The sequence below is a fragment of the Daucus carota genome, chromosome 9, assembly GCF_001625215.2.
Source record: "Daucus carota subsp. sativus chromosome 9, DH1 v3.0, whole genome shotgun sequence".
In the NCBI taxonomy this organism is placed as follows: Eukaryota; Viridiplantae; Streptophyta; class Magnoliopsida; order Apiales; family Apiaceae; genus Daucus; species Daucus carota.
The window spans coordinates 38,535,481-38,588,939 of NC_030389.2; the positions used below are offsets into that span (position 1 = coordinate 38,535,481).

General features: G+C 33.3%; 6 protein-coding genes across 7 annotated transcripts; 2 read left to right on the plus strand and 4 right to left on the minus strand.

Moving 5' to 3' along the window:
* Positions 1 to 4,084: 4,084 nt before the first annotated feature.
* LOC108203030 (chaperone protein dnaJ 49) lies at positions 4,085 to 7,550 on the minus strand. Of its 2 annotated transcripts, XR_010287688.1 has the most exons (3): positions 6,172 to 7,532; positions 4,543 to 4,618; positions 4,085 to 4,455 (listed from the first exon to the last, which is right to left on the minus strand). XR_010287688.1 is itself a non-coding variant. In XM_017371718.2 (2 exons), the coding sequence occupies exon 1, from the start codon at positions 7,200 to 7,202 to the stop codon at positions 6,174 to 6,176; it is 1,029 nt and encodes a 342-aa protein (XP_017227207.1). In that variant the 5' UTR covers positions 7,203 to 7,550; the 3' UTR covers positions 4,085 to 4,455; positions 6,172 to 6,173. The 2 variants fall into 2 exon arrangements, 1 of the variants encoding a protein (XP_017227207.1); XM_017371718.2 differs by lacking the exon at positions 4,543 to 4,618 and having other exon boundaries at positions 6,172 to 7,550.
* A 5,698-nt stretch (positions 7,551 to 13,248) lies between these two features.
* LOC108200862 (translationally-controlled tumor protein homolog) lies at positions 13,249 to 16,067 on the plus strand. Its single transcript, XM_017369126.2, has 5 exons — positions 13,249 to 13,372; positions 15,017 to 15,090; positions 15,217 to 15,345; positions 15,431 to 15,588; positions 15,724 to 16,067. Exons 1-5 carry the CDS (start codon positions 13,345 to 13,347, stop codon positions 15,839 to 15,841), a joined length of 507 nt encoding a protein of 168 aa, XP_017224615.2. The 5' UTR covers positions 13,249 to 13,344; the 3' UTR covers positions 15,842 to 16,067.
* A 2,125-nt stretch (positions 16,068 to 18,192) lies between these two features.
* Positions 18,193 to 29,386, plus strand: LOC108202893 (kinesin-like protein KIN-13A). The gene is made up of 13 exons (XM_017371496.2): positions 18,193 to 18,403; positions 18,804 to 19,099; positions 19,483 to 19,704; positions 19,816 to 20,007; positions 22,354 to 22,455; positions 22,601 to 22,678; positions 22,937 to 23,018; positions 25,263 to 25,425; positions 26,364 to 26,693; positions 27,265 to 27,483; positions 27,591 to 28,194; positions 28,289 to 28,354; positions 29,069 to 29,386. The coding sequence occupies exons 2-13, from the start codon at positions 18,890 to 18,892 to the stop codon at positions 29,249 to 29,251; spliced, it is 2,451 nt and encodes an 816-aa protein (XP_017226985.1). The 5' UTR covers positions 18,193 to 18,403; positions 18,804 to 18,889; the 3' UTR covers positions 29,252 to 29,386.
* Positions 29,387 to 29,790: 404 nt separating this feature from the next.
* On the minus strand, positions 29,791 to 37,533 carry LOC108203034 (ubiquitin-like-specific protease ESD4). Its single transcript, XM_017371723.2, has 10 exons — positions 37,267 to 37,533; positions 36,268 to 37,117; positions 36,107 to 36,186; positions 35,934 to 36,027; positions 35,732 to 35,830; positions 33,815 to 33,907; positions 33,599 to 33,718; positions 31,454 to 31,557; positions 31,062 to 31,134; positions 29,791 to 30,165 (listed from the first exon to the last, which is right to left on the minus strand). The coding sequence occupies exons 2-10, from the start codon at positions 37,081 to 37,083 to the stop codon at positions 30,103 to 30,105; spliced, it is 1,542 nt and encodes a 513-aa protein (XP_017227212.1). The 5' UTR covers positions 37,084 to 37,117; positions 37,267 to 37,533; the 3' UTR covers positions 29,791 to 30,102.
* A 1,280-nt stretch (positions 37,534 to 38,813) lies between these two features.
* Positions 38,814 to 41,645, minus strand: LOC135149664 (uncharacterized). The gene has a single exon (XM_064085444.1). The coding sequence runs from the start codon at positions 41,643 to 41,645 to the stop codon at positions 38,814 to 38,816; it is 2,832 nt and encodes a 943-aa protein (XP_063941514.1).
* A 74-nt stretch (positions 41,646 to 41,719) lies between these two features.
* LOC135149665 (uncharacterized) lies at positions 41,720 to 42,961 on the minus strand. Its single transcript, XM_064085445.1, has one exon. It carries the CDS (start codon positions 42,959 to 42,961, stop codon positions 41,720 to 41,722), a length of 1,242 nt encoding a protein of 413 aa, XP_063941515.1.
* Positions 42,962 to 53,459: the final 10,498 nt, after the last annotated feature.

The window sequence follows — 53,459 nt, forward strand, 5'->3', positions numbered from 1 at the left end:
GCTCTAATGTTATGTGCATGTGGCCTCCACTCTCCACTTGTAAAAGCGAAATAATTAGAGCAAAGCCAAGAATGAGTGCCACATTGTCAACAGCAACTCTGTGACATGGACCACACAACAACGTATTCGTCACATGCTGCTGGGGACTATATTATTGGCTTTACTCTCTGCGCATGAATTTTCATCTCTAAATAGTATAAATAGATATTTACGACCTCGAATATATGAATGTTATTATCATATATTTAGCTTGAAAAAGTGCCTGGATAAAAAATTTAGAATGATACGATTAGCACCTTCCATGTATATATATCAAGAACTAGATTAAATTATTTTGCGCCTTCTATATATCCTTATCATATCGTGCTTATTAGATACCAGTACAATTTAGTTGCTGAGTATTTCCAACCATACTAAATTCTTAGTTAAAAAATAAGTTGATATTCTAAATATAAAAAATTTAACCAATCTCTTGAAAAAATCACACTACTATATTTGTCGAACCGCTTTGTAAAAAATCTGTAAGATGATTGCACATCATTTATTAATTATCATATTGAACTGATATATTCTATTTTAAAAAACTAAAATATTAATAACATTCTATTTTTAAATTATAACCAACCAATATAACCAATACTACAATGTCTTACGGTTCAGCAAATTTTACATAATCTCTTGCAGTTCCAATTTAACCAACGATGCCGTTGGACCAGATGTAACAAATCATTCCGCAACTATATATAGTGGTCCTTGCAGCCAGCAGCCAGCAGCCAGATTACAAAGATTACCTCGCCATTCTAACTGACAACAAAACTCACTGCATACATACATGGTAATGAATTCGATTGATGTTAACGTTAATGTATTCAAATATTTTTTTCTTATTTATATATTTTTTTTTAAGTACGAGTCCACAATCTGAAGCTGCAACTACTTACAAAATGGGGTCAAATAATTGATATGGTGCATAAGTTTTAAGGATGTAACTCAGCTGCTCAAGTCTGAAGCTACATATAAGTAGAATGTAATAATGTCTGGGATCGATCCCCACCCAATACTTAATTATTGTTCTCTGTATATACTTGAGAGTTTGCTTCAGATTCAAGCTTCATAATCACACCTAACTCTATTTTGTCCACCAACTTGGTGCTAATCAACTGATCATTGTATATACATGAATTATGAATACCTTCATTATTTCTTATCATTTCCGTATGGTGCTTGCACAAAAATCTAAATTAGAAAGACCCTTATTATTATCATTATCTAAAAATTCAATATATATACTAATCGACTTTCGAACTTAAAATACTTTATGACTGAATGTAAGCTTGATTATGAATTTACTAGACAAACTCGAACTCACATTTGAGTCTTAGACACTATTTGACGCGACTCTCCTTGCTGTACATGTCGACTTAACAAGAACCCCAGTCTGAATACCTTAGTTACATTTATTTCACAAAATTTTGACACTGATAGCTTAGTACCATCTTCTTTAACTCTTCACCTACTTAGTAATTTCACAATTCAACTCCAATCAATAAACAAAACCAAAAGCGCGTCTCCAAAAACCAGAAACCCTACTAGGGCCACACACACCATCTCTTCTCATTCACTCAATACCCATCTCACCTTACACTACCAAAACAACTTATTTCATATTACACCAAACCAAAAAACCTCAACACTCCCCTTCACCGCAACAAACAAACAGACCATTTACGACGGATAACTTACGACGGGTCACAGACACTCTTGAGCCAAAAATGTACCCTAGACAACCAAACCACATGGGCGTGGAGGACCGCCGCGCCTCCGCCCCCTACGGCATCCTCTTCGTCATCGTAGTCGCTTTACTCGTCATTATTCCCTCCATACTTGGCGAGCAAGGCGAGGCCCTAGCTGAGATTCTCCCCGAGCTCTTGAGCCCACTAGGGCTTCTTCTGCTGCCTATCATTCTACTACTTACTATACAGTTTCTCTCGTCCGGGAGTGGTGCGTGTGTCTCGAGTATTCCGGGAGGACCGGAGTCGATACACCGGGCTAGCGGATCGCCGGTGGGAGTTGCTTGCTTTCTGGTGCTTGTTCTTTTGTTGCTCTACAGCAGGATTTCTATTTTTGGTGGTGGTGGTGATGATTCTGATGAATGATCACGAGCCTGTTATACTATACTATTCGTGCATCACGGATATTTTTTCTTATTAACGTTTTTATTAAGAGAATCTGCAAGTGTAAATTAGTTTATATATAGTTTAGTAGATTTGTTATGGTATAGAGGTAGCGTTTGAACAACTACAAGTAAATCAAGAGAATAAATTAAGTTGATACGAGTATTGTGGGTATATTTAGTGGGGCCATTTGGGCAAGGTTAAAAGAAGTGAAATTTTACTTAAATTAGAGAAGTGTAGTAGAAGTGAGAAGTAAATAAGTGAATAAAGTGTTTGGAAAAGAAGTAAAAGCTGTGACGGAGAAGTTAGGATTCTCAGCTTGTTAAAAATGCTTCTTTACACAAACGGATCAAGAAAAGTAGAAGCAGAAGCTGCTTCTGCTGAACAAACAGGCTAGTGACTCTTCTAATACTTGGGCACAAATTATAAATTCATAGCCACCATACTATATTATATCCGTCTGTCTCTTTTTAGTTGTCACATTTGATTTTGTGCCCATCAAAATGATCAAAGTTTGATTGAAATTTATTAAAATTTTATGTATTGAAAAAATTAAAAAAACATGTCATCGGAAAAAATCTTTAATCTACTTTAAGATGTAATTTTCAGTATTTTAAAATAATGAAAGAGCGATTTATAATTTCTGATCAAAATTTAGTCAATTTGACCAACAAAAATAAAAATGTGACAACTAAAAAGGGACGGAGGGGGTATAATGTAGCACGAAGTTGATGATTTGAACATTTAAAAAAATTACAAAAATAACGTCTAACGGTGATAAGCCGCGAAATTATCAGACCGGTCAAACCGCCGAGTTGTAAAATTTAGTAAAAATGTTAATTTAAATTTTTCATCGCTTTTTATGGCAGTGCATATAATTGATATATTTATAACTACTATGTTCTAAAATCAGTAATTAATCACGATTAATACCGATTAATTCATGTTTTATAATTGGTCGAATGATTAAATATTTAATTATTTCATTAAGCATCCGATTAATTCTCGATCAGTCCAATTAATTTTTGATTATTTTTTTTTCTTAACTTTTCTGATAAGTCCGATTCCTTTTTTTTACCGTAACTAATGCTAAATTGTAGAAAGTTATTAAACTTGTGAAACACCAATACCAGAGAAATGAGGTGCAGGTGTCGGTGTGATATTTGACAGGATTTGGAGTTATATGTGAGTGTGGTAACTGCTTCAACTGTGTCTACTGTCTAGTGCTCTTCATGTGGGTGGAAAATTAAGTTTATGTCCATTAATTTTATCTTATTTTTTCTGAAAAAGACATCTGATTTAACCAATGTAAAGCCTGTACGAACCAAGTTGTTATCTTTTTGTATTTTTTCTCATTTTCCCGAAAATACATATACCCGGACCTGCAGGTTTGTGAGTAAACCAGACACCATGCATTTAAATGTTGAAAAATAGAGCCTAACTATGTTTATAATAATAATGTGAGAAATTTATGATTTGAATTCTTTATTTGTTTAATTTTATATTAAGATGATTTAGGAGTTATTAGAAATATAATAATAAAAAAAAACTGACAAGCAATTCACTCAAATGGTGAATTTGACTTTTATCGAAAAATTATAGAAAGAAAATGCATTTTTTAGAAAATGCATTCTACTAAACTATTTTAAATCAATTACTTATTTTTAGTTTTAATTTATTGCATTTTCGAAAATGGTGATTAGTTGGAATCATCACCGTTTACATATTAAAATTTTGAGGATTTAGTTATTTGATTTTGTACTTCTATCAACCCAAACAAACAAATAATGAATCGAGTTCTGTGGCAGATATATGTTTGACGCCAATTAGAAAATTTAATCGAACACTTGATCAGGATCATTGGACATATATATTTTATAGGTTGCATCATATATGAAATTTGGACTTCATAAGATTCAAATAATTACCATTACCAACAAAAACCTGAAAGTGACATGTAGCCATTTGATGGGAAGAGCCATCAATCATAGTAAAGTATATGATGATAGGGTAATAGGATCTCTATCTTGAATGCATGAATATTTCAGAGTTTTAATCACTCAAGCAGCTTGCAAAAGTAGCAATGTACTGCCTCAGAGCTGCAAAGATATACTGCATGAGGAACGACTACAAAAACGCTATCTGGGACGGTTTCAAAAGTTGTACAATGTTCTTACTACCTGTTCTTGATTTAACAATGCATGGAGCTTAAAGTACTCTGAGGCAAAGAGTTGGATAGGGGCATAACTCCAACAGAAAGTACGGTGATTGTAGCTGCAACCTGTGAGATATCAGAAATGGAAAAATATGTGTAAGTGACCAATAGCCAATTCAAGAAAACGGAAAGGTAGATATTGATAATCTCTACATTATACAGGCCAACAAACATGCATATCATGCTCTTAGTTAATCAACATTGATATCCAGCTTAGAAAGGAGACATTCTGCAAAACAGATGAGTATTTTAGTGCTAAATGCTAGGATAAAACATTTGGAGGATTTGAGGGTAACTTTAACCTTTATATTTTGGGGTGAGAGGTCATACTGTTTCCCCTCATACTTTTTACTACAGAGTTTTGAACAATTAAGTTCTGCTTATTCAGGTAAAAGTGAGTAATTCGAGAGCAACAATCAGAGTTGCAAGCTAAAATTTGGTATACAACCTTGTCTTTTTATTTATTTAAACCAATATTGGATAATCAGCCCACTATATGAAATGACAGGTACCTGTAGAATGATGGTAATATCATTGTTCCACAAACTGTTTTCTAGTAACAAAGAGTCCTTGCTACAAGTGACCTCAGTCAATTACCCATCGCACAGAGGTGATTATTTTGTTGTTTCAAGGGAAACAAAGAGGCTCATACGCGCTGAAGAATTACTTTCGACTTGCTTACATGTAAAGCGTCCAACATGCTTGTTTCCCGGTCTCGCAGTAGGAGGATGACTGGGTACCCTACACTAAGACGGGAACCAGTTGTGGAATCTAATGAAACGAATATGTCAACACATTACGAGTCTATTTGAATCAAAATATGGCAGAGACCTAATAGTGTATTTTATTCTTAGCCAATTCTAATAAATCGACTAAAGGTCTCATATGTTATCTGATAACAGATTATACCACACGATTAGGATATGGATTGTATCACATTTTTTTAAACGTTCAGCAATTAAGTTGTAAATGGTGCCACGACCCGGTGCATATGCTATATTATTTTAATATGTATTGGAGTTCAAAATCGAAGTGGTTATTGAAGCCAATTCGGGCTCTCAAAACTTTCAGCAGCTACATCAGGATCTCACTCACTTTATTGACCAATCATGCCGTCAACTCCAAATATTTCATTAACCGACAATGTACTTAGGTTCTGTAGCTTTGACAGACAAATTGTCATTATCGAGCCATGTCTCGCTACGTCAGAAGTACTTAACATGAAATATTGAAGATTGAACGGCGTGATATTCTGTCACTCGAGTGAGAACTCTGATATAACCAATATAGATTTTAATATTTAAATTTCTCTTTAATGACCAATCTGATACTTAACCCTTCTTAACTACGGTATGTCCCATTTGGGATGTGTAAAAAGATGGATTTACGATATCACAAACACACCCACAATAATATATCTATATGTGAAAATAGGCATTTTATCCATGTATGACTCTGTCTTATCAAAACCATGACTGGCTTGAGAACTACCCCATTCCTTTGTGTTCAAATCAGGATAGCAAATATATCAGTAATAGAGTAACTCTATTGACAGGGGAGTAATGACATCTTACAAGTACAAAGTAATTATCATGCTATTTACCATACAAGTCGCAAGAGAAATGTACCACTCAATCCAAACAACATTCTGAAGGGACCTTACAAAAATTAAAGCTGCAAGCATTATTATTAAATATGAGTTTCATTAATCAAGCAACTGGTATTGCATATGTTGATGACCTTCTGTTGCATAATATATAAACGGAGAAGATGTGAACTAACCTTTAAGCTGCAAAAGTTTGTAGCTTGTCACAGTGAGGAGTTGGCAGATTTCGGCTCCATTGTCTTCGCTGGAGTTCTATATGACAGTAACGCCCAAGCATATTTTTGTAGTCCTTGATAACATTGCTCTCTATGTTGGTACGCTCAAGACTTCCTACTGGAAATTTGTCATCAAACTCAGCTGAATTAACAAAGTATTCGACTCCATACCTTTCAGTCGACTTCTGAAACTGATAAGAATAGTTTCTCTGCAAAGAATAATTAGGCTCGGAAAATGGAAGATAAGCAAGTACAATAATTAGCAGGAATGGCAATAGCTGCAGAAGAATCATCAGACTCGGTCCAGTTTCACCCTGATCTTGTCTAGGCTGTGGGGTTGTTCGCCTAGTTCTGTAAACATTAGAGGTGTGAAACGCATCATGCTGACCAAAAAAGGACCTGAAAATATCATCAGGATCAAAACGTTCTTCAAACATATCACTTCTTCTCCTTCTTCGCCTGGCATTATAATGAAGATTCGACTCAAATCCCTCAACCAACCCAACTTGATCATACTGTCTCCTCGACTCATCATTGCTCAAACACTGAAACGCCTTGCAAACTATCTTAAAAGCCTCCTCTGAATCTGGCGCCTTATTCTTATCCGGATGAACTTTTAAAGACAACTTCCTATATGCCTTCCTAATCTCATCCACAGAACAACTCTTCTCTACACCAAGAATCGAATAATAGTCCTTACTCCTCTTAATCTGCCTAATCAGCTGCACATTCTCTTGCGTGTAATTACACTCCTCAACCTTCGCCCTCACCTCCTCAACCTTCGCCTTCCCTACATGATTCTCCCCATTCGTTGACCCAGGCACTGACGAATCAAGATTCTCACACGCAGACAAAAGATCATCCACAGACAAATTCTGATTCAACCTTCTAGCAATCCCAATAAACTTAAGAGCCCGGTTCTTATTCCCGGAAGCAATGGCCTCCTTAGCAATGCCAATACATCTAAAAGCCTCATCTTTATTACTATCCATCACAATTAAACAAACCCCACTTCAATTTCAAGTGGGTTTTCTCAGCACAGCCCCTAAAATCTTAAAGTTTCAATCTTTAACCAAAATATGAAAAACCCACATCAATCAAGATTCAAGAACCGGCCTAATAGTACTGAACAACAATACATACAGATACACACCAAAAACATAATAAAATTACTAACCAATCAGGATTAGATAAAGAGATAAGCTGTGGCCACTTGATCTCACAGAATTACGTAAAAGAATCTGAAGATCCGTAATCCGACAACTTTGTGTTTGGGTCAAGTACTTATAAGGTCCACTCTTGTGGAGTACATGGTTTGATGAATGAGTAGGTGAGTTGGGTTTTCTAAAACTTCTACCGAAAAGTCTCACTTCTCAAATCTGCAATTGCAAAATTTTTTTTTTTTTTTTTTTTTTTGCTAAATACTGCAATTGCAAAATTTACCTACTTGCTATTGGAACTTTTTACAAGTATTTACATGTACACGAAGCTACATAGGGGCCATGGCCCCCCAGGGTTTCAATAATATTATAATTTATGTTATATAATTTCGAAAAAAATTGTATTTTATCTGTATATTTATATAAATATAAAAGTTTGGCCCCCCTAAAAAAAATTTGTTCGCTCTTAAGAGATAATTAACATTGTAAGATGAAGTGTTAATTTTTAGATTTTGCTAATTTATGTATTAGACCAAATTTATAAATAAAAATAAACAAAAATATGGATATATATACAATTATATTATTTAAGAAAAAGATCGTGAAATGTGATATGTGATAAAGGTAAACCGTCAATATAATTCTTTTACAAAAATAAGAAATTTTTGGTGGGGATCTTTCTTATCCAAGAAACTTATACCTCACTTCTTCATTTTCGTAGAATAGAGTTAGTTCTCGATATCAGTTTTTTTATTAATATTAATATTTGTCCACTCATTGTCAATTCAAATTTCATCATCCAGGTGATATTTTTATAACTTGTTTAAAATATAGTTTGTCATCTTCTAAATAAGTATAATATTTTTTTTTGTAAGGTTAATATGCATAATATTTAGTTTTTGAGATATTGTAAAAAATTTACTTACTCTTTTTTAAAATACAATATCATTTTTTTGAAGCACAATTTCATTTAATGTGTGTTACTTGCTAATTAAAGATTATCGTATAATTTAGAGTTATTATGATGAGTTTCCTGATATTTTATACACTTATATATCTAAAGAGAAATAGCTAAATATTTTAATTGACACAACTATATATTTGATTTCCTGGTTTAAAAGAGCGCAAGGTTCTATTATAATTTTTTTAATAGTATTTTTGTATTTATTTTATATTGAATATTTTACTGTGTCGACGAAAAATTTCACTGTGTCGAAGAAATTTTTTTGGCCCCCCTTATAGATGTTTGCTGGCTTCGTCCCTGCATGTACACAATTGTACAGCCCACTTTTACAACCAACAAATCGTGATCGTTGGTCGGGTGAGATCTACGGTGCAGGTTGCGTATATCAGTGACTTAAAGTCACTGATCAGTGACTTTATATCACTGATGTCCCCTCCATAATTCCTTTTTCCTATCATACCCTTACCGCATTAATAATAACAGTGAGTTCAAGTCCCTGATGGTGTATACATTAATAACAACAGTGAGTTCAAGTCCCTGATGTGTACAATGTTATTTATATTTTTACTAAATGATCCATACTTACTGATGTTCTAGTGTTTTATCATGTATTACTATTTACATTTTTTTAAAAATATTTCTGGATGATCCAACCGTACGGATGTGGAGATTTATATATTTTGATGATATTAAAAATGTTTCATAAAAAAATAATTTTATTTGGTTGGAGAGATTAGCAGTCAACTATTGGTTTGACTTGTACTAGCATTTAGTGTTTTATCATGTATTACTACTTACATTTTTTAAAAAATATTTCTAGATGATCCAACCGTACGGATGTGAAGATTTATATATTTTGATGATATAAAAAAGTTCATAAAAAATAATTTAATTTGGATGGAGAATTTAGCAGTCAACTAGTGGTTTGACTTGTACTAGGATGTAGTGTTTTATCATGTATAATTGCTTACATTTTTTAAAAAATATTTCTGGATAATCCAACCGTACGGATGTGAAGATTTATATATTTTGATGATACTAAAAAAGTTTCAGAAAAAAATAATTTTATTTGGATGGAGAGATTTGTCTCAACTAGTGGTCTGACTGGGAGTAGCATCTAGTGTTTTATCATGTATTACTGCTTACATTTTTTAAAAAATATTTCTGGATGATCCAACCGTACAGATGAGAAGATTTATATATTTTGATAATATTATAAAAGTTTCAGAAAAAAATAATTATATTTGGATGGAGAGTTTAGCAGTCAACTAGTGGTTTGACTTGTACTAGCATCTAGTGTTTTATCATGTATTACTGCTTACATTTTTTTAAAAATATTTTTGGATGATCCAACCGTACGGATGTAAAGATTTATATATTTTGATGATATTAAAAAAGTTTTAGAAAAAAATAATTTTATTTGGATAGAAAGTTTAGCAGTAAACTAGTAGTTTGACTTGTACTTGCATCTAGTGTTTTATCATGTATTACAACTTACATTTTTTAAAAAATATTTCTGGATGATCCAACCGTACGGATGTGAAGATTTATATATTTTGATGATATTAAAAAAGTTTCAAAAAATAATAATTTTATTTGAATGAATAGTTTAGTAGTCAACTAATGGTGTGACTTGTACTAGCATCGAGTGTTTTATCATGTACTAGCCTTTAACCCGTGCGAAGCACGGGCGGATATAAAAGTCGTAATTTATTAATTATAATTTAAATTTTAACATCATTTTAATAGTATTTTAGAATTGATGAATTAGATTTTAACCCGATTATATTTACCAACTGATTATATTTTTTGGATGACTACAAATTATACCAATGTCGGTTTATTATAATATAGTATATAAATTATATTTAAAAGAATAATAGTGGTGTTTTTATCCTCTACTACATCTCAAGTGTTTGTAATTTAAATGGTATAAAATTCTTTAATGTTGTCACAGCAAGAGAAGTTTACATGTGATAGACTTGTAGTTACAACGGAGATGACCAAACCAAAATTTTGTACGACTACGAATTAAACCTATGTTGGCTTATTATAGTATAGTATAGATTACAGCTTACATTTTTTAAAAAAAAAATTTGGATGATCCAACCGTACGGATGTGAAGATTTATATATTTTGATGATATTATAAAAGTTTCAGAAAAAAATAATTATATTTGGATGAAGAGTTTAGCAGTCAACTATGGTTTGACTTGTACTATCATCTAGTGTTTTATCATGTATTACTACTTACATTTTTTTAAAAATATTTTTGGATGACCCAACCGTACGGATGTAAAAATTTATATATTTTGATGATATTAAAAAAGTTTCGGAAAAAAATAATTTTATTTGGATGAAGAGTTTAGCAATCAACTAGTGGTTTGACTTGTACTTGCATCTAGTGTTTTATCATGTATTACGGCTTACATTTTTTAAAAAATATTTCTGGATGATCTAACCCTACGGATGTGAAGATTTATATATTTTGATGATATTAAAAAAGTTTCAGAAAAAAATAATTTTATTTGGATGGAGAGTTTAGCAGTCAACTAGTAGTTTGACTTGTAGAAGCATCTAGTGTTTTATCATGTATTACTGCTTACATTTTTTAAAAAATATTTTTGGATGATCTAGCCGTACGGATGTCAATATTTATATATTTTGATGATATTAAAAAAAATTCAGAAAATAATAATTTTATTTGAATGGAGAGTTTAACAGTCAACTAGTGGTTTGACTTGTACTAGCATCTAGTGTTTTATCATGTATTACAGGTTATATTTTTTGAAAAATATTTCTGGATGATCCAACCGTACGGATGTGAAGATTTATATATTTTGATGATATTAAAAAAGTTTCAAAAAAATAATAATTTTATTTGAATGAAGAGTTTAGCAGTCAACTAGTGGTTTGACTTGTACTAGTAACTTGACATTTATCATGTATTTGTGTTTCTATTTTTTTGAAAATATTTCTCGACGATCCAACCGTACGGATGTCAAAGTCTATATATTTTGATGATATTAAAAAAGTTTCAGAAAAAAAATAACTATTTTCCGTTTGAAATCTTAACAGTCAACTAGTGGTTTGACTTGTATATGTAAAGAGTATTTTATCATGTATTGTCGTTTCAATTTTTTTTGAAAATATATCTCGATGATCAAACCGTACGGATGTCAAAGTTTATATATTTTGATGGTATTAAAAAAGTTTTAAAAAAAAATAATTTTTTTTCGTTTGATATTTTAACAGTCAACTAGTGGTTTGACTTGTATTTTGGTTATTTGTAAGTAAAATTATTTTTCAAAAATATGTCTGCATGATAATAAAAAAATATAAATTATATTATTAGTTATAAGTGATGAGTTTTTTATGTCAAGCAAAATAATCATCTAAATTGAAAAGATAATATGTGTTGTGTTTTTTTTAATAACATAATATGTGTTGTGTTGAACTTGTGCAAAATTCCATCCCTTTCATTTTATTATTGTTCTTTAAAAATCACGGACTTAGTTTTTTTCGTTAATTATAGATATAACGAAGCTCCTATACTTTATGTTAATAAAATGCTAAACAAAAATCAACATTTTTTTGAGGTTTACTTAAAATCATGTCAGTGACTTGAAGTCACTAGTATTTACTTGGAATTTTTTTCCCCGTGTCGCTTATTTGTTACTTGAGATTCTTTCCAAACCTCTAAATCAATCTCCAAAATTACAACAGTGACTTGAAGTTACTAATTTTCTTTACTTAGAATTTTTTCCAAGATTACGTATTAGTGACTTCAGCTCACTAATGTTCTTTACTTAAATTTTCCAGCCCTCTAGTTTTAGGGAGCTACTTTAATAATTTCATCAGTGATTTAAGGTTACGAATATTTCCAGAATTACATTAGTGACTTCAAGTCACTGATGTTTTTGACTTAGAATTTTTTCCAGCCCTCTAGTTTTGGGGAGCTACTGTAACGTTTTCATCAGTGACTTACGGTCACGGATATCCCCAGAACTATAATAGTGACTTGAAATCACTGATGTTCTTTACTTAAAAAAATTTCCACCGCTCTAGTCCTGGGAGCTAATATAACGATTTCATTTCACCAGTTACCTTATTTATGATTTTTTTTACTAGATAGTTGGGGTGTTGGTACATTATTGGTTGATGTAAATTAAATGCAACATCAGTGATCACATGTCACTGAAAGTGAGAGGGATAATACCGACATTTTAGGTTTTTCACTTAACATCAGTGACTTCCAGTCACTGATTAGTGACTTGAAGTCACTAACGTAGCTATTTAATAATTTTTTCATGCGTCCGGAAGATCATATCACTGATGTGCTTCATTTAATGCACACCATTAGTAACTTCAAGTCACTGATGATGTACACCTACCTTTCCTGTACAATTGTGTACATGTAACCGGCCCCTAATTTTAAACTTATCACATATTTTCACGATTGGAATGATATAAATTATAATTATATTTGAACTTTGAAGAAACATCCACCTATTTTGAAGATGGTTATGGTTATATGATATGTTATGTGATATTTTGGGGTTTATAATTCGGGATATTCATAATATTGTGACATTTTTTTATATAAATATTTTTACTTTTTGAGCATTAATAAATTTTTAATTATAATATTGCAAACAATAATTTTTCATGAGATATAAAAATGTGTGTTTATATATATATTTTTTTCAATTATTTAAATTAATTTTAAACTTATGTTTGTGATTAAAATTTGTGTGACTTTATTTACGAGAAAAAAACGACTTTTTTTAAACCTTATCACTAGAAAATAAAAATAGATGTCTAATATTGGGCTTGATCCAAAACACAATCCACAATCCTAAACGGGCCATGACTCGGAAATCCTTAAACCCTCAAACCCACACGCGCATACACTATATACACCATCCATACCCATTCTTTCGTCTAGATCTCCGCGCATACAATCTCTCTGAACCCATTATAGTATTATTCTCTCTGCACACCAGTAAATATGTTGGTTTATCAAGATTTACTTACCGGTATGTATATCTATCTTACTGTTCCATGTACTAATATTTGTAGAGTTATTCGGATTCGATTTATTATCCTAGTGCTTGTCTGCTTGTTTATGTACTTGTTAATCTTGATTGAAGTTAAGATAATTGGTTAAAATTTACTTGGATTTATGCTTAATTGTAGTTAAGATAATTGGTTAAAATTTACTTGGATTTATGCTTAATTGTGTTATATAGATTTGTTTTTAGCTCAGAATTGTTTAAGGTTGGTATGTGTAGTGTGAAGCTAAGGGTAAATAGGCAAAAACATCATCGAACTCATGACAAAGTTGCATTTGGGTCACTGAACTCAAAAAGTTTGCAAATGGATCACAGAACTAGATTTAACTTACAGTCAACTCACAGAACTAATAAAACGTTGCATTTAGGTCACTTTGCCGTTAAATATCGGTTGACTTTAACGGAATCCGTTAAAAAATATATAAATTATATAAAAATTCGATTTCAAAAAAATTCTAAAAACTTAAGAAAAAACTAATTTTTTTGGATAAAACTTTAAAAAATATGAAAACATGTAATATTTTCCAAAAAAATCTAAAAATTTTGAATTTTTTTTTAAAACATCGAAAAAATCCGGAAAATCAAAAAATATGCCTAATTTTTTGAAATTAAAAAATCTGAATTTTTTCCAAATTTCCAGATTCTTTCCAAATTTTAAATTTTCAAAATTTTTAGATTTTTCCGAAATTTTTACATTTTTCTTATTTTTTTAAAAATTACATATTTTTTAAAGCCTTTTCCAAAATTTTCAGATTTTGTTAAGTTTTCAGAATTTTTTTAAAAAATCAAATTATATATTTTTTCAAAGTTTTTTCTAATTTTTTAACGGATTCCGTTAAAGTCAACTCATACTTAACGGCGTAGTGACCTAAATGCAATATTTTACTAGTTCAGTGAGTTGACTGCAAATTAAATTTAGTTCTGTGATCCATTTGCAAACTTTTTGAATTCAGTGACCCAATTGCAAGTTGGTCATGAGTTTAGTTATCTTTTTGCCTATTAACCCGTGAAGCTAATTCATAATGTGAAGCGTAAGAGTGTAGCGTGAAGTGTTCACGGTAGCAACTTAAGCTCTTTGTTTTTGTTTTAATTTTAATTTTATCCAGACTCACTGTGATTATTATCTCAATTGAGTAACAAAATTATAATTTACGGTGGGGAGTATAGAGAAATAAAAAATATATAAAAATCTGATCGTGTTCTTCAAAATATATGTCAAATGTCAATCATATAATTGAAAATGTTTCTTGTTAGGTTTTCTCCAATACATTATCCACCTAATAATTAAAGAGAACTAGAGCAAAACAATAACATAATAGTTTGTTAATATTATTCCACTTAATAATTAAAGAGAACTATAGCAAAACAATAACATAATAATTTGTGAAAATATTGTGATACCCCTTATAGCTACAAAACATGAGGTTTGTATTCATATCATATTCATGTTTGTGTGCATATTAAGTATGAAGAGTTGAAGAACTTTAAATGGATATTGGTATCATTCAGTTATCAACATGTATAAAATATGTTTGTGTAAAGAAATACTATTGTGGATACTATACGTGTTGTCATATTTATGTTTCTTAACAATATTTTACTATGTAGGTGATGAGCTTCTTTCGGACTCTTTCCCGTACAAGGAAATTGAAAATGGGTGCCTATGGGAAGTTGAGGGAAAGGTTAGTGCCTTTGGCTAGGAGATAAAGACTGCATTATTCTTTTGTTTTAACTAAGTATTTGATAGTGATTGTGATGGTGTGTTTTGATGTCATGATGTGTTTATTGGGATTTGTTGAATACTGTAGTGGGTTGTGCAAGGAGCAGTTGATGTGGACATTGGTGCCAACCCTTCTGCTGAGGGCGGTGGTGATGATGAAGGTGTTGATGATCAAGCTCAAAAGGTGGTTGATATTGTAGACACCTTTAGACTCCAGGTGAGTTAAATTTGAAGCTACTCGTTGAACTTGCAGTTTAGAATATATTTAAGATCGAATTTAACACAGACATCTTATACTACAGGAGCAACCTCCATTTGACAAGAAGCAGTTTGTTGCTTTTATAAAGAAGTACATTAAAACTTTGACACCCAAGTTGGAAGCTGATAATCAAGAGGAATTCAAAAAGGGTATTGAAGGAGCAACCAAATACTTGCTTGGGAAGATCAAGGACCTCCAATTGTAAGCCATATATCAGTATCTCTTAAAGCTTCAATGATCCTCTGTTACTATGGATTATTGCTGTGACCCAAGTGCTAATCTCCTCTGCATGTTTTAAAGATAATCTTGTTGTAACTGAACGCTTTGTGTTTGCAGTTTTGTTGGAGAGAGCATGCACGATGACGGTAGCTTGGTGTTTGCTTACTACAAAGATGGAGCAACTGATCCAACCTTTTTATACTTTGCCCATGGTTTGAAGGAGATTAAGTGTTAAAAAAGGACCAGCTTTCTTATTGGAGGTGCTTGTTGTAGTTCTAGTTATTTGTTTTCATAATTCTGGCTTCAAATTTTGTACTGTCCCCAACACAGGTCTTAGAACTTTTTTCCGTATTCAGTCTGGATTTAACCAAAGAAATTATCTGAATTTAGCGGCAGTTTTGGTTGTGCTATATGGTCTGCATTCTTCTTAATATACTATGCTCCATTTGTTCTTTGAGTAATACCTCCGCCACAAGTTAGAAAGAATATATATCTTGCACTCAGTGTTTTAAAAAGCGCATTAAGCGGCCGCTTAAGCGGCCGCCTAAGCGGAATCGGCCCTAAAACGCCTCGATTTCGTATTAAGCGGGTTCTTAAGCGTTTTTGAAAATTAAGCGGACTATTAAGCGGATTAAGCGGTCGTTAAGCGGATTAAGCGGTACTTAAGCGGTCAAAATGATTTTGACTTGCTAATTTTTCAGTTTTAAAATATTTTTTTATATAATATAACTATAATTATATTAAAAAAATTAAAAAATATATATATTATTAAAAATTTAAATTCTTACCACAATATAACATTATTTATGAATATATTAATATTAAAATTAAATATTTATTTATATTTTATTAATCCGTTTATTGGCCCGCTTAAGATTCCGCTTAAGCGTCCGCTTTACCGCTTAAGCGCTAGACCGCCTAGAGCCGATTTGCGCTTTTCATAACACTGCTTGCACTGTATAAGAGTTAGGTAGAGTGGTCTCATCAGTCATCGGTCTCACATGCATGGTTTTGTTGATCAGAGTATCTATTGGGAGCCTGTTTGGCAGGGCTTCCGTCCCAGGTTTCAAGTCATTTTAAAATTTTCGACTTTAAGTTCGAAAAATATCCATCTGTGTAATAAGAAAGTTAAAAATAAATCCGACTAAAGTCAGCAGTCGGTAGAGTTTCCTATTAGTTGTCCTGCACAATTTATTTTTTAATAAAAAGTAATTCATTATTCAAATAACTAACCTATAATATTTATTTTTTATTATTATATTTTTATTATGTCACAATATAGAATTATTTAAACAGATAATTTAAGCTACACATTTTTGACAAAAATCAATGTATTTTCAAAAACAGTTCAATCAATGTATTTTTGAAAGAAGTTCTTCCTGTGGATGCCAGAGTTTGGACCAGCACAGTTTGATAAGTGATACCGTGTATCTAAACATGTATCTTTCAGATTACATGCCAGTTACTTGTATTAATAATTTTTGTTAAAAGAACTCAAGAAGGTTGATAGAAAAACAAGTGACAGAATCAAGAAGTGAGGATGATTGAGCCATTTTAGTCCCCAAAAAAATTAAGGACCCAAAACTTAAACCCATTTAGTAAAAAACTTAAAATTATATATTGTATTAATTATAACCACCCTTTTGAAAAGAACATCACATATGAAGCAATGATGAAACTTTAATTCAAAATTTAGAGCTTAATTAATCGTTTGTTGGATCTCAACCTCATATTTGCTTTAAGTTAAAGCAAACCCCTTTTGTAGATTTTCAACCAGAGTGGACATAATGAGTTTGGCCACAATATTTAAGTTTTGTTACTTTAGCATTGAGATCCACCAACAAGATGTATCCCCACATCAATTTAGAATGTACTGCTAGTAAAATCAATATATTAGAGCTTTCAAAAGCTCCTTATCATACCAAATCATGTGAGAAAAAGCAGCAAAGCAGCAAACATGTTGAGAGGTTTTTGCTCATGGTTTGCTATGGAATTACAGCTGCTTTTTTTATTTAATCTTTTACAAACACAATGTTGGCTCAAAATTCATTACACACTTACAGATAATTGTGTCTTCCAGCTTAGTACAATAATAATGTCTGATTATGTTAGTTAGAATTATGACATGATTTCGAATAAATAAAATTAAAATTATGAAACAAATATATATTAAAGTCATTCCAAATTATCATGTTTATCTCGTAATTTCGAGTTCTATTATGGAGAATGTGAATAAATCATAAATTAAAAATATAATCATTAATTATATTAATTTTATGGATATGTAATATATTTATATATTTAAAACGACAGACTGGGTGAGAACATTTGTTTGTGAGAATATTGAATTATTATATATTTTTATAAGATATGAAATAATTACTTGAAAGAATTTTTATCTTTTAAAAATTATATTATTTTGTGACTCGTTTTCTCACGTTAAAAATTGTTGCCCACCTGGGACTCTCTGTTGAAACTCTAGGACGGTGTAAAGAAATCTCTTCGATGTAAGGTGTAACAGAGGAGTAATTTTTACCGTGCAGTAATTGTGAAAAGCTATAACGAAGGGGTACGTTGGTGTTTATTAATACGGGTGAGGAAGTGTAAATTACACTCTTGGTTGAATTTCATTTCATTCGCGTATTGATTAATTAATCCTCCCTCCCAAATCCAAATATTTGAGATCCAAATTCATCAAACAAAAGCGATTACAATCAATCCAAAGCACGCAAAAATTTCAATTCCAGTTCTAATCGCTCCTCAGATTCTCAGTTTCATACAATCTCTTCGCCATCTGGTAATCTCTCTCTCTCTCTCTCCCCCCCTCTCTCTCCCTCTCTCCCTCCCTCTCTCTCTCTCTCTCCATCTCCATCTCTCTCTCTCTATCTATCTCTCTCTGTTTTAACTTTTAAGTATCTAATTTGTTTTTATGTTTAATTGTTTATTTAGTTATTTTAATTGTAATTATGTTGAAATGCAATTCTGTTGTGACATTTGGCAAGTAAAATGGTTAGCGCTTCAGTTTGTTGTAATAGTGAAATCGATAAATATGAGCTAGATGATTGCAAAAATCAATTCTGTTCTCGTGTTGCTGTTGGTTCGGTTGGATAAATTGTTAGTATTTATAGGCACACGTGTTTGTTTGGATTAGTGTGCTTGATTTGTTATTGAATGTGTTGTGTTTGGTGTTTATGAAGAGGTGATCCGAGCTCTTGGAATTTGAATAAGTTCGTGATCGAGTAAATTAGGAAAATTGGCTCCTCAACGTCGATCACAGCGCCACATGGGTGGCCAGATGCAGCAGAGTAATACTGCGGCAACTGCTATGTATGATCAGCCTAGTACTACTGGTGGATCGCTGCACAGTGCAGGTTCTGCTAGTGATGCTGGTGATGCAGTCATGGCACGGTGGCTTCAGTCTGCCGGGTTGCAGCATCTGGCCTCACCCTTGGCTACTTCCGCTGCAAATGATCATCGCAATATGCTCATGCAGGTACATCTAAATTCTGGGTTGAATTGTTATCTGAGTAATTGAATCTACCTTTTACGCCTTTGTTCAGTGCTAATTATTTCAAAATTTGTGCTATGTTTATGTTTTTTGGTTCCTGATGGAACATGACATAAGAATTGGAATATTTGATATATGTATATCATTTGCATTTTACATTTTATTGATTTAGTATAAGATTTTGTTTGGCAATAACAGTCGTTAATGTTATTCTTTGTCGGTTTGATTGTTCGAACTGTTAGTTTTTGTTGCACCAAAATATGAGTTAATATAATTTGTTTCGATAAGAAATTAAGTGTTGCCAAATGCTATAAATTGATGAAATTATTAGCTTATGATCAATTTGGTATCTTTTGTCCCTTTTCTAGGGTTATGGAGCACAATCTGCTGAGGAGAAGCAGAGGCTTTTCAAATTAATGAGAAACCTCAATCTTAATGGAGAGTATGGTTCAGAACCATATACTCCGACTGCACAAAATTCTGGTGGGGTTTCGGCAATGGATGGCTTTCATTCTCCTGAGTTTAGGGGGGATTTTGGAGCCGGTCTTTTAGATCTTCATTCTATGGATGACACAGAGCTTCTATCTGATGTGTGTTACTAATTAATTTTTAACTGGTTATTTGAGTAATTTTGCTAGAATATATGCATCTTTTAACATGCACTTTGTTTATTATTGTGACGAATACACTTTTGGTTTCAGCATGTTATGTCAGAACCATTTGAGCCATCACCTTTTATGCCTTCTGTTAGTGAAGCTTTTGACAATGACCATGAGGTGTTGACCAGCAGACAACAAAGAGGGCAAACTGATGGAGATGCATTACCCATATTACCTACAAATATGAAGGAAAACAGTGCAAGAGAAAACAATGTGGCTAAAATTAAAGTCGTGGTATGTGGATTTTGTCATCTGACTCCATGTGTATGCATTTATTGCAAATATATTATAAAAACGCAGTTTTTGGATAATCTACATTGGATATTCAGTAGTTTTAGTGAACTGTGAAGCTTATGAACTATAATATTGATGCTTTGCCTATAAAGGTTTTTTTTTACTTGTTTGATTGGGCAACAGGATATCATTGTCTAATTAAATAATGAAACCATAGAAGCTATATCAGTAGGTCAAAGCAATTGGAATTCTCATTCTTGTGAAAGTGGCAGATATTAATGGTTATGTAAATATGTTTATGTTGCTTGAAGAAAACTTTTTGCAAAATATTGAAGCCATTGGCTGTCTGAAAATTCATAAGGCGCGTACTGCTCACTATTAATTGGCTTTGCTCTTTTATGTGCTAAATAGATTACAACCAAATACAGTATCTGCATTATTACATTTAGGTGGTCTTGGGAGAATTATAGCTTCTCAGGGTGAAATGATGAAATGTGAGCTCTAGGAAGCTTTAAATTATCCCTAAAGGCATCAAGGGTGGGAATGGGTAAAAACGAAGGGACAAACCTATCTCTGCAGAGTATCGGCAGGAAACCCAATAAGTCAGCAGATTTATGTAATAACATTCATCAATAAACGTATTCAACTGCAACTAATAATTACTAATGTAATACTTGGAAAACAAGATCCTAAATATTATGAAACTAATCCGAATTGATTATTATAACTAATACCTATCTGATACTCCCAAATCTATTGTCCATCTCTTCATTCAATGTATAATTATCAACTATTTCCCAAAATTACCCTTTTTTATTTGTCATGTTCTATCTTGGCTCCTTTTAATATATGTTAAATTAATGCAATATATGCGGGTAGATTTGTGAAAAATCGTAGTATTTAAAGTTGTTTAATAGGCGTAAAATTTTCAGAAGAGACGTGTATTTTGGGCTGGAGTGAGTACCTATTTTAATAATTGATGTAAGTAACTATTATCTATTCCTAATGTATTTTTACTAAAAACTAATTACAACTCATTTATTGTTACAAATATTTGTAATATAATAAGCTCTACTAAGCATAAGATGCTACTATGTTATTCCAATCTGAGTCATCTGACTAAGGGCCCATTACTATATTAGATGATTAGTATCTAGTTCGTTACTACTATATCAGTAATGGATAACTTTTTATTGTAAAAGAGGAAGGACTGCAATACTTTAAGCCTGGTAATATAAGGAACTAAATTGTTTCTGTTAGTCTTATCTAAAAGATGAAAATTTTGTTTTGTTTCATTCTTAAAATGAAATATTCATGTAGTATCCCACCCATCTTCATTCTGTGATAACTTATAACCATCTATGTTTTATGTTTTCTTCTGTGTTATTTCTTGCACTTACTAGTTTGAATCCTGTGCAAAACATTTTGTATTCTAGAGTCTGTTTGTCTGGGCTTAAAGCCCGGGCTTTAAGCCATTTTCGACTTTAAGCTGAGAAATGTTTGTTTGTATAATAAGCCAAAAAGTCGGCCTAAAGTTAAAAATAAGCTAGAAACTGACTTAAAGCCAGAAGTTAGTTTGAGGTAATTTTTTTAGTGACTTAATTTATTTATTTTTGATGAAAATTACCCATAAGACATACGTTGCCCTTAAATCACTTTTGTTTTATTATTATATTTTTAATAACTCATAAATCATTAATAAGTCAAAATTACCCAAACAAACATTTTAAGCTCCCAGCTTATCCAATAAGTCACGTTAAGTCATAAGTCATAAGCTCAGCCAAACAGGCTCCTAATCTCTCTGTGTTTAGGATTTTAGGTTGCAAATTTGTGTTTATCTGTGTGAGACTATATAAGTAAGATATTAGTATATTGTTGTATAAAAGAGTTGTAGTTGTGTTTTGAGGAGGTAGAATATTATATACTTACAAAATAATTGCAGGTACGGAGAATCAAATTTAAAATACCTTCTAGATAATTTAGACTTTGTTGAAAGGAAGTATCAATATATTTGGCTGTAAAATAGCTGTAGAATTATCTGTAATATAACTGTAGTAGTGGCAATTGAACTGAAAATTAGAAAATCAATAAATGAGAAGTATTGTTTGTAAAATAGCTGTATCTTGAACTTGAATCCTCATGGAGAATCTTTGAGAGGGTCAAGCTTCTGGACTAATAAGGTCCTCAAAAAAGTTATGTATTAAGGAAATAATTTGCGCTCTTGGAATCAGTGAAGATCTTTCAACCAGATTCTGAATATGTTAATAAGTTCATCGTTACTAGTCTAATAAACCTTTTGAATTGTTATCTGTTCTCTATTTTGGGAGTTACATCAATTTTTTTCAGGTAAGAAAAAGACCGCTAAACAAGAAGGAAGTTTCTCGCAAAGAGGAAGACATTGTGACTGTGGAGGATAATGCATTGACTGTTCATGAAACCAAGCTTAAGGTTTTTCATACTCATCTCAAATTACACAATTACATTAGTTGGTGTCTCTGGTTGAATATGATTTAGGACCTTATTTAAATGATTTTTGAAGGATTAGACATACATAGCGGGATGACTAACCCGTTGTTTCTGTTTTTGGTGTCAGGTGGATTTGACTGCTTATGTTGAGAAGCATGAATTCTGCTTTGATGCTGTTTTGGATGAACAAGTAACCAATGATGAGGTAATAGACTAGCAGAACTTCCATGTATTCAGTTTATCAGTGGAAACATTTGGATTTTGACAAGCTAATCATTTAATTTGAAATGCTGGTGACTTCATACTATTATTATACTCTCTCTGTCTCAAATTAGTAATCCACTTTGACTTTTTTCTATTCAAATTGCTCATGAGTTTTAGGTGTATTCTTTATTAGCAAGATAATTTATTTGCCCCTAATGATATTGTATGTTAAGTCTACTGTTCATGCTTTTCCTAATAGGTTTATCGTGCTACGGTAGAGCCAATCATTCCAACCATATTTCAGAGAACTAAAGCAACTTGTTTTGCTTATGGCCAGACAGGTATGCACAAGCATTGGCTGTAACTATGTATATGGTTATCGTAACAGTATATAAGTTAACATTGACTTCTTTGAACACAGTACTAGCTTTATTTAGCATAAAATTAGCACATCAGTGAGTTCTTCATACCCATTTGTCAAGATTATTCTACTGAATGTAAGAAGGAAATTAGAGAAAAGAATTGAATGAGACATTCACACATAAAGGGATCTATCATATATCATATAATTAGTAAGGAGTGAATCAACAGTTTTTTGTCCAGACTGCATTTTCTTCAATTAAAGCATCAAGAGCCTTCTCAATCTGAAGTTTGAAATCGATTATGTTACAAGCTGTTTTCACTCAAATATAGTACTATAATTTCTGCTTTAAGTTGTTTGTTATGGCCTTATGCTGTTGGAGATCTTAAAGTTGTGTATTCCCAACTAGGACAGTAAATTTGTCTAATGTTCTTTCTGTAAGTTTGGAAAGTCTACATCATGTAGCTAACCACAAATTTTTTGGGAAAGCATCAAATGTAAAATCTTTTTCTCTTTGCTATTCTTACTCGCTTGATTTTTATGTGTGTGTGTGGGGTACAATCATTTTCTCATCGCCCTTCTCATTATCATTAAATGTGTGTGTTGTTAAACTACCGACATTATGTTGGTAGTTTGTTTCGACAGAATGAGTTTGACTGCATTTAAGAATGCATTAGTATAATAAATAAAGAAGATTAGAATTTGTTAATGCTTGCATGTTGCTCTCAAAAGTTTAAATCAATATACAGTATGGCTGCTGCCTTCGAACTATTGATTTAGATGGAAGAACCAATTTGAACTGTTCTCCCTCCCACTCATCCAGCACTCATCAGATCGAATAAATAACACAAATCCACAACAATTTATTTGTTCTAAACTGTTGAGAGTAATTTTAAATTATTTTGAATTATTTTTGTAATATATATTATTGGTTATTGGTTCGTAAAGTAAATAGAATTAGTTAAACTGATTAGGAAGAATATGTTCATAGTGATTTGTTGGGTGTTGGCCCCATAAATCACAATTTCAAGCAATAATGCCTCAAATATCATGTCTGGAAAATATGGCCACAAATATCACTTGTAACGTTACATCGTTTAGCGTTAATAATTTTTTTTAAAAAGATAGAAACGCTACATCGTGTAGCGTTGCCATTTTTTTATAGCCTAAGCCCGTAAGAAAACATTTACAAACCCTAGAAACCCTAACGTTACACAATGGAACATTATGAAGTAAAGTTACTTTTTCTAACTTTGGAAGCCCAAACAAAACAAAGCACATATAAAATACCCCTTAAATACTACATCGTGTAGCGTTTTATTGTTATAAACCCTAACGCTACATGATGTAGTGTTTTATTGTGGTTCAGGATGTGATATTGAGGGCATCTCAACTCCAAATTGTGATATTTAGGCCCTTTTCTCTGATTTGTTGGTAGAACATTATGGCTACTATCTAGGAAATATGGTATGACTATATATTACCCTATAAGACACTAGCTAGAGGAATAAAAAATTTCTTCCTGCTATTATTTTCTTTAATTTTTTTACATTAGGAAAACCTGTAAATTCCCTCTCAATTTCCTGGAGTAACCTTGTTCACCTTTACTGCAAGTCTAATTCAATCTAATTAGATCTGTGAAAAGCATGAAATCACACTTTGTAAGATTTAAACCTACCGCATCAGGTTTTGGAGTCCCGCGTTCTTCTGATGGATTTTTAAAGGAACCACTGCTTTTTTTTAATTCGGTTATGTTATTAATTGTATGCTGACAGAATCTTGGTCAAACTTCCTTCGAATTAAGCATCTTCATGTCTACAATTTTAATAATTCTTGAGTTGACTATTTTATATTATAAATAATCTATAATACATAATTATGTTGACCAGATGTACATGCATTAATACTCTATATATATTTAATATGAAAGTGTTCCAAAATTCTAGGGTGTGTTGGTATTTTGAAATTTTAATATATATAGCATAGGTAATGTATTTAGTAGTGACTGCAATGGAAGTTCTTTTGTACAATCCTGAGGTCTGAGTTCTTACATGTCGGAAGCACCCTTTTACATTTACTGCAAGGGCCAAGGGGAAATTGCTCTTATATGAGCTGTATGGGCTGTTATATTGTGTTATTGTTCAAGTTTTTTGTTATCATTGCATGCCCTGACATGGGAAAATTTTGCAGTTTCAAGTTTTATAGTTTATCCATTTGGTTGCAGGTAGTGGCAAGACATACACAATGCAACCTTTGCCTTTACGAGCGGCGGAAGGACTTGTTAAAATATTGCATCAGCCACCATATCGTAGTCAGGGATTCAAATTGTGGCTTAGTTACTTTGAGATATATGGCGGGAAGCTATTTGATCTGCTAAGTGATAGAAAGTACTCATCCTATTTCAATATTTTTTTTTGTCAATTTTATAGCTTGCTGATGCAATTTCATAAATATTGTCCCCCTCTAGATATAAATATGTAAGGGATAAAATATCTGATCATCTGTCTACCACAAAAGACCCACTGAAAATATATCCTATTCAGAGTAGTTTAGATATTTTGCTACCAACTTCTTTTGACAACAAATAAGTAGACCACAAGAATTACATAAAAATGAAATAACAACAGTACTAAATGAAAGAAGTGCAAAAAGCAACAAAAAGTCAATATGTCCCTGAACAACTTTTACCAAGTAGTTTTTGGTCTCTCAATCTCCTTTGAAGAATGGAGGACTCCAAAACTCCACTTTAAATGTGGCTCCATATAACTCTTCTCTACTTATTTATGTTATTAAATAGTATATATATATTTACTGACGTACTGTAGAGGGAAACAAATCCATTAGGTTATATTATTACTTATTAGGGGTTTATTTTTTATATGAGTGATGTAATCCTTTACATTATCTTAGACTTGGTTAATACAATGTGATTTTGTTATCAATATTGATTGGAGTCTCGTATTAGGGTTGTCATGCATCTTATTATCTCCCTTCCGCTGTTAATCTATTCAAATTCCAATCTTTGTTTTTGTTTTACAAATATATATCGTTGTTTCTTAAATTGGTTGGATTATTGCTTATGCCAACAGTAAGCACCGTCTCTTTCATGTATACGTAAATCTTTTTAATAGATCTGTTTCAAAGTTAACCATGTAAATGTTTTTGCAAATGTTATTAATATGCAGTTGATCCAGATTGTTATATTCTGACATTATCACATTATACTACCTGTATAAATGAATGGACTTGTTCTTTTACTCAATTAACACGATGAGGTACTCCATTAGTGCTCAATTTTACCTAAACCTCTATTATCCTTATGTAGGAAACTTTGTATGAGAGAAGATGGTCGTCAACAAGTTTGTATTGTTGGACTTCAAGAATTTGAAGTTTTAGATGTACAAATTGTTAAAGAATACATTGAGAGGGGAAATGCAACCAGAAGTACAGGCTCAACTGGAGCCAATGAGGAGTCCTCTAGATCTCATGCTATATTGCAACTTGTTGTCAAAAAGCACAGCGAGGTGAAGGAATCAAGGCGCCACAATACAGCAAACGAGCCCAAGGTTGGAAAAGTGGTAGGAAAAATCTCATTTATAGATCTTGCTGGTAGTGAAAGAGGTGCTGACACAACAGACAATGACCGGCAAACACGGTATATAGTTTTGCCTATTACAAACTGATGTCATTGCATTTTGACTTATAAAATTGCATGCCTCAACTTTCATAAATTCCTTTGGGGCTCTCCTGCTTTCATAGTGTCCTGTGCCTATTTATCAAGCTAACTTCTGCCGAAGAATTAGTTTTAAGATATATTGCTTGAGCAGTGAAGCCTTAGATCATACCTTAGAATAGATAAGACTCGGTATCTCTTACCTCACTCCAGACGAGATAGGTACAGTCACTTTTGGCCTGTTTTGGAAGCCTTGCGGGTCAAGTACTACAAATAACATATGTTCCTGCAACTATGTTTTTAGTTTGATTCCACATCACATTATGTTAGAACAACTGTGCAAGTGTCAAGTGGGATTTATGTCCAATTTCTCGGTGGGTGGCTTGTACCAGAATACCAGATTATGTTGTCCTAGTCGTGTTGTCTGTCCGGTGCGGTCTGCCTTCTAATTTTATTCTGCCCAACAGACCTGGACATTTCATTCATCTGTATATTTGATCCAAATTCTTTTATTGTCCCGCAGATTAGATTATTATTTCTTTTTGTATTTTAGGATCGAGGGAGCTGAAATTAACAAGAGTCTGCTGGCTTTGAAGGAGTGCATTCGTGCACTTGACAATGACCAGATTCATATTCCATTCCGTGGAAGTAAACTCACTGAGGTCCTCCGGGACTCCTTTGTTGGGAACTCTAGAACTGTCATGATCTCTTGCGTATCTCCAAATGCTGGATCATGCGAGCACACTCTCAATACTCTGAGATATGCGGACAGGTATCTTCATTACTGAGAATGAGCGTGAACATTACTGCTGCATTGCTGACTTTCTTGCCCATACAACATTTATTATTTTATTCTAAAGAACGCTTCAATATATACAGGGTTAAAAGTCTATCGAAAAGTGGAAATCCTAAAAAAGATCAGGTCTCAAGTTCATTATCACAACTCCCTAACAAAGAATCTTCAACGATGATTCCTGCACCTTCTCCAACTGATGCTGCTGATGTGTATGAGCAATATCGAGATGTTAAATCGACAGATACATATAGAAGAGTTGTAGACAAAGGAAATTTGTCTTACCATTCTACTGCTGATCTGGATACACAGTCTGCTAGCTTTCCTATCAACAACTCCTCAAACATCCGGGAAGAGGCTGGAATGATTTCTTCCTATATGGATAAAGAGAAGATTGATGTAAAAAATACCTTTGGTGGTTCAAGCAGTAACAAGGTGCCCTCAGCATCATCTCCTCAGCAATTGGTTGACACTGAAGAGAAGGTGCAGAAGGTATCACCACCGCGAAGAAAAGCGTACAGGGATGACAAGTCTGAAAAGGTCGGGAATTGGCCAAAGAAAGATACCACAAGCTCTACTCAGCCCACCACAACTTTCAAGCAGCAGAACCCTCCCACTTCTGACAAAGACAATATTGTTTCAAGACAACCTGAATCCCCAATGGACGGGAATATAAATGATATACTCGAGGTTAGTTGTGATGTTGCGATGTTGACCCAGTAATTGTCTAGTTTTATAAAATAAGTTGTGAATTTGTGTTTTTTGTTCTGCTTTGAATATATAGGAGGAAGAAGCACTAATAGCTGCCCATAGAAAAGAAATTGAAGATACAATGGAGATTGTTCGTGAAGTAAGTAATTCTTGTTATTATAGCTTTTTAAGGTGCATTTCATGTTATTATCAGGTCACATCTCCTGGATAATATTATTTCCAGAACCTGCGTAATCTTTACGCCATACATCTCCTGGTATTATGTATCAATATGGAGGTGGAGAAGTATACCACGGATCATTTTTCTTCCTACGTGAGGTTGACTCATGGTTGGAACCTAGTGCTCATTAGCAAAAAAGTTGTTTCAACTTGGGGCTACAGAGTATAGCACTATACTTGTCTAGAGTAGTGTTTATCTATCCTCTAGAAATCATATATTCTTTGCTTATGATGGGGAAGTATTATAGGACTTTGTTGGTGAAATTCACAGCTCTGGGCGGCTGTTTAAAATGCATCTTACTTTTGGATTGTGATACAAGCAAACAAGTAATAGTTTTTCTACATATATATGGTGAAGAATGCTAGGTACCGTAATGGTGTTAACTTATCTTATTAGTATTATGTACCTTTTAATTTCAACGAATACATTTGGAAATTACATGTTTTGTCAAGTGCCTTTAATTCATCCTCCTTGGTTAAAAATTCTTGGAATAGTGAAGTGGCTGTTAACTATACTGTTCTTATTGTTTCGTCATGTTGTAACATATAGTAGATTTTTTAAGTCTCAGTTCTGTGGATAAATATGTTTTTTGCCCCTTAAAAATGCTTATCCTAAATACCTTATGGGTGCCAGGAAATGAAACTGCTGGCAGAAGTTGATCAACCAGGCAGCATGATAGATAATTATGTGACACAATTAAGTTTTGTGCTATCCCGGAAAGCAGCCAGTCTTGTCAGCCTTCAAGCACGCCTTGCAAGGTTCCAGCATCGACTAAAAGAACAAGAAATTCTTACTAGGAAGAGGGGGCCTCGCTAATGTTCCTCAATATCATCTCCCTCATTTGTATCTTGGTTTGCTTTATATTTGATATCAGTTTGAACATCAAGTTCATATGTTAATACAATTCATTTTTAACTATTGAAAACAATAAATCATGTAATTAGTTTTTTCTGTTGTGCTCCAAAGTGTTCTTTTCAGTATAGAATTTCAAACAAAGATAATACATGTACGTTGACAGTAATTTGGAATGACCCGTTGCTTTGGAATATTTCTTATTTAATATATTATTACGAATCATTTAATCCTATAAAATCAAAATGCAATCAAATTTATGTATGAATATCACTGGCCAACTTTATATAGGTGGTTGCTAAAACATATTTTGTATGGGTCCGGATCCCTGACATCTGGCATACGTTCAGGGCAGCAGCTTAACCTGTATATAAGAGTGATGTTACAGTATCATTCAACGTCCAGCTGCCATTTTGTATTATGTTTGGATGAAGACACATCTCTAATTAACTGTCAAGGCAATTAGGGAACTTACACATTTCAATTAGCAAAAGAAAGGGAAATCACAAAATTTTGATGCTAATACAGCAACACATATAAAATACTAGGGCAACAATTAATTCTCTTGGCTTTACAATAAGTTGGGGAAATATATTTATATCCAATATTCAACTATAAATTCTTTTCTAAAAAAAACTAGGACATTGCAGTACCATTACTAGTCAAATTGTCAACCCTCTGGTAGCCACACAAGAAAAACACTATTTTCAAGCAAGATCTCTTTGCATTGGAATACACCGCATGCAAGCTTGATGTAAACTGTAAAGTATGATCGTAAGTTGAAGTAGCATAATCACAAAAGCACACTGAAACACTTAATCTGCTTTTAATCTCAAAATTTCCTTGGCAGTCCTCAGTCGAAAATATGGCATGTGTTTCTGAAAGGCATACAAAGCAAATATTAGAATCCATGGACAGGATTTATGTAAACTGCAGTTCAATAGTACAATTCAAAATTGCTAGCTGAGGCTAGAAATGATGTATATATTATAAATCACAAATTACATATATAATCATTATTGAACACAAATGTATAAAACATGGCTGCTGTACAACTCCGTGGATTTATTTTTTTATACAAAAGATAATATTGCACTGGAAAAGGGACAGTAGATAACTCAACATAAACAAATGCACATAGATAAGAACCACAAGCATATTTTTGAGATCTTTTTACCAGACTAGGGTACTAGTATCAGCAGTACAATGACTTACCTTACTCTTCTCTAACTTTTCCCAACAGCTTTATTAACGCAATTTTTATTAGGTGTGACTGATCTTGTTTTACAAAATTCATACTCACAGGGGAAGGAACAAGGGAAGGACGACTCCCAATAGTAACTTGTTTCCGGCAAAAAAAAAATTTTGGTCAAAAATACATTATTAAAAATCTCTATTAGGAACATAACAATCTCATTTAAATTCGTACACAAATTTCCTTGGCTTTCACATAGACTTTCCCGATCTGTCTGAAACTAGCATATCGCTTATCGTAAATGAAGACGACTCCGTGCCTGGGACTTCCATGGTCTTGCAGACATGCAGAGCAAGTATGCGACATAGGAAGTGTATAAAGAACAAACATTTTTAAAAGAAAAAAGGAGATTGATGCAACAATACGACATCAATCTCGGGGGGAAATCTCTACGGAATCAACAACCTGGCACTAAACAAGCAACAAAAGCGAACTAAAGCCAAACAAAAAGAACAAACATACTGTACTTTCTTGGAAGAAAAATCCAGAAACTATACAAATTGCTAGCACCTACAGTACCTGGTCAAAACAGAGTCCCACGTCTCTGCTATAGAAATCAGCATATTTGATCATGAACACGCCACAGTCATACCTGTTTCAAAGGGAGTGCATCATTGTATTACCTTCAGAAGCATTAATCTCGAAACAATATAAATATTGTAAAAACCACAGGCATACATAGAAGCAATGGACACCACAAGAAAATAAGCACTACGCTGTTACCTTTTATAAAGGTAATGAACATATAAACGATTTAAAGAATGCAACACAGTATATGTGTTAAACTTTAACCATTTAACATTCACTCCTTAGGCAACAACTTCAAAATCATATAGTTTCCTCCTTAAACACCACATATCTTACTATTATAGCTTGCCCTTTAACAAAAAATGTATAAAATCAAAACGCACCCATTCTTCTGCTCCGGAAGGTCTTCTACATATTCTTGCTTCCACGAACTAACATTAATTGATGTTCCAGTCTTATCATTCACCTCATCCACAATATATTTAGCCTAGATATCAACAATCATCAAAAATCATTGTAAGAAATTATATAATACCACAACTTTAAGTCTTTAGTACTCTAAATTTATGCAACTACTGTTCAAATACCCCAAATCTTGCGATATGCTAATAACAGCTTTAAGGCTGTGATTGAGCAATGAATGACTTGCGTTTTTTCAGTAATAACAAAGTATAGGGCTTTTTGAGTAATTAGATGAGATCTAGTTACAGGTGTAGTTAGGAACCAAAAGAGAATAGATAGTGTGAAAACCAAGATTGAACACCATAGATGCGTAGAACCTTTATGTCGTTTTTGGTTGAGAAGAATGGAGAGAAAAGGCCCTGCATATCACAAATTGGAGTCGAAATGCCCTGAATATCACATTCTGAGAATATGGCCCTGGATACCACGCTAAAACACTACATCATGTAGCGTTAGGTTTATAAGAATAAAATGCTACACGGTGTAGCATTTAGGAGATATGTTATATGGGCTTGGGCTTCAAACATTAGATAAAGTAGCGTTACTTCATAACCTTACATTATCTGGCGTTATGGGTTTTAGGGTTTCTAGGTGTTTTCCTATGGGCATGGGCGGAAAAAAAAAAGGGTACACGACACGATGTAGAGTTTATGTTTTTTTCAAAAAAAAATTGTGAACGCTAAACGATGTAACATTATAAACTGATATTTGGGGCTATATTTTCTGGATATGATATTTGAGGATTTTTGCTTAAAATTGTGATAAGGGGGCCAATACTCGAGAATGGAATGGAATGAGTAAAAAAAAGAAGAAAATAATAAAGGTGGAAGTGAAGTTATAAAAAGAAATGACTGGGTGCAAAATTATTATGATGAGATTTGAGAAGTTGAGTACAAGTGGGAATGGAGCATTCCTTCTCAAACTAGGTTATGATATCTAGTATAGGGTGCAAGGAATAGAATGAAGGAATGAGATCTATAAACAATTGCCATTTGGTTCAAATTTCATTCGATTCCTTCCAAATTTATTCACCTCCCCAACCAAACACAACATTAGTTATACATGCTCAAACCATAAGTGTTTTATACATTATATCTGGAACGGTGAACCCTAGATAGATCAGTATCACTAAATACAACTGAAAATGTATTTATCTCGAAACATATTTGTTTGTGGTGAACTTTGGAGTTCTACAGGTCAAATCAGGGCCCGAAAATCGTTTAAAATTTTATGGGTTATAAATTTGGATCAGCTTTTGTTTGAGGAACAAAAAAATTACCTAGAGATAAGTAATTAAAACAAGACCTCACCCCCATCTATTGTCGTGTCAAAAAAATATAGTTGGAAAAACCCATAAATCTTCTATATGCTCGCACTAAGCAAAGCAAATGATTAGTTAACATTGCTACAGGCATCCGACAGATGAACCAAGTCAGGTTTCCGCAAAGTGCCGAAGAAACTCCAACACATGCTTGTCAAGTTGTAACCAAGGCAGTGCACCAGCTTCTAGATGCCTAGGCGAACATTCATATATACATATACATGTATGTATATTATATATAAGTATGCGCGAGTGTATAATTTGGGAAGAAAACTTTAGAAAAAAGAGTACAAAACTAAGATATTTGTAGTCGGGAAGCAGCACAGCAGAGAAGAAGATGCTTCTATCCTCTTTAGACTGCTGGAGGTTATGGTTTCACAAGCTGTTTCTTTTTACAAAGATGTGTTTTCTTTATAGAAGAATGGGCTGTACCGGACTGGGAACAGGTTGGGCCAGATATAAACAGAGTTAGGCAGATTTAGCGTCGCCTAATGGTCTCGTAGCCACCGCCCACCTGAGGACACCTTCGCATCTGCCTACCCATTAAAATTTAAGCATCTAATTGTTCAATCCCCCTTTTTGTTATGGCAGTGAAATAGCATCTTAAGTAGGTGCAAAACAAGAATGGACGAGGGAATAGATGAGATTCTTTGCATATACAACCATGCTAGATAGCCCAACCCAAAGTTCACTACAATCACTTTACATGCGCGTATCTAGAAGAAAGAGTGAACTAACAACATACCAAGACATTCATTACTTGTCGGTCTCCTCCTTTAAGAGAATCAAGATACTGGAACTTCTCATCTTTCTTGTTGATAACTGCCAAGCACCAATGTGTTTCTTTGTGAATTGGGACAAATATCTGAAATCGATAATGACATTCAAAAACATTGTCAGCAACCCGAACAAATGTTAGGATAATAAAATGTTAGGATGATAGTAATTAACAAAAAATTACTTTGTCACAGTCAATGAGACAGTATCCCAACTTCCTTTGAGTAGTCCATCTTCTAACTGATTTGAAATCATAGCCACTTTTCCCGCCTATTAACTGAGATCAAATATTAAAAACTGTATTAATGAATAGTATGCTTAAAGCAGAAAGTTGTATCGCACATTGAACTCCAAAAGAATATATATCAACTTGACTCTAGTAGGAATCTTAATTATATGGAAATAGTACAAGTCCTTGGACCATATTTAATTGGAAGCAAATTTAATATTCATTATTCATTAATTAACAAAGTGGCAATATTGCAATTAACTCAAAAGCTCTGAATTACTTGGCAGCAATATTACTTCTACAATCAGAAATCGATGGAGTGAATACTTTCATCACCTTGTTCAATTGAAATTATAAAGCAAGAGATATTAGAATAATATAAACTCAAAAAGTCACATATCTCTTTGTCTAGATCTTATGCCTGATTAACCTCCATAAAACAAATTGCAGATCAAATCATATTTGTAAGATAGTTCATTACCAACATAATTAGTGAGTAAATCTTTCGGAGGATAATAATAATTTTATTGTTAATGTTAGAATGCCAACTCATATTAAGTTGTGTGTTGAGGCTCTTCTCTTTTCAACACAATTAAATCCCACCCTTCACATGATGCTTCTCACGTTTCCCCCCTGATTTCTCAATTTTTTTCTTCACACATATATAAGAATTAGCCTCTCCACGTTCAAGATGAAAGACTTCTAACAAATCAAACACTTGGAGCATCTAGAAACTATGTTGCACAGGGACGCCAAACATGTAGAGTATCGAAGATTGGGGACGTCTCGGGGACAGGGACGCCGCGGGGACGGCCGAGGGACACCGCCAAAAGTCTGGGGACACTGGACTAATTTGGGGACGTTTCGGGTACTTAAAATACCAAAATACCCATCCCCAGACACATAAAGTGACAAACCCTAAATCTATAGCCACTACTTGTAAGTTATATACACAGAGAGAGATATTAAATGTCATACCCGTACCCTGTAATTTTGGAAGTGTCATTTCAGGTCCCCGACCCCCTACCTGTATATGTTCCCGTACCCATCTCTGTGCAACATAGTCTAGAAAAAAACATTAAGATCCGATTACATTCTACTTATGTTCCCATTTAAACTGTCTTCAGTATTGTTTAATGTGTTCGGTGAGATCTGTATAGCCTAGAACATATAATGACAAATGCAAGCTACTTAACAAAAAACATATCCATATGGTATCTTAAGACATGTTTCTGTTTTTGGTTCTTCAAGGAGTCAAATTCATCTCACCTGGTTCTGACCAGTATGGCTTTGTTATACAACTAATATATGTACACAAAGGGTATGAAAGCCTTTATGCAGGATTAGAGTGTGAACAAAACTTCTCTTCAAATTTCTACTACCTAAAATTATAAATATACTATAACATAAACGATTATTTTAGCAAGTTCAAGCTTGACAGTGGCTTGCCATGTATCAATTGTTGTCCACTATTGCAACTTTTTCCTTCAACCTGTCACAATAGTGTGAAGACGACTATAGACCAAATTTCTAATTTAGCATAATAGCCGTTTGTTTGACTTATACAAATACGCCTGAGTTCAAAACAATGTGCGAGCAGGTCATAAATTGTCTATAAACATAAACTAACTTTATGTGAACTGAGTGAAGTACATTGTTATAAGCATCTAAAACACAAGAATTTAGGTTAAATCAATTATTTCTGTTATACATATTGTGAAAAAGAAAATTTTCATTTGGGATTTTATATCTATTCAGGTATTCCAAGAATCCGAGTATCTGACACAGGGGTGCATGGGGATACAGGTATATATTGGTTTATCCAAGAATTTCTGGAGAAGTAATGAAGAAATATAGCATGAATGGACCAACCTTTTTGTAAAAAAAAGTGTTGAAAAAATGGCATTTCAAGAACTGTTTGGGATTCCTCTTTTCCCTCTCTTTCAGCAACTCGAAGTACAAGTTGATAACCTGACAATTGAAATATTCAACAACAAAAGCTAGCACGTAAACAAATTATATACATATACTGCCGCTTTCGTTCAAAATGAGAAACTAAGAACCAAAAATTCACCTCATCATTTAACCATGCACCTGGTCTCAAACAACGCAATAGCTCTCCAGTAATCTCGATGTTAGAGTTCTCATGAGTAACCAAAATTTTCCTCCTACAGAAATCGAGATACAATTTATCACAATGTACTAAACTACCTACCAAGTACAAAAGCTATAACGTAAACTAGTTACCAGTTAGCATTCAGGGCAATTTTAACCTCTTTCTGCTCTTCTTCGGTAAGAGGCACAAAAGGCTCTTTAACTACTACTTCCTGGAAACAAAGATCTAATTATCATCGAGAACCAATAAGTAATATGAAATCACTCTGATTGTAACAGTTGACATATGTTACCTTGGTGGGTTTCTTAGCAGGAGGCCGCAGCTTAAGTGTAGACAAGGACTTCGTATTTAGTTTAATCTGAAAATTTATATCATCCAGTTTCTTATTACGCTTACCAGCTGATTCATACAATTTCCTATAAACAGGTTCATGAGGCATACCAAAACCCCGTTCCATTGGGACCACATCCAACACTTTCCCTGCACTCTCTGACTTTAAATTTGCATTAGGCAAATCTTCCGAAACTACAGAAGAGCACGAAGGTTGAAAACTCCGGTCTCCTGTAGTCCTATCTATATCCATCATCTTTCCCTCGTCTTCTCTCCAACTCTCCTTCCCAATCTCAACAAATTCAACATCTTCAACGCTCAAATCCTCCCAACCATTCCCTTTCTCCTTTTCTACATAATCATCAACATCAATCACCTCCTTCCCTTTCCCCACAAGTCTCAAAGAATCCAATGCCTCATTCTTAGTCTTCTCATACATATAATACTTATCATCAAGACCCTCCAAAGCATCATAATCCTCTCTTCTACTAACATTACCATTAACAACCCTCGAACGCCCAAACCTATTATTGCCACAAGGGGCATGTACCTGCCTTCTAATCAAATTAATCCCCGAGGGATACTGATGTAGCCTATTAGCTGCATTTTTCGAAGCAGAGCCCGACTCCAAAACATCTAGAGTCCCCATCGGCTCTGCAAACTTAAGCTTCTTAGTAACATGATTATCAGACCGTAACCACGAATTTGGCTGATGAAATTGAAATGAAGAAAATTTAAAATCAACACCACGCTTTCGATTACTCGTGAATGCACCCATTAAAATCACCTAATTATAACAACACAGCAACCCCCTGAAAAAATAAAATAAACCCATCTAAGATTTACAATTATAAGCAAGTACAACACAAAAATCAACTGCATACATACACAACAAAGCAATAAACATAAACCCTAGAATTGCAGTAAAAAGCAAAAAAGACTAAAAGGGGTTGTAATTAACCGTGCATATAACGTCCTGAGAAGCACCCACATCAAAATTTCATGTTCTGAGGTGAAAACGGTGATTAACCAGAGATAATTGAGCGAAAAATTGGATCTTCAAGAGCTGAGCAAGTGCTAACAAACGAGCTGGAGAAGAAGATATTGACCAGGGTGTATATATGTGGCGAGAATGTTGGGGCTTTGAGAAGTTCTGTGTCGATTTGAATGCAATGAAACGGATGTTTACGAGTGAAATCAAGAACGGAGATTTACAAAAATATTTCTCGATTATAATATTTTAACATAATTGTTAAATACACTTCAATTTTACTTTTTACAGTTTGGAGTGATTACTGGTGATTACTAATATAGCCTTGAGGTTAGTTTTTTTTTTTTGAAAGGCAAAAGTTCATTGATAATAATAATTGGTACACATATCAAAAGATATGAGGATAGATAATGAAAACAACCCAACAAAATACTTGTCTTGGGAAGATACTAGCCAACCAATCTATGCTTCCAACAAAATATCTCTACTTTTTGCCTAGAGAAAATTACCCAGCCCCCAAAACTCATTCCCCTAAAAAACTATTACATGCAAAAACTATAGCCATCATTACCTACTACTAGACTCCCATGAGCACTTCTCCACAGCATGCAGCACTTGCTTCAGTCATCCACCTCTACGACTTCCACTGGTTCACCAGCTTCATTCAGCAACTCCTCCCCTACATGCTCAGGATTTTGAGCATTAGCAGCAGCAGCACCAGCCTGGTCAATAACGTCTGCATCATTGACGATTCCCAGCCCAACATCTTCCTCGTGTACAGCCATAAAATGTGGCTCAGCTGGGCCAAGTCCCATGTCGTGATTCCATAGCTCAAAGACCCGACCGAAAGGTTGTGCTATCACAACCATGTTGTGATAGTTTCTAGCTCCATGATCAGCCAAGTAAGCAGCCAGTTCATTAGCATTCGGGTCACAGAGATTGACCTCCATTTGAAAGTTCGGATCTTCCCGGCGCTGGTTCAATTGCTGCACAATGTAGGCGTGATCTGGGTGAGCTCCCTCAACCGCCGAGCGCCTCCATTCCCAGTATGAGTCGAAATGATCCGTCTCCAGAGTAAAGACACGCCAATCTTCTGCAAAGGCCCTCTTGCACCCCTCCAGAAGCGCATAGTATTCATTCACTCTCCTGTTTTGAATTCCCAATGAGCCAGATAGCATACGCAGAATCCTGCCTCTGCTGTTCCTAATCACCACTCCTATACCTGTTACATTTCCATTTGGGAGGGCTTCCACAAAGAAACAACCATGCACATTGATCTTAACAGTGCCTCTTTCGGGCAATCTCCACCTAGGAAGCACTTCGACTGGTACAAAATCTTCCATTTTCTAGCAAGTCTCTAAGACAAGCTAAGTAACTCAGTGAAAATTTGAAACTGAGAGAGGAGGCAGCTAAGTAACTAAAGGAGGGTAAAAGACTATTTATAGAGCCAAGCAGGGTTAAAACCCTTAAGACTATTCCTATTCCCTGGACTAAAAGAATAAAAATGGGCCTGCAGGCTAAGAAACTGGGCTTCTGGGAAAGACCCAATAAGAGTTAACTTTTTTACATTGTGCTCCCTTTTTTGCCAGATAATCAGCCTCACCATTTAAATCACTCGGAATTAATCTGATAGAAAAATTATCCCACTTAATATTTTTAGAGAAATCCCTCAGGTTCCCATGACTGCCTGACGAAAAAATTTCTAGCACATTATTCACCAAAATCTTGCTGTCTGAAAATACTGTTATAGCATGACTTCTCCAGGAAGAAATACTGAAAGCATTCAATAAGAAACAAAAAGCCTGCCACTCTGCTGAGTAGGGACCATCAGCTAAGGAGGGTCCTGAAAATGAGAAAATAATCTCATTTTTCTTATTAAAAATAATACCTCCAATACCAGATATGGAGGTCTGTCCCTTGCGTTTGAAAGAACCATCAATGAAGGCACTGAGATCACTTGCAGAGTCTTTGAGAATCTTTACTTGAACTCTCTCTGAAAAGGTTAATGATCCCATAGGGTTGCATTGCCACCATTCTGCAGCCTTAATGTGAATTAAGTTAAAAGCCAAGCACCATTCTTTTGCTTGATGCTTTATAAGACTTCCTAAAAGAGTCTCTGTAGTTTCCTTATTATCAAAGATGGTTCTGTTTCTGACCAGCCATATGCACCATAGAGCAGCACTAACTGAGAGTTTCCATACTTGTTTTGCCTTCTTTGATGGGAATTGTTTGTGTTGTTTCCACAGACTCATAAAGCTGCATTCATGGTGAGGAATTGGATTTATTTGCCACCATTCAAAAAGATATTTCCATGCAGCTCTAGCCAACCTGCATTCCAAAAACAGATGATCTGTAGTCTCTACAACCTTTCTGCATATAGGACAATGAGCCTCGAGAGGATCTAGAATATTTCTAGATACCAAAAAACCTTTTGTGTGCAGAATATTCATCTGGACCTTCCACAGGAAGAGCTTGATTTTATGTGGAATTTTAATTTTCCAAATAAAACTCCATTCCACCTCTTCACTTTGGCCTGAAAATTGCAAGGTCATGGAGCTAACTAAGTATGACTTCAGATTTTCAGACCAGAGGAGTTCATCCTCTCCCTTGAGGAAAATGATACTCTGAATTATAGCTTCCAATTTTCCCTCCTCTTCTAATTCCCATTGCCTTAGCTTTCTTGTCCACTTGTCAAAACCACTGTTCTCCTTGCTGTTCCTCCAACAATCCACCATGTCATGAACTGTTATATCCTTGAGGTTGGACAGATGATACAATCTTTTGAAGACGTCTTTCAGAATCTTATTCTCAAACCACCTGTCTTCCCAAAACAGCACTGACTTGCCATTCTTCAGTTTCCATTTGAAGCTCCTACTTGAAATTTTGTCTTTTAAAATAGGATGCTCTGAAACCGTTTTGATTGACTTTAAACATTCAGAGATTCCTTTTGCTGATTGCAACTCACTCAATTTCTCATGTTTGGAACATCTGTATTTACTCCTAATCCAACAGTTCCAGGACCTAGATCTCTCCTTTTCCCATCTGTAGCACCATTTTCCCAGCAGAGCTAAATTCCTTGCCCTTATACAAGAGATACCTAGCCCACCTTGGTTTTTAGGTCTACAAACTTTTGTCCATGCTACCGAGTGGAGTTTTCTGCTCTTTTGATATTTTGTGCCTACATTACCCCAGAGAAAATCTCTTCTAATCTTCTCTATTTTCCTTGTTACTGAAACTGGCATCAAATGAAGATTCATCCAGTAAATAGGGAGGCTATCAACTACTGACTTAAGAAGTGTCAATCTGCCAGCTTGGTTAAGGGCCTCTGCTTTCCACCTAGCCAGTTTGTGTTCTAATTTTGCTAGCAAAGGTTCCCAAAAACTTGCCTTACGTGAGGAGCATCCTACTGGCATCCCCAAGTATGTCATTGGCCATTTACCTATCTGGCAACCCAGAATATCGGCACAAACTTTCAAGCTTACTCCAGATAGGCTGGCTGAGAAAATTTCACTTTTGCAGTAGTTGATTTTTAAACCTGTAAGAACTTGAAAACATTGAAGCACCTTCTTCACCCCCCTAGCAGAGTCCACTGTCCCATCTAAAAACACAATCGTATCATCCGCATACTGTAAGTGAGTTATTTCTTTGGAGTCCTCACCAAAAGAAAAACCTTTGAATATTCCTGTGGATGCAGCCTTGTCCATCAAGGAATTTAGAACTTCTCCCACAATGTTGAACAACAGAGGTGAAAGCGGATCCCCTTGCCTAAGCCCTTTTCCTGGAGAGAATTCCTTAGAGGGAGAGCCATTTACCAAAACTGAGATTCGTGAAGATTCTAGGATCGACTTAATCCACCTTATCCATTTTTGATCAAAGTTCATTGCTTCAAGGGTTGAGAACAAAAAATCCCAATTCACTGAGTCGAAAGCCTTCTCGAAATCTAGTTTTAAGATGAAACCTTTACCCCTCCCTGACTGAATGGAATGTGCAACCTCCTTAACTATTAAAATACTCTCAGTTGCCTGCCTGTTCTTCATGAAACCTGTTTGACTGTCTCTCACTAGCTCTTCCATAAAAACTCCCAATCTAGTTGCTAACACTTTCATTAAGATCTTCATAGATGAGTTGATAAGACTGATAGGCCGAAAATCCTTGATTAAGGAAGGATTTAAAACTTTGGGGATTAAAACAATAAAAGAAGAATTTACCCCTGCTGGCAACTTAGACATTTCTCCAAAATCCTGAATAAAGCTTATTACTTTGTCTTTTATCAAAGGCCATAAAAACTTGATGCTTCTGATATTGAAACCATCTGGACCTGGAGCTTTATCCGCTGCGAGAGAGTTCATGGCTAGTTCGATTTCGTGAGCACTGAATTGCCTAACCAAAGACCTTTTCCCGTGGTCTCCAAGTTGTGGCAAAGCTAGCGATCCCAATGATAATAGTCTGTCCCTCCCACCTTTGAAGAAATCGGAAAAGTGGTTAAAAAAGCCTCTCTAATCTGTTCAGGTGAATCTAACCAAGTGTTGTTCCACTTTATCTTGAGAATGTTATTGTTGTGCTTCCTCCGCTGAATAGCCTGGTGAAAAAACTTCGTATTTCCATCACCTAAGCTAATCCAATTCATTCGAGCTTTCTGTCTTAACATGGATTCCCTCATCTGATACCATTGTAACAACTTTTTTCTTACTTCTGAAAGTTCTGCTGCCCCCCATTCTTCTTTTTCCAGCTCATTCATCCTTTCCTCTAGAGATTTTATGTTCATTGAAAAATCATTCTGGCTGACCCTAGATACCTCTTTAACAATACCTTTTACCCCTTGCAATACCTTTTGGATGCTATCCAGCTGCCAATGATTGCCCCTAATCAACTTGTTTTTAATCTCTTCCAGCAATCTATCTGAGAGGAAGCAGTTAAAAATTTTGAAAGGTTTAGATTTTTTTGGCTCATCACCGCAGGTTAACAGTAATGGTTTGTGATCTGAGTGTTTTTTGCAAAGAGCCAAAACTGACCAGCTCCCCAGGCTGCACCATGAAGAATTTACCAGGACTCTATCCAATTTGCTTCTTCTCCCATCACTACCGAACCAAGTAAACTTTGCGTTGTGCATTCCAATTTCCAGCAAATTGCAATCGTCTATTAACTTGTTGAAACCTGCCATATCCCGCCTAGCATATACACAATTTTTCCTTTCATTTACATCTCTAATGCAGTTAAAGTCCCCTACAAAACATACTGGCTCCGATTCTTCAGCCGTGGATAAACATTCTAATATCCTCTCTATATCTGCCCATAGTCCTTGCTTGCCCTCTAACTTTAATGGACTGTAAATGTTGACAACGTGCAGTTTGCTGTTATCACTCCTGATCTTGAAGTTACTCCAAATCCAGTTTGAAGACTGAGCCAAAGCTATACACTCCACCTTATCTACATCCCAGAAGGTAGCCAAACCACCTGATTTTCCTCTAGAAGGTTGAAAGTGCGCCTTATACTTGTCTTTCTGAATCTGAAAAAGCCCTAGGTCCGAAGATTCATTCTCACTCTTTGTTTCCTGAATACAAACAATAGTCACTCTATTAGTGCCCGCTATATCCCTAAGATTTCCCTGAGCCACCTTATTGTTTATACCTCTAATGTTCCAAGATAAAATTTTGATAAAATTCATTAAAGGCGATAACTAAAATCTACTGGGGTATGTCCTACTAATAACTAAAGCTCCCTCTTATCTAACCTCCTAACTAATTCCTGCACTACCACTTCTCTATCCCCTATGATCTCCAGACCCATATATTCTGCAGAGGCTAAGATTTCCAAAGCCTCCTTCACTGTACCTCCTACTACTCTTGGTGGAATAACAATTTGACTAGGAATCAAATCTTTTCTCATCTGCTTCTGCTGACTGCTTCTAGAGCCTATCCTTTTATTACTTCTGATTCTACATTTCGATCCAATCTCAAAAGGATTTCTCTGTTGAAACGATTTCTTCCTAGGTCTTCCACGGGTACTTTTAACTCTGAGCTTTTTAGATATCCCTGCACACAAAGTGGAATGCGAATTGTCCAATACCTCAACGCTTTTCTCTGAGCCAACGGCCGATTTTGCAGAGATCTCCGGCCCCAAAGTGTCCTCTGGGACTATTTCTGAGCTAGATTGTACCTTTCTGATATCATGGTTTATCTGCCCTGTCTCAACCATTCCTACTTCTATTGGCGCTTTGATTTCAACGTTATCTGTCCCTACCTTTGATGTAATCTTTTGGCTTACATCTGAGATTTGATCAACATGAGAAGTTACAACCTCATCCATTGTTTTAGCGTCTCCTAAAACCAACACCCCTCCTTCCTTCTTAGTTTGTTTCTGAGTTTTCACCTCACTCTCCGCGACGTTTTTCATATCCTCACTTACTGAATTGTTTTTCAGTTCTTCCGATAATTCCATGGGCATGATTTTTCCATCAAGTTTGTTGATATCACTGACTTCCGTAAAGGAAATATGAATTTGCTTGCCCTTATAAAGAATCTTCATGTTTTCCTGAATTTTGTCCCATTCCACTGTGTCAATACATATAACTGGGTTAAAAAATTCCCCCAACCCATCGCTCTGATAGGACCAGCTAATCCATTCTCCTAATCTAGCAGTGAAAGCTTTCAAGTTCTCCTCTTTCCAAGCAGGCATTGGTAGTCCTCTGCATTCTAACCATATCACTCGAGAGATGACATGATCAGCTTCTTCATATCTTCTAATTTTGCAGAACCAAACGGATAAATCAGTGGAGTCTAGATCTTCCCATTTATCATTCTTGTCTTTTCTAATGAGAAATTTTCTCTTTGAAAGTGAAATTATCCTGTATTTATGCAAACCCATATCATTAAAAATTTCCTGCAAAGTGTTTACCCCCATATCAAACCAGGTAAATCCAATTTTGCAGTCCAAAAGAGCTTCTTCTACCTCTTCATCCACTTCAACCTCTATGAACTCAAACATCTTTTTCTGAAATTCACAATCTTCTGCGCTCTTAGATTCTGTCTTCAAAACTTTGACATCACTGGTCTTTTTGGAGCTCACCTCTTTCTTAACAGGCCTAGTTGAACTGTTAATACTCATCTTGATTTTCCTGCCCAGACCCCTGCTGGCTTTTGCATTGCTAATTATAGCTCCAGCTTCCAACTCCGATTTGGTTTGAACAAAACCATATCTAATTCCTTTCTTATCCCTCTTTCTTGGAAGGATGATATCCAGAATCTCTCCACAATGGTTGAAAAGCTGCCAGATTTCCCTGCTAGTTGCTTCCTCTGGAATGCTATGTAGAAAAATCGTGGCCACCTGTTCTGGTTTTCTGTTGAGTTTTTCCTTCTTCAGCTCCGCTTTGAAAGGAACCCTTTCCCAAGTGCTTTCCTGCTTGCTCTGATCCAACAATACTTCACTAAACTTTCTTTTCGAATCGAAATGTTTTCCCCCTAAAGCTAATCTGTCGTTTAGGGTTCTGAGATGTATTTGATTCAAAGCTATATCCACCGCTGAGGGGTCTCTGATGTTTAACCTCTCCAAGACCTCCTTATCAACCCACTCATTCTGAGCCCAGATGAAGTTGAGAAGACTTCGATCAATTTGCTCCCAACTCCGGTTGCTCCGGTGAGAATTTGGCTGTTGCCACCCTAGGTTGGATTTCAAATTTTGAAATCGCCGGTATTCGCCTTTTCCAGAGAGAGACATTCTGACTTATTACATTACTTGCCTTGAGGTTAGTTGTGGGCGTCATTATGATATATAAAATGTAATTATATAATATAAATGTCAAAATCTTCGGTATTTCAAATTTATAAAATAATTATATATAAATATATAAAATAATTTAAGGAATTAGATATATTTGTATTTTTGAATAATAAAAAAATTATAATAATGTAATTAGATTTTTTCGTTATAAATTTATAAAGACATATTATAAACTAATAAACTAAAAAAAGAACACCAAAATTATTTGCACAAAGGCTAGGCCCTTAAAAAAAGTTATTTAAGTAGTACATTTCGTTTTAGGTGTGGTTCAGCCAACTTTTTAAGCTCCAGTCGTCCAGTTGAATTTGATGCGTCGTTCATGTATTCTTGTCTCGTATAAACATAAACAAATGATCTGAACCATCGTACGCCTCTCGTTCAGTTCCTTTATTTTCATCCAGGTGTTATCAAATTACCCCTAAGCTAATGTCTTGAAACTTGCTATATTAATTCTCTTTTTGATTGGAACTTTACTTGGATAATCAAGAAAATAAAGTTCATAAAATAATTTTGTCAAAGTAAACTTAACTTAGTTGCTATTTTTTCTAATTAATTATGTTTTTTATATTTAATCGATTTTCTCTAGACAAAAGAAATCTTTCTATTTTTTTTTATTTTTTCTGAAATATTTTCAGATAGAATTTAATTTGTTATTCCAAATATCTAAATATTATTTATCTATAACTTCATAAGAAAATATTAGTACATGCATGATTTAAAAAGAATAAATTTATTGACATTAGTTCAAGTATATAAATTTTTATATTTAATAAAAATAAAAATAAAAGTGTAAAATAAAATTACGAAAGGCAATTGAACTACACTAATTGTTTTCATCATACATTTTTTTTGTTATTGTTTAAAGAGAAATTATTAAAATAAATATATTTCAAAATAGAATATTAGAAATAAGTTTTAAAAATTAATTAATTTTTTTTATAAGATCTAGTTACTCGTAAATGAAGTATATTTTTTTTAAAAAAAATTATTTTCTAGCATAAATATTAATAAAAAAATTTGGTGAGATTTAGAAAATATTTTGATAAATGAACACACATACGCAACTTTCGGTATCTTATGTTGAGAAATGGTTCTAGATGTCACAAGGGGAGTCTTTCAAACGTTACTTTATATAATATTACACGGTATTGAGTTTATACGTGCTATCCATTTTCTCCAACTATGATATTTAAGACATTATTTACTCAAATTATATATGTTCGGACCAACATCTCGTATCTTTTATCATCATGAAAGAATAAGAATATGAAAAATAGCATAAGTCACCAAAAATAATAAAATAACATAATAATATATATTATTTTAGTTTTTTTGATCAAATATATATTATTTTAGTTATTGAAGTATGTCATAATTAAAAGATATTTTTTGATATTATAATAACATTTGATTTGGAAGCATAATAATTTTTGTAAATTTATTTAATTTGATATCACCTGGAAATAAAATAATGAAAGAGTTAAAATATAAAACATAGTAGCTCAGATAATCAAATAAGAAGCAGTTGTAATTGTTAATTTTTTTAAAAAAATCCGCTTTTACCGTGTATCGGACGTGTAAATTAGTGCAATCGATCTCAATTTAAGTAATCGTGAGAATTATGTATAATAAATGCTATGATTTAAATCCTCATTTAATTCATTCAAAGGAGTTGAAGGTAAATTCAGCAAACTGCACAAAGTAAAAGTGTAGTGTATTTAGCAATATCCTATTTTAATGATGCAAGAAAAAGTATATATCGAAATTACAGGCCCAACCTTTTTCCTTTTTCTCCCAAGCTTGCTTATCAACTTGAAAAAGAAAAAAAAAACTCGGCATTTTTTAGACCTATGTCTCAAGCCAAAAAATAAAGGGTCTTTCAAAAATATATATATAAACTTTTCATTTTCTTGCAAAACTATGTTTTTATTTTAAAAGTAGTTGTCAAAATATGTTTTTTTTAGTCTTTTTTGTAAATACCTAGTTGTAATTTGCAACAAGAATCAACTTCAAATATAATTTTATAATTTTAAAAATAACTAATTAACCAGAGATAAATCAAGGCACAAGATAAAAAAAAAATTGCAAGCTTTCCTTGTAGTTAATAAGCACGAGGTAAACATTTTTGTAAAATATTCTAAAACAAAGGAACATACAAATATACTAGGACTGCCAAAAAATTTGAAAACTTCAATATTGATCTGAAAAATCCGTTATTATATCTGGAAAAAAACGAATATAATTCGTATCTAAAATGAAATGGATATCTCTATTTGAATCCCGGGATTTCGGATACAGATATGAATATAGATGTATCCGTATCCGAAGAGATCTGTATCGGAAAATATTAAATATATATATAATATATATATAGGGGGAGGTTCAAAAGAGACGGGGCATAAGCGAGAGACGTGAGAGACATGAATGCTAACCGTTGGATCAGTCTTGATCTTGTAATCTAAGCAAATACTATACGTACTGTATAAATACAATTAAATAATGATTAAGGGCAGTATACGGAAGCTTTTAAAACAAAAAAATACTTCTACGTATATTTGTTTGAATCAATCTAAGATTTATTACAAAACTTACCAATAACACTCTCCTTGATTGATTCTTACCTCGAATTAATCTATTTCCTTTTTTCGTCGTTACAGTTGTCTATGTACAAATCGTCTCTTTGCTTGCTCTTGAACGGAAGCTCTTCGCGATGGAGAACACTAGCCGGAACACTGAAGTGCATTCGAATTCTGGTTTGATTTCTTTTTCGTGAAAGTTTTGAACTATGTATCTTAATAATACATTACTTTCTTCTGAATTCTTGTCTACGAGATTAGACCATTACGTTCATTCTGTTATTGTTTACAGATGCTTGTAGCAATACTGTGTTTGATCACAATAGGTTTGATGAAATTTCTGATGTTGATCTGCAAGAGCTTGGTAAAGATTGGATCCCTGAATGTTCTGAGGGATTGAAACCTTACATTGATCAGCGTTTTAGTGATCTTGATCAAGGATTTTGCAAGTTTTAGTTTCAATTATCAGGGATTTTGCAAGTTTTAGTCACACAAACCTTAGAATTAGACAATTTGACATTAAAACTCAGGCAAAGGAATAGAAACAGGAGCGATACTCATACCTAGGACCTCTTAGTTATTTTTGGTGTTCAGAGTGTTCTTAAAATATGCAGATATTGTTGTCCAGTGTTCTTAATATACGTGCTATCAGTTTTTTTCTGAATTCTTCATTGTGTTCCAAAGAGGCTCATATTAAAATTTATACGTGCAATTCTGTTTTGGATTCTTCATTGTGTTCGGCATATACATTTTAAAATATTCGAGTACTATAGTTTATGTGCAAAGATATATACAATCAATATTATTTATGAGTCATAATTAATTAACAATTAAGATAGATGTTATTAACTAGTAAAGGAAATTGTAACGTAAATATCTATCCATATTTAACAAAATCTTTATGTTATGGCAATACATGTTGATTTGAAGATCTCTCAGTACAAAAGAATCTTTATATTTTTGGTAATAAATTTATAGCAATCTTTATATTTTTGATGATGTGTTCATGTCAATGTATACTACTATTCAACTCTTTAAATATTTTGTGACTCATATGTTTAATTTTTTTTACCAGCTAAACTTAAAATTCATGGGAGAAAATACTAAACAACAAGATTCATAACTTCTATTCTGTTAAAATATATTATGCATGTAGATCACTTAAAAGAACTCAAAATAATTATAATAAATTTTGCTAGAATATAATCCAAAAATTATATTAAATTTTTTTAAACACTTACTCGATTCAAAAATTTAGTTTGAACACTCACTTAAAAGATTTTGCAGATATTACAAGTAGAACCTCCTATATTAAAAATCATGATAAAGATTAGAATAAAGAATATTTTAAAAATCATATTATATATTGTATTAAAGATCATAATAAGGATTTCAATAATAATAAAGATTCTTTAAAAAGATCGTGATATCAACCAAAATGTACCTACAACATTGCCCATTGAATGACTCCCATTTAGACTATATCTTTTTTTAGATGTTACTTTTTATAGATTATTATTTTGAAAATTTGAATTTTTTTCAAAGACGTTGTAAAATAAATAAGACTTCACTGATATTTTATTATTATGAAATTTTAGAAATTAACTAAATTAAAGAACTCAATAAGGAACTTTAAGAACACTCTATATTAAAGAACATAATAAAGATCATGTTAAAGATTATTTTAAAAATCAAAACAAAAAAAATAATAAAGATTCTTTAAAATGATCGTGATATCAATCAAAATGTACGTATAACGTTAATGCATGGCACGACACATTAGACTATACCTTTTTTTTGGATATTATTTTTTGTAGATTATTAATTTGGAAACTTGAATTTATTTTTAAAAACGTTGTAAAATCAATATGACTCTATTAATATTTTATTATTATGAAATTTTATGAAATTAACTAAATTAAAAAACTCACTATATTAAAGATCATAATAAAGATTATTTTAAAAATCATATTAAAAATTATTTTAAAGATAATAATAAAGATCTTTAAAATGATCGTGATATCAACCAAAATGTACCTACAATGTCCACTGCATGACTCCCATTTAGACTATATCCTATTTTAGATATTAATTTTTGTAGATTGTTAATTTAAAAAATCGAATTTATTTTTAAAGACGTAAAATTAATATGACTTCACTGATATTTTATTACTATGAAAATTTAAGAATTAACTAAATGAAAGAACTCACTAAGGAACTTTAATAAATCACTATATTAAAGAACATAATAAAGAAACATTAATATAATCATTTTGATATGTGAGATAAACTATTTTAAAATAATATTTTAATATTTTTGAAATAATTTAGTTATATTTTGAAATATATTTACATTTAAATAAATTATAGATAATAAATAATTGAAAAATATTAAGGCATATTTTAAATATTTAACAATTAAATATTGATATTCGTCGATATATTTTTCATAAAGGATTCTTTAAAGTGTTGTTTATATTTATATCTATTTTAGTTTGAGTTTCTACGAAAACATTTTGTATATTTAATTATACGTAACAAGTGTTCCGCAAAATGTTGTATAAATATATTTAAATTTTTTAAGGTGTATTTTAAATATTTAAAAATTAAACATTATTATTCACTGACATATTTTTCGTACGGGTTTCTTTAAAGTGTTATTTAAATTTATATGTGTTTCAGTTTGAGATTCTACAAGAATATTCATACATTTTATTTACGCATACTAAATGTTTCACAAAGTGTTGTATAAATATTTTTTTTAAGATAATATGTCTAAGTGTAATATTTTGTGATCTTTTTTTTGTTCTTTTAGTTATCCTACTATTTTAGCTACATATTGATATTTAAATTTTAAACGGGGTTCTGTAAAAGTGTTGTATAAATTTATATTTAAAAATTAGAATATTGATATTCGATTAGACTTTTCTTAAAGACATGTGAAATCAGAAAAATAAAGTCGGGAGATTTAAAAACAATTTTGGAAAAAAAAATATTGTTCTTTTAAGATTTTCATATAAACCAACTTACTAAATCCATTTCTTTCAGCGAACTTACAAATGTTATAATATCATTGATTTCAGAAAATTCTTTCCAATATTAACTTGCAGGAGATTGAAATATATTTGGTAGGTACATGGTTATTTAATCATAAAATATTTAATTGTAAACATGTTCTAGGTAAGATTCTATTACGTGTTCCATATGATCGGTGAACTGGATCATCCTCGTATCCTCGTATTAATATGAATTCGAAAATTTCCACGGGGTATTCCTTCAACTGAATACTTAGTATAAAATCAAAACCCGTCGAGCAAATCCACGATTTCTGATTCTGCGATAGTGATGATAGAACTTCTACAAGTAAAAAGGTCTAAACCTAACAATGAATCTCTCCTGCCTGTGCATAGAAAAGTAAAAAAAATAAGATAAACGATTCTTATTAGGTTCCCTCAACAGTTCATATAGTAGAAAAAAATATGCAGATTCATTCAAACCCCGTCGAGCAGGTTCCCTCATTCAATATGCAGGTTCCCTCATTCAAGTGAAAACTTAGTATCGAATCAAATCCCATCGAGCAGATCCATGATTTCTGATCCTGGGACAGTGAAGATAAAATTTTTACAAGCAATCAAGGTCTAACCCTGACAATGGGTTTCTCATGCCTGCACATAGAATACATAAAAAAATAAGTTACACGATTCTTAATACAGTTCTGCAACTGTTCGCTACGGTTCTCACGCCTGAACCAAATAAAGAATTAAGAGTTTAGGGTTCCTTATGGTGTTCTATAGGAAATTCGGAAAAATATGATGAATCAACGAGATCAAAAGAAAGAACAAAACCTTGGGTCGCCCATGTTAGCTTCCATTGACATTGCTATTACAAACCTCTGCAAATCTTTTCAGCGCTTACATACTTGATTCTGAGTTATATATGTCTTATATATTAAGACTTTGAAAGCTTCCAAAATTAGAAAATCCATGATTGAAGCTCCAAATCAGTTGTATATTCACGTTACCTTATAAAGAACGTATATTGATCGTATGTTTCCAATTTACATCAGCGTATGTTTCATTTTGAGCTGATTATCAGCAGCTTTGTTTGAAATAATAAAGTTGCAAAGTTCGGTAGCAGTGACTTGATAACATTGTTTTGCCGGGCCAAAATTTTGTGCCCAAGCTTTTTTCACACATACATTGTTAACAAAATCGACGTCTACCAGCCCTCGAGGAAAACCCATGATTTCATGTACATCTTCCTCGCCTATCTCAAAAATTTGTTCATTAATCCTTAAAACCGAAGGATTTGGTTCAAAAGATGATAACAGATATTCAGAAAGCTTCATGGGGTACTTGTTAAGTTCAAAACTTATTATAGAATCAAAGCCGGTTGAAGAAATCCATGATTTTTGATCATCAAAAAGCGACGACAACACACGAACAAGCATACTAGGTTTGATTCTAACAATCGACTTGTCGTGTCTGAGGAAAAAAAACATCAAGAACAAAAAAATTGTTGGTGTTCTACGTCATATTTTTAGAAAAAATAACAACTACATACTTAGTTGATTCTGAAAAGAGTTTAAGAAGCACAACTAACCTTGGGATATGAACTTCAGGATGAATTGACATCGACGTGTTCTGCAACTGTTCGCTATCGTTCTGATGCCTGAACCAGACAGAGAAATCAAAAGTTAGGGTTCTATAGAGTGTTCTATTAAAAATTCCTGAAAATATTGTGAATCGATGAGATCAAAAACAAGAACAAAACCTTAGTTCGCCCATGCTAGCTTCCATTGACACTGCTGTTACAAAAACCTCTGAAAAGCTTTTCGATGCTTCTGTTCTTGATTCTGAGTTATATATGTATCATATAATAAGACCTACGTAGCTTCCAAAATTATAAAATCCATGATTGAAGCTCTAAATCAGTAGCATATTAACATTGCCTTATAATGGACGTATACAGATCGTATGTTTCCATATTAGATTCGTGTATAATTCTTTTTTTTCCCAGCGTGCCCCTGTATTGGTTGCTAGAGTACTGATGGAATCAACGGCTGTAGATGCGTCTCTCTCGTCTCTTGATAAGCTGCGTCTCCACGGAACTTGACCCTATATATATATATATATATATATATATATATATATATATATATATATATATATATATATATGATAGTACTTATATTAATTTATTATATATTTATATTTTTTTAATCTTATCATATAAATGTTGAACAAAAATTAATATTTGAAAATAAAGGAGAAACATACATGATACAGATCACAGAGTACACCCGGTCGATCCACCAAACAAAATGCCTAATGTGATCCTGTCGCGCAGCCTATTCTACCACACTTAGATCTTGCAATTTCTTCAATTAATTTTTATAAGATAAATGATTTATTTATTTTCCAGAATATGATTTCATTTTTGTTTCTTAACAATCGATGATTTGCGCCTTGTGTGATTATTAGGTTGCATACTAGTCACATACATGTGTGTTTATGTTGCACATATACATTTACCTCTTGAAACTACTTGATGATATGTTACAATTTGAAATTAATGTTAATCTTTCGCTATATTAATGTTTGGGTGTGTGTTTTTATATCATCCTTTGCGTATTGAAAAAACAGATCGGGATAATATCCGGCGAATACGAATAGAGATCTTTTATTCTAAATTTTGCTGATTTTTGGATATGAATTCAGATTCGGATACGTTTTTTAATAAGTGGGTACAAATATTTGGTGGAAGCTTAGTGTCAAATAATCATGATCGGGAATGAAAATTTATAAATAA

What these genes read in the sequence shown, in the direction of transcription:
- LOC108203030 (XM_017371718.2), bottom strand. Translation starts at nt 7,202, where the DNA reads ATGGATAGTAATAAAGATGAGGCTTTTAGATGTATTGGCATTGCTAAG.
- LOC108200862 (XM_017369126.2), top strand. Translation starts at nt 13,345, where the DNA reads ATGTTGGTTTATCAAGATTTACTTACCG. An exon ending in TATGGGAAGTTGAGGGAAAG is followed by an intron (nt 15,091 to 15,216) that starts GTTAGTGCCTTT and finishes TGAATACTGTAG; the next exon opens with TGGGTTGTGCAAGGAGCAGT. An exon ending in TAGACACCTTTAGACTCCAG is followed by an intron (nt 15,346 to 15,430) that starts GTGAGTTAAATT and finishes CTTATACTACAG; the next exon opens with GAGCAACCTCCATTTGACAA.
- LOC108202893 (XM_017371496.2), top strand. Translation starts at nt 18,890, where the DNA reads ATGGGTGGCCAGATGCAGCAGAGTAATACTGCGGCAACTGCTATGTAT. An exon ending in ATCGCAATATGCTCATGCAG is followed by an intron (nt 19,100 to 19,482) that starts GTACATCTAAAT and finishes TCCCTTTTCTAG; the next exon opens with GGTTATGGAGCACAATCTGC. An exon ending in AACAAGTAACCAATGATGAG is followed by an intron (nt 22,679 to 22,936) that starts GTAATAGACTAG and finishes TTTTCCTAATAG; the next exon opens with GTTTATCGTGCTACGGTAGA.
- LOC108203034 (XM_017371723.2), bottom strand. Translation starts at nt 37,083, where the DNA reads ATGGGTGCATTCACGAGTAATCGAAAGCGTGGTGTTGATTTTAAATTT. An exon ending in GACAAGTAATGAATGTCTTG is followed by an intron (nt 31,558 to 33,598) that starts GTATGTTGTTAG and finishes GTTGATATCTAG; the next exon opens with GCTAAATATATTGTGGATGA. An exon ending in TGGGACTCTGTTTTGACCAG is followed by an intron (nt 30,166 to 31,061) that starts GTACTGTAGGTG and finishes TATGCCTTTCAG; the next exon opens with AAACACATGCCATATTTTCG.
- LOC135149664 (XM_064085444.1), bottom strand. Translation starts at nt 41,645, where the DNA reads ATGAACTCTCTCGCAGCGGATAAAGCTCCAGGTCCAGATGGTTTCAAT.
- LOC135149665 (XM_064085445.1), bottom strand. Translation starts at nt 42,961, where the DNA reads ATGAATTTTATCAAAATTTTATCTTGGAACATTAGAGGTATAAACAAT.